The sequence below is a fragment of the Theobroma cacao genome, chromosome 1 (genome assembly GCF_053813885.1).
Source record: "Theobroma cacao isolate CCN51 chromosome 1, ASM5381388v1, whole genome shotgun sequence".
Lineage (NCBI taxonomy): Eukaryota > Viridiplantae > Streptophyta > Magnoliopsida > Malvales > Malvaceae > Theobroma > Theobroma cacao.
In genome coordinates, this window is record NC_142639.1 from 34,066,362 (window position 1) to 34,135,878 (window position 69,517).

The following is a 69,517-nucleotide window of genomic DNA, read 5'->3' on the forward strand; positions in this document are numbered from 1 at the left end:
GGTGTTTATCATCAAAGCAAGTTCATTGAACATGACCCACCATGAGAAATGCATTTAGTACCTCACTCAAGTGTCTATGTAATACTTCTCATGTGTCAGTTGTGTAACTACTCCTTAAACTTGAAACACCCAAGTTGTCTTGTATGTGGACTACTATGCTTTAATTTCATCCCTACAAATGCTTAACCAAGGATGCTAAAACAATATGTTTTTGGATATAGTATGAAGCATATGAAGGCAAATGAGTGGTGAAGATAAAAATCATCACCCCAAGTGATTCAAGGGAAAATATCTCATTAGTTCTTAGTTGGTATTAGCTTAATCAAATCGTTGGCCAAAGTGAATAGGAAATTATGAAATGAGTTTCATAAGTTTCCATAAAGTTAATGATCTAACTGCAAGAACAAATATAGAGGTCAATAAGAGTAGGCACTACACCAAGCTCTTATCGTCTCTTGGATATATGATGAAGAAATGAATTACACTAATAAACTGAACACTAAAAGATTTTCAAAGAATCCTTTAACTCTCCTAACAATTAGATGACCATCACGCATTGCTAAATGCTAATCTTGGTCTATAAATTGAATTAGTTAATTTAAAATTGAATATAATTCATTTAAATTAATTAATTAACAAAATTATAATTCAATTCCATTACTAATATGTTAAGAACCTAATGGATCACACACAAAAGTTACAGTTTGAATTAAATTGAGAATGTGATGATTTAAGTTAGACTTAAATCAAATTCTAGGTTTTAACTACTAAGGATCTAATTAAAAGAGTTTAATTAAGTATTAGTTAAATATTATAATTGTTATAATATTAAGGACTTATTTTGTAAATTTTAATAAGTCTAATAATACATTTAAACTTAAATATAAATATTACATTACAACCACTTTTTTCTGAAGCAAAAAAAAAAAAAACTAATAGTTTCTTTCTTGAGTGTCACCATTCTCGAAAAAGTTTTTCAAAAAACTTCTCCATTAATTCTTTGCTGAAAATCAAAAAATAAAATAGGACAAATTGTTATCTAATTGCTAGCAAAAGCTCGAGGAATAAAGCTCTCTCCTAAAAAAAGATTCGTTACAATCATGTGTGTAACATTGAAGGCCAAGCGTTTAAGTGGCTAGGATTCTTTCACATAAAAAAGTGTTCACGTTTTTCAACACCAAAAAGAATCCATTTGATTACGATATCATTTGGAAAGGTAAAAACCATTTTTTTCCTAATGGTGTTTAACTTTGCATTAAACTACCAAGATTATCCAAAGGTAAAAGACATGGTTTCTATTTTATTTTAATTTTGTTATTTCGTTGCGTTGATACTCTAATCATGTGGTTCCTAGCAAAGGGATGTCATAAGGTGATCTTAATTATGGGCAACAAAATCACAAAATAGGTAATTCATATGGAAACATGTGACTTGGTTATTAAAGATCTCTTAAAGAAGGAATGACAAGTCAGCACCATTCATGTTTATCACAAATTTTCTTGCGAATGGTTTTTTAATATCTTGTTAGTACGATACTTATCAAGGATCCTCCTAGAGGCAATGCATTAATTTTATTGAACAATGTTATGAGAATTTTATTCTCACACATTTTTTGACATAAGTGTATTATTTTTATTTTTTTTCCTAAATAAAAAAGCATATATATAATAGTCGATTTTTTTTAAGCATTAATAGTGCAAAAAGTTCTAAAAATATAAAACATTTAGTTTTTTAATTTTATTAATAATATATACAAAGTTATAAGAGAATATAAAAATAATTAATTTACATTCATATAATTTTATGCTTCTTCTTTATTATAATTTTTTAAACTTTGTAGTGCTGGTTTGGGCTTTAGGCCCAAGAATTATGACCAATAATTGCCAGACGGATTCCTGTTATAATTGAGTGGTCAAGTTGCTGGCAACGGGCCTCAAAATTTAGGATGTTAAGATTTTGACGATGATGGGTACTGACTGCCATATTATTGAAAGGCAAGGCTGACAAGATGAGAACCCTCTTTTTATTTATTTAATTAGTAGTGCTTCTCTTAATTATTTTTGTGTCCATGATTAGTCATCATCTACTCGTCTTCCTAAAATTGATCCAACTTTCTAGCCAATAAATAGAAAACCAATGACATAATTTTAAAAAAATAATTATTTAAAAATTTTAAATAAATTTTTATTTTTTTATTACGAGTAATTAAATTTTTATACGTTTATTATGAGTTAATTAAATTTTTAAAACTAATGATTAATTAATTATTACTATTACTTATCATTTTATATCACTTAATATGTCGACGTGTCATAATAAATGATAATAAGATATACTAATATAAATTATAATATGATAATTTGATATTTTTCATTCTTTATATCAATATCATATTAGTACTATGAACACATAAAATAATATTTTGATCAATGACAATTTATCAATAGTTAATCATAAAATTTATTTTATTCAAAATAAAAGTACATAAACTTAATTGAATCGTAATATGAAAATAAAATTTTATTTAAATTTTTTAAAATAGTTCAAAAAAATTTTCAAATAGTACACCAAAATTAATCTAACTTAAAAAAAATAACTCAAATTTCATTTTTAAATAAAACATTGAATTGATAAGATCTTATTTAATCTATAAAGGTTATGACATCTAACTATATAATAGCGAACCTATTTAAAAATAAAAAATATATATAGTAGGTCATGGTCTCATAATATAATTTCTAAATACCATGATGCCCTTTTGAACTTATTTAACACACAAACAAGATACTAGCAGCACTTGATTGAAGATTCAACGTAAAACGCGGCGTTTCGGAGATCCCTTAGAGTCGAAAATATAAAAAAAAACCTGCATATGCAAAACCTCAAAGCAGTCTCTCTTTCGCTTTACTTGCTTTCCATTCCGACGAAGCTCGAAATCAGCTAAGTTTCTCTTCACGAGGCCTATCTCCCTCTCTTTCTCTCTCATCAGAGTCTTTATCACCGACAATGACCTCGCAATCCCCGCCCACAACCGCGTTCTTCACACGCGCTACCCAATCCACCTTCACGCGCCGCCCATGGCGCGAGTGTCTCTCCCTCTCATCCTTCGCCCGCCCCATCTCCTTCGGCGGCGCCACCGCCCGCATGAAGCGGAACCTCACTTACTTCCGCGTGAACTACGCCATGATTGTCCTGGTAATCCTCTTCCTCAGCCTCCTATGGCACCCAATCTCCATGATCGTCTTCTTGGTCGTCTTCGTCGCCTGGTTCTTCCTCTACTTCTTCCGCGACGATCCCTTGGTCATTCTCAACCGTACAATCGACGACCGCCTCGTTTTGGTGGTCCTCGCCGTAATTACGATCGTAGCCCTGGTTCTGACCGACGTTTGGCTGAACGTGGTGGTTTCCGTTTTGATTGGGGCTTTTATCGTGGGACTCCACGCAGCGTTTAGGGGAACGGAGGATTTGTATTCGGGTGAATCGGACGGTGGCGAGGGTGGGCTGTTCTCGGTTGTGGGCAGCCCCACGCGAGCTGGGTACTCCCGCGTTTAAATCCAAATGCCGTCCGAGTTATTACTAATTTGATGGTGAATCGATTCTTTGCCTACACTAGTAGTAACATATAAATATTTATATTTATATTTTTTTGTTTTTAATTTTAATTTTATTCAAAGCGTTTGTAAATTTTGTAATGTGAATTAGTTGATCAGATACTATAGTGTATGAAAGGAATAGTTTCCAAGTGTTAATCCAAATTCTAGTTAGTTTGATTGATACTTGTTATTATGTTTTTGCCTTGGTTAAAATTAACGTTGTTTCCTGGGTTTAGGATTGTGCTTGAGCTCGTGTCGTTGTCTTAATAAAGTTTGGATTTGTCGGTGTATACGTGGAGAAGAATGATAACTGGAGAGTTGATTGAAGCCAATACTTGAAGGGGGTGGAGATTGTAATTTGAACAACACCCAGAGTCATAGACATGTGATGGATGAGGTAAAAGCTGAATGAAACATGAGTAGCTAGCTTTTTCTGTTAGTATAGGTGTTGTATTGTATGTGAGGGAAGGGAAGTGCATCGGAATTGAAATAAACCGTAAAACAAGAATGATCCCTGTCAATGGGCAGTGCCATGATTAGTTCCAGCTGCCCATCCACATGGGTGGATGGCCTTTCCCCTTCGTCCTTCCCATTTGGTGTTTCTTTTTCTTGCTTTATATCATATAGGTCAAAAGAGCCCGAAAGTTGCTATTCTTCTTCTTGTTAATTTGGGACTGGAATGTGAAATGTCATGCCCTACAGATGTATGCATGGTTTTGATTCCAATACCATTGAGCTCTGCATCTGCACGCATGGTGCCTTTTGAGTTCTTAGTCCCAGTCCAAAGAATCGTGGAATGTCTCACTAACATGTATTAGTCTTTGAGACCGAGGAGGGCACAATCTAATCAAAAACATTCTCCAAGTAGGAAATTTGACATGATAATAACACTTGCATTAACAAAGCCTACTGCTGAGGCAGTTGGTCATTGAGAGCAAAGGGTAAGGGTTCTATTCGGGGTCGAAACATGAGAAAATTTTACATCAAACTAACTGCAAACAATGAAAAAAAAAATCTACCATTTGCGAATGTATATTGATAATACAATCTGAGACTTGCAAGTTCAATGACATGCAGCTATTAACCACGTCAGTCACAATGGCATAGCATGAACTCCGACACCATGCCAATGCTGTCAGGATAGCTAATCCCAGTACTTAGCTGCATACACCGCTCTATTTGTAGGTAGAGAATGAAAGAAACTATTGTAGAAGAACCAACTCAGTGAATGGATGCTTTTATAAAAATACATGCCGGATCAAAATACCAATGAGATTCAAAGAAGGATACATATTTATAGATTATTGCTGTGGTGGGCAAAGAATGAAAGAAAGCATCATTATTGATCTGGGATTTTTCGAGCATACCCTAACACCATGACAAAATCTTTTGCAGAGGAACCAACAGATGCAGGTACTCGCTGTGATGTTGATGCTGTTTGTAGCCACAAATCGACTAAATTATACAAGTGCAACGTGGGAACCACGGGTTGTCCCATACATTTGATCGCAACCTGCCCAAAAGAAAAGTGACAAGGATAGTCACCAAAATGTAAATTAAAGACAATATACCTTGTTTACTACCAACAATCACCAAAGGATGTGAATAGTGATACACTGCCTATTCTATCGTCAGAAGTTTAAACTACTATTTCAGCTCAATATGCTTACCAAAATTTACCTGCCTATTTTTTAATCCTTAATTGATTTCAGAAAATTTGTTCAGAATTAACACAATGTAGCTAAATCAGTTGAATTTATCAAAGAGGATAGTAATTAAGCAGGCTCTAGAAAGACATGGATTCCAACAAGATGGTTATTTACTTCATTTCCACTAGTTCTTTTTCACTTATTTCAAAGCAGATTTTGAGAGCATTTTAGAGTTTGCTGCAATTTATTTGTCACAGATTGGGATGAAAGCATACAAGTGCCTTCCCTTCCCATTTGGTTGGAAACATGAGGCACTCATACTTCTGTACTTTAAATTATTTATAGTTTGTGAGAAAAAGAAACTTATCCCCAATCAATTGGTAAGATGATTCCGTGCCAACAACATGTAACAAAGTAATTCTAGTAGTTAAATGAAGATAGACTTCTGGTGCTGACATAAACTGTAGATCATTTCCTGGCACGTCAAGATTTGAAAATATAGTTCTGCAAATTTTTCAGGTAATAAGAGGAGTCTGGACTGGGCGAACATGCATCACTATCCCATACGCCATGCTTCCAACAAAGTGGAGAATAAAGCTTGAGATCTTATCTAACCAGATTTCAAAAAACCCATGCATAAGATAAAGCATCTCCATAACATTTTAGAAATGAGCTTGATTGGAAAAATAGACATCGAAAACCCATAAAGAAAGTTAAATTCTTTCTGGCCAAATTTCTTCACTGCCTACCATTAGAGAACATTCAGGGAGAGGTTAACTCACCTCAGCTTCATCAGTGAGATCCAGTTTCTTCATAAGGTATTTTTGGATAAAAGAAACAGGTATATTTCCATCCCTGTAACAGAATGAAAGAAGTATGATAACTATTTCCTAATATGAAACCAATTTTAAATAATACTCTAATATGAATAATTCCAGATTTCATAAGTCAGAGATAAGTTCAACTTTAAGGTCTTTGTAGCAACACTATGAACAAAACATCTAAACCAAATTGGTTATGGAACCATATCTTAAGTGAATACTGACAAAGAACTATCATTTAATTTAGAACTCTTGGTGAAAACATGGTCCTTAATTCATATGGCTGATCCAAAATCTAAACTTGCCATGCAGTAGATGGTAGACAAAAAAAGCACAGCAACAGGCAGGAGTAAGCACCTTCAGCAGAAATAAATTGATACAAGTAATTTAGCTAGTGATAACAGACTAAACAGCTTAAAGAAAAATATTGTCAAAATTAACATGGCTTATTTGGCAAAAGTCACAAAATTGAAATTGTGTGGCTCTTAAGCATGATCATAGATATTGTGCTCAACTTGCAGTCTGATTAAGATTGCCTAAGGATTCCAATATGGAATCTAATGGTAAATTGGTCAATAATAAGTCTTGATAGTATAAGAACTTATCTGCAAATAGAAATCATGATTATAGTGCCCTTTTTCACTTGCATGATTTGCTTGACGTTAATTTCACAAATTACATACCTGATACCTTAAGCTAAAATCTAAGCAACAATATCAAAAAATGCATTTCCAAATGATTTAAAAATTAAAGTAGAAACTGAGAGTAAATGCCCATAATGTCATAAAATGATTCACTAAGTCGACGTAACACCTTTTTCCACAGAGCGAATTTAAAAAGGATAAAAAGTATCACAATTAAATCAGTGGATAGAAGCTGGATTAACAATAGGAAATGACTAAAGAGACCTTTTTCATACAAAACAATTTAAACTGAATTAATTCTAATCCAAACATTACATGCCTTACCACACTTTAAAAACATTTCGCCTATATCCTAAGCTCACCACATCTTTATTTAACCATCCACATGCTGGCCAAATGATTTCTTGAACATATTGATGAACATAAACACCACTGAAGATGGCTAACCAAAAGGCTGTCTAAACAGGTAACAATTGATATTTGATAATGGTTGTTGGTTACCAGTGCTTTATTTTTAGTTATACTCTAGGTTTGTCTAATAGAATCAATCACCATAAATATTTGGCAGTACTCCCTATATCAAGCCCATTAGTTAAATCCACGCTGTAAGCAAGGCACAGACAGTTGTAAGTAATCCTGTGGGCATTTCCATATATAATTGGTGGAAGTAAGTTAAGCCCATGATCTACTTGGTTGCCCATGCATCACTCGAAAATTCAGCAGCTGCTGCAGCCCCTGCTTCCTCAGACAAAGCTCTGGGTGCAGGAGTTACTCAGAGGACTGCCATGATATTCGTATCTTTCCCTTGACCCATCTCCATCTGCTCTCACAGTCCATTACACATTTCCTTTAATAACTCAAAGTTACCTATTACCTTACAAACTCTAGCATATAATATCTATTGGATTCCTTCAACAGTCGCTAAAAAAAAACAACCCACATCCTGTTCTTCTTTCTGTATGTCAAACCAAATGCTAGGAAGTTTATGGTACAGAAAAACAGGATGGACGACAGGTCAGAATCAGAGTGCTAACATGAACTTGATGCTACAGATAAGATTTACAACCTTCAGCTATAAAGGAAGAAGAATATATATAGCAAGCTATTGTAAGACTAATGCAAGAAGAATTGCCAAAAGGAACTTACTTTATCCTTAAGTAATTTGCAGGAATTTGAGGGAGGGGCGCCTCTCCTTCCCTGAAAGCATTGACATTTGAATTAGTTTATGATCAAGATCAAATAATCTTAAGATACACTGTTTTCAATCCATTAAAGAAGGCTGAAATCAATTCTTACTGGTCCTCAGAGGCCACTAATGAGAACCAAACAGGACCGACTCTTCTGTCATGCTCTGTACCAGCAGCATCTAGCACAGCTTGTGGAGAAATGCCAGAATCCCCAAATCCAGAAGCCCTTTTTCGACGGATCCTGCGTAACTTTTTAGGATTTACAGCTTCTGAAGTGGCAGGACCAGCACTATTCTTTTCATCCTCAATCTTTGTTTTGCATTTGTCTTCCCTATGTTTGCTTTTGCACATTTGAGCTTCACTGCTGGCAACACGACTAGGTTCTAACTTAGAATCAGAGCCTTGTGAATTAGACTTGAAAGTCTTGGTCCTATTTGCAACCTCCACCAAACAATTCAAAGGTTTCCAGAGATCCAATTTTCCGTCCCATGATTCTCCACCATTCTCTGCTTCTTTATTCATATGTTGGCTAGGTTCAGCAGAAGAAGTACACTGTGTTCAATTTGAAAGAATGACAGAAGTTATCAGACTAAGCTAAAACATTAATTCCTTTCAAGTAAATAGATATTCGAGAAAACGAAAACTATTAAACAATATTGGACCCTGTAAGAAGAAAAGTCATCACAAACCTAAAAAATATGTTTGCTTCCTTATACCTGTCTTTTATTCTGAGTGAATTTATTTAGTGTTTCAGGTGAGCTTGCACTCTCCTGGTGATCCTCCATAGAGTCTTCCTCTCTTTTTACAGGCTTCTCTATTGAAAAACTGGAACCTCGTAAAGCACCAGACTTTCTGGCAACAGCTTTTGTTCTCCTTCCGGTCATGGTAGTTTGTGTGGATACTTTGGGGGCATTAACCACCAACGAAGAGAGTGATCTCTCCTTTCTTCTAGTTGGCACTGTAACTGGGGGCACAATTTCAGGTGCCTTCACTTTTCTTCTTTTAAGAGGGAAGATTTTGGCCCTCACATCTTGCAAATTATGGTCTGGCCTGATTATCAAAAGCACAGATGTGTTTTAATATACATTAATTTTTCCAAAGTTTTAATTAACCAACATGATGCATATGTGTGGATGCTCAACCCAGAAAGATACAAAAGAATTATTCAGGAAAGCCAAAAGCAGAGTGCAACAACATGAACCCAGCCAGTATAAGGTCATATTTTTCCAATTCAACATATTTGACCTTGATTTTGGCACCAAGAGACGCACAATGGCAACAAAGTAATGAGTTCTTTCATTTGCATAACACTGCCAGATTCTGCCTAGATATTTGACCTGAAATTAACCAAGTTACAAACACTAACCAAATCACTAGGAAAAAGGGAAAACAAGGAACCTCAGAAGAGGGAAGAAAGTTTAAGTAATATTAGCTGCTTCTGAAGACATCTGTGCTTTCTATCTTCTTCCAAAAACTTGGTAATAATTAACTCCAATAAGATGAATTATAATCCTCCAAATTTCTACTAGTTCCACTTCAAAAACTTTTGTATGCCTTTAAATCTAAAATCTGTACCATCAATCAAAAGATGGATGGCATGTAGAAGCCACTGTCAAACCTCAAAAGGATGGAACGACTCCCTAATTTATAAAGATTAACAACCCTAAGGCATTGCCTTTAGAACCATCAATGAATCAGTAAACCACTAAACTTTGCCAGTAACCACTTGAAACAAGTACATATCCTTCGGAGCATTTGACAAGATTAAAACTAGAAGTAATTACTTTACATGTTAACAAAATTTGATTCATGAAGGCAGCCACTAACATCAGGTAGAGGTATGACTTATGACTATATAAGAGATAGAGAGAAAGTGGTATAGGAGAATAATATGTAAGAGAATACCTTAATTTCTCCAGAGGGACACAACCCAAATCAGTGTTGCATATCGGACAGCATTCTAGTTCTTCCTCTTGTATCTTATCATATATGCACTTTCTGCAAACTACATAAAATTCAAAAGACAAATTAATCATAATTTTCTATTTATTGACTCAACAGACTTGCAAGGCACTGAAATAACGATCACGCAAATTAATTGTAGAAAAGATTTTAATGGAAACAAGCTGAGAAGAAAAGGAATTCAAACTCTTTTGTAACTAGGAAAAGAGATTGGTTCCAATCCATTTCGAAAACTGGAACATCATCTTAAAGTTTGAATCTTGTCATGGAGTAGCAAAAAAATAAATAAGGAAAGCTCCAATCTTGGAAAAGACCCCGAATTGGAAGTAAAGTATATTGTAGTAAGAAGTCTTAGCTCAATGTGGAAAATAATTAACGTATTCATAATCTAATAAAACAGAATTCATACATTGAAAATCTGCGTCCTAATATTCAAACTATATTGCCAAAAGTAAACATCAACAAAAGCAATGTAACCGTTCACCTCTCGTTTTATTAAACTAATCCATACGCATTAATCTTATATCAATCTCGTTATCCTACCAAAATGCCTTAGCATCAACTAGTAAGAAACAGTGGAAAACGGGAAAAAAAACAGCAATACTATAATCTTATTAAGGCAAATATTAGGTGAGCAAGTCAACAGAGAGGGAAAGAAGCGAAACCAAGAAAAACCCAGATAAGAAAACGGGAAAGCCAAGAGCAACCCAGATCAGAAGAGGAGCAGTACGCAAAGAAAAACCAAAAATTTTAAACAATTTTGCAAGTAATGAGCTAAAAAAGGAACGAAATTTGAAAGGAAACAGAAAAAGGAGAGAGAAATCTCAGGAGACTCACACGTGTGAAGACATTCAGATATGGTGGTGGCATCTCTTAGAAGCTTATTGCAAAGAGGACAAGTCATGCATGCCGCAATCGCTTCTCTCTTCACTTTAACCACCTGATTCGCCATCTCTCTTTCTTTTATTTCTTTTTTTTGTTTCTTGTTTAGCTTCGCCCTCTCTCTCTCAATCTCAACCCCTTCGCACGTATCCTCTCACTGCATGTCAATGACAAGAAGAAAGCGAAGGAATTTTACGTGCACATCTTCATAAAAACCTGCATTAAACCCATGACAGAAATACTAGAAAGAAGAAGGATTACAAACAGAGAGGTCGATAGGAGACGGGACTGAAAGCTAAGAGATATAGGTGCATAAGAGAGAGAGCGAGAGCGAGATGGGAATGTGTTGATCTGAAAGGAAGGAGAAAAGGGGTTGAGATTAAGGAGAAGGGGAGATTATGGGATAAGACAATGGTGATTTGACGTGGATTTCTCGGGCAGGTAAGAAGAAAGGGGAAGGGGTGTTGAGAAAAGGGTCGATGATCTGAATCTAAACAAAACAATGGAAAGAGAAAAGACGCTGTCGTCGAAAGGAGCATGAACCAAGAGGTTCCTTTGTTTTTATGTATTTTTTCCCCCTTTATTCCTATTTTATTCATATTTCTAATACTAATAATTAAAAAACAAAAATACTACTCCTAAAATTTTTAAATATTTAAGACAAGTTCAACGGTGAAGGGCTCCAATTAGGACTTGGAATTTTGGGCGGTGGTGAGTGGTGACTCTCCCTCACCAATATGGGACAAGGGGCCACGAGGCAAGGACTATTACGAGGGCTGCGCCCTAGACAAAGGGGTGTACCCCTCTCATCTCTATCTGGCCATATACGACGCCGCTTCAGTGAGCATCAAGCCTTTTAATGCTCCCTCCATGATACACATTTCCACGTGTTTTTCAAGCAAGATTTTATCACTACTACAGTAGTAGCACTTGTCTAATTAGAATTCAAATAAATATGAGATAGAAAACATCTTGAGAGTTTTGGAAAATAAAGATTTCAAAATATAATGCACGAATTCATGTCGAAAAAGGAAGGGTTAGAAAGAAAATAATAATCAGACACACGTCTCTAAAAATTAATTTTATTATTTAATTATTAAATAAATAAATAAATTATTACGTTAATCATCGTTTCATATGTATTATATTTCTATAGGTGTTTTTATTAATTTACAACTTATATAATACAAATATCAATGTAATAAGTATTTTTTAATGGGTTGTTTGTCAAAATTGTTTTAAGCTATAAACATTATAAATTGTTTGGAATTTATATTTGTTAGCCTTGATATAATATTTTAAAATCCGTCATTGAAATAGTAAAATTTAAAGCAAACAAGTGAATATATTGTGCGACGAAGAAGATCCAACTAAAAAGCATTATATAAATTTATCATAATTAAGAATTAAATAGTATCACCATTATAATTTACTTATTATCCTCAAACTTAAAAGATTTATATGTTTTATTTAACATTTGTATGATTTTGATGTTGTTGATAAGTGGTGTTGAGTTTAAAGGCTATATTGTGGCATGGTGTTTATGTATATGCTAAAAATGGATACTCATAAAAGATTTATCATTCTTTATTGAAAAAAAAAATATTCAAATAATTTTCATAAGTTTGTTTGAGTTCAAGATATCCAATCATTGTATTTTCTAAAAGGATCTTAAAGTTATATTATTAATACTAATATTATGTATATAAATATTTTCAAGAAGAATATTCTTTTAGAATCCAATAAGAAAGAAAATCAATTATTAATGTTACATGGTTTGATGTGATAGTAACAATTATTTATCCATAACCCCAATAAAAAATATAGTAATTGAAAGGATTGTAATATGTTGATGAAGTTTCTTATAATTCATAGGTAAATAAAATTTTTAATTAATTTAAGGAACAAAAATAAAAGTTATATTAAAAGGAAATTTCAAATAAAAATATATAAAGATTTGACTTATATTCTTCTTTAAGATGTTTTACATGTTGTATCTAAATACATAAAAAAATTGCCACTTAATTGGTTATCAAAATTATTTACCAATAAACCCTAAAACTATAAAAAAAAATGTGAATCTCTTCAAAATTACTTTTACTCCATATTTTTTACTTTTTATCTTAAATAACAATTATTTTTATAAAACAAAACATTAAAATTCGGCATTACATGAAATTCTCAAGGAAGTACGTTTCATGTCTCTATTTAACCACGGTAACATTAAAGATTCTTTTTCCTTTTTGTCGCATTATTTTTTATTTTTTTGTTGCGTTGACTATTTAGTTATTGTTGCCCTGCATAGCTAATTACAAGTTAAATTTACTATTGAAAATGATGCTTTCCACTGTATACTCACATGACATTTTACGAGAAACAAATGACCCAGGTCCGGTGAGATCGAAACAAAGCGTTGTCGGCAATAGAAGCCGGGATCTGGCTTCTTCAGGCCGGGTTGAATTTGATCTGGAAAGGCCAGAGTCGGCCTCTTCCCTCCGGATCTGGCCTCCACAAAGGCTTTTGGTCGTTGAATGACCACTTTCCATTGCTGGTGCTTCCAAGCCGGCGGCTGGGGACGAAAACAAAGAAGGAAAGGAGAAGATAAAAAAAGGAAGATTTTTTTCTTTTTTTGATATTTTCTTAAATTATGTGGTTTTTCTTGTACAAATATAATTTTAAAGTTTAAAATACATTTAAAATTATAAATATATATTTTTGTACAAGTATAGAAAATGGTTTAAAATGTTTAAAATTTTAATGGGATTCGTTTTTTAAGTATTTATGTCACTAATTTATCTAGTTGGAATTTTTTTAAAAAGAATGTTTTTTACATTAGTAAGAATTAATGGAATATATTAGAATTCTTAACGGAACATTTATTTTTCATCCACATGTAAAAAAAATTGGGATAGATGGTGATAAAATTGCACTAAAAAGATAAATAGAGTGGTAAATTTGAAATTCCAAATATAATAGAATGGTAAAAATGGGCATTGGGACGTGCAGTATTGAATGAGAATTTGGTTGTGGAGGTTTGGATTTAGATGATGGAAAAAAATGAGAACGAAAATTCATATCTAAAAAGTTGTAAGAAAAGTGAAAGGTGGTACCAGCCTATCTTGGGCTGTTGTGATGGGAAACTTAACATGCACGACAGATTGGTACGAGGCAAAGCTATATGGGAAATGGCAAAAAAAGGGGGGAAAAGAAAAGGCCGTAGTGTTATTCCGTTCACACTAATAACAAGGATAAGGCAGCAGAGGTTGAAGTCCCATAAATCTATCTAGAAATTTGTTGGAGTCAAAAAGGCCTACACCAACTTTGCTTGGTGCCTGTGGCCTTTAGTTTCACATAATACCGTGTGGAGCCCAACGAATTTAGTCCCTTGCAATGCACATATGACATATTCAATCCTTGGAGTAATTCTAATGGAAATGGGAGATACAAGGATAAATCATAAATGCACTTCCCCAACTTCTACTTACTCTTTTTAATAACCCTACCATGCTATTATTTGATCATCAGAATTATTTGTCATCAAAGGCGTGGAAACATGAGATTTCTTTCACAATAATAATAATAATAGCAGTAATTGATGGGTGGCGTGACCCTCCCCTCCCTCCAAGAATGTGTAACACAACACTAGGCCTGCCAATTTCCTACACAACAGTTTGTGAAGTGGCCTACCAGATAGGCATGCGAAAGGACACTTGATAAGCAACAAAACAAACAAACAAACAAAAAAAAAACAAAGAAAGAGAACCCTATTTGCATCGAGTATCAACAACATTTGGAATAACTTATATATGGGTAGAGTTGTCACCTACTTCGCCACCTACTTTCGTAGATAATATATGCCAACATAATGATAATTGATATTACTTTTTCTGCCAAATAGTGACAAATTACAATAGGAGGACCCCTCATGGACCATTTTGTCCACAACGCATGATAAATTGATAATAATATAGCATGCAGTTGTTCACCTGAATCATAACCAGGTTGAACCCACATGGTAATTGGTAAGGAATCCCCTTTCGGGTTTAATTCTGATGCTCCATTCTCCATAAGGCCGCCAGAGCCATCTAAAGCTGTATCCTGAGTACCCCCAAACTGATTCTATGCCGCACCTCAAGACCCAACAAGACCCTTGTGCCTCGCGTACGAAATTATTGACGTGAAAGTCGAAGCGCAGAGAATTCCGGCGAACATGACCACCTGAATTCAAAACCATCTTTTCATGACTAAAATTCTCAACACATTTATGCAAAAGTCAATGCCTTAGAAGAAAAAGAGAACAAAAAATCCCATAGGTCAAATTTTCTTGGCAAATGTAGTAGCTTTCTTCTGGCATATACTGAGGTGATCACACGAGACATACCCATTTAAACATGTATCCATGGCCCTCTTTCCATGTATACGGAATATTCATTCCAAATATTGCAGCAACCAAAGAATATATAGACAAACAAACAGTCCCAGAACTAAGGAGGAGCTCCAGCTGCCACATACAGTGAAAACCCATTAATATGATGCATGCAGATGAAATGCTCTATCCTCAAACCAAAATTAGAAAAAACAAGGAGAGTGACAGGCCAGTAAACATGACCAGAGAAAAGGTTTTGGAGGCTAATTGTGTAGAAGCACCTGAATTAGCTGATTTCGATGATTGTCAAGCTGCAAACAAGAAATGCACTTAGATTATTCAAGCTCAAATACTAGGTCCTGATACTTGAAAGGTGTTAAATTGCCTTGGAGAATTTTGATGACTGAATAAAATTTCCAAGTTCCACTCTGAGAGCAAAATTGTTAAGCAAATGGGACATTCAGATACATCCCTGAACCATCAAAACATCCTCCAGCAATTTTTCCACCTCTGTTTATCTTTGTTTTCAGTACAAAATTCATTATCTGATAACCTGGATATTGATATAATCCTCCGTGTCATCGATATACTCACGCAGCTGGTGAGAAAAAAGAATAATTATGTAACAATAATCAATTGTAAAATAAAAGCAGAAATTGATGTGAAAAGTAAGGAACATACTGTGGTCAATTTGTTCAGTGTGCTTTCAATTTGCATAAAGTAAGCCTGCAGAATCCAGCAATAAACTTAATCTTTTGGATTATAGAATAAAAACCCATTATAATTAATCACACTAATAACCTCAAGCAACATTTCAAGCTCCTCAACATCATTGTCCTCTTGAACTGTCACTGCACTTGCCCGACTGGTTCTTGATATCTTTGAGCCTATAGTTGGAGAGGCTAGGTACCAATTAGGAGCACCAGAACCGCTGACAGGTGAAGATGCCCCAGCCAACTTTCTCGACAAATAAAGGTCTGCCATATCATCATCGTCATCTAATAGTTGTTCAAGTTCATCCCTTACCTAAAGTCAGAAGGCTCATAAAGAATAAGTCTGAACTTGAGGGTAGAGATCAGTTAATCTACTGGTTTTTTTCATCATTAACGCCAAATAATTTTGGCAATATATGCCTACAACGTATTAGCAGTGATATAAGTTGTGAAAACTGAACTTAGGAACTCAGGTTGAAATAGTTAACACACCAAGATATAAAAGTATTAACAATCCTAGAGATTTTTCATGACCGGATTCTGCAATACCAATCATATAGTCATGAAAAAAATACGATGCCATTCCATATGCAAGCTACTGCTTTTTCTTTCTTTTGAGCCTTTTCAGTCTATATTAACAGCAAAACCCCCTTCCTGTGATCCTCCCAACGGCTTTTCCATCCCAGGGAGAAATACTTCAAATCATGATCATCCTTAAACCTACAATTGCATCTCCCTTCATCTAGTGAAAATTAGTATTGTTTTTAATTATTTAATGAAAACGTTCTTATTCCAACAATTAATTTTCTTTTTTTTTTTTTTTGCCTTTTATTCTACTATCATGAAGTAGTTCGTTTAAATTACTGTGGATCCTTAGTTATTCTTTCTTTAATTTTATATTTTGAGTACAAGTGGCTCTTTTTAGTATTTCATATCACTGGCAATCTAGATTAACATATGAGGAAATGAGAACAATTAGAAACAATCAAAGTTGGTTGACCTTCCAAGGGAAAGGCCAATAGGAAAATCAGATTACGAAGGATCAACTCATAGAACAGAGCAATATGCCCTGAACACCTCCAATTCAATTCCTCTTCAATTGCTTAACGAGCCAATTTTCTCCAATAAATAAGCATGTATTTTGGTGTTCATTTTTTGAAGGGGAAAAATGATATGAATAGGAAACCACGGGAAAGAACTTATGGCAGCTTTGAACTAAAACAGAGATTCTAGAGAACTAAAGCAGTACTAGTACAAACCAATGTTCAATGTACAGGTTTGCTTACAGTTACTTTATTTTCCTTGAAATCAGCAACACCATGACATAATTTACCAACCCAAAAATACATAACCTAAAAGAGCATTCAAGATTCATGCATGTTATTGCACATATTATATGTATCCAAATTAGTCATGTGGTCGCTGAAAATCTGTATGCAGCTTAATATATTCTGGCATTTGAGCCAAAAGAAAACTGAGAAAGAAATGATTTTATCCACTAAGAGAAGAAGAAATTTCATTTATATGCTGGGGTTCTAAAATCCTACAGATAGTACGATACCTTTTGAACCCGATTTGTCAGCCTTGTCATAGCACTTTTCAGTTTACGCACTCGGTCCAAGTTGCGGCTGCTAATCTGCATGTAATTGAACTCGTCTTACAAGCAAAACGAGAAAACAAAATCACCAAAACTCTGTGCTAGTCATAAATATTAAACATCATAGAGACAAAAGAAATGAAAAATTAAAATATTGATTGTCGTATTTCCCTATTATATATGAACAACTGTTCGAGAACTAAATCTCAGCGAGGACTTCTTCATCATATGCTATAAAGATCTTTCTTCAATATTCTGCTCTCTATGTATCTGGTTATAGAAAAAAAGAAAAAGACAAAAAATCAAATGCATTTTACAGTTCTCTGCATCAATAATATTTCATTACTTACTGATGCCAGCATGGAATTCATCAATAACAAAACCTTCAGAAAGCATGTATTACATGAAGTAATTCATAGCAAGAAGAGAAACGATGCCTCCAACATTAAAAAGTTGAACAACCCTTCAAAGAGCAGCTTGAATTCATGGCTTCTTTATATGCCTGTAGTTGGTATGGATCATAACACTATAAAGGAAGATCATCGTTCGAACTAAAGCCAAATTCTGATGACTAGTTCAATCGTGTATTTAAATCACAAGCACACCTTGCGAAACAGGAACATCAGATATTGTTATAGTTCATTACCTAGAATTTATCCCATTTAATCCTCATAATTTTGATGCAAACTGCTTAAGTACCAGAATAGTAAGTCAGGAGTGTCATTGACTTGTCAACTCAAGTTTGGAAGAAGAAGCAAAAGAGTGCTTACAATGACTAAATAATACAGGCAATAAAATGGCCAGAATTTCAAATTCTGCTGCAGAGCTATTGCAAAAGCATAAGCAGCTAATGAATCCATTGATATTTAAGTTACAAGATGACTTCATTCTACAATTACATAGGAGTATCTTTTTGATGAAATTGAAGTATATTTTAAGATTGCATGTCCTCATAATTTTGATGCAAACTGCTACAGTACTAGAATTGTACGTAACGAGTGTCATTGTCAAGTCAAGTTTGGCAGCAGAAGCAATGGAGCATTTGCAATAACAAAATAATACAGGCAACAAAGTGGCCAGAATGTCAAATTTTGCTGCAGAACTATTGCAATACATAAGTAGCTAATGAATCCATTTATTTAGTTAACCTGACTTCATTCTGCAATTACATAGGAGTTCTTTTGATGGAATTGAAGTACTTTTTACAATTGCCTGTAATTATGGGTTCAGTCATTTCATCACTTTCCCGAAGAACAGCATAAAAGATAATAAAATGTTTACATGTGCTGAGAAGTGAGAAGGCATCAATATATAGCAAAGGATGCAACAATTGTAGAGCCAAAATTTGACTCCTATTTGCATCAAAGCTAACTTCTAGCTTCAATAGAAATGTTTTGAAATAATCATGCCAGAAACAAAACTTATCCACTGAACTAGATGGCTTAAGCAAAAATTAAAAACAAAAAATTGTAAAGGGCAATTACCTTGGAGGTCAGCTCATCTAAAGCTGGATAAGTATCAGTCTCCAGTTCCCTAGTACGTGCATCAAGAAAGCTACAAATTGCTTCTAATGCAACTTCTAGTGCCCGGAATTCGAATGGAAATTCTACATGAAACATACCAAAACCACCAGAATATCAATGGTATTGACATGGACTAATACAATCACTTTAGAATTTTTTTATTTCTAAATTCAAAAGAGTTTCAACCAAAAGTTAGTGTACCATTTTCTTCCCCAATGTCCATATCATTGCGCAGACCAAGGTGTTCTTCTTCTTCTCCTTGGCCTTGGCATGTGAGATTATCTTGAGGCAATCGCCTTTTAAGTTCGGCAACAATGGGGATTACATTATCATCAAATGGATCTCTAAGCAATACCTAGCACAAAAAAAAAAAAAAAAACAGGACTTTTACCAGTCTCACCTCCAAAAACAAAACCCACCTCAATTTCTAATTTCAAACAAATAATACAATACAAATTAGCATATATAAAGTTGATTTTTAAGTGCTCAACTTCTATTAACTAACCTCTTCTGCTGTGATTATTGCTTTGATGTGCTGCAATCAAATCATTAAAAAAAAATCAGCTTCAAAAAAATCTAAACAAAACAATATAAAATAAAAAAGATCAAATCAAAATTACTTCCAAATTGAGAACAATGACTTTTTCTCTGCCTAAAATGGTGGAAGGATAAGACAACATGGGATCAAGAATACGAAGATCTCTGGCATGAATCTGAACGCGGCGCATTACAGCATACTTGTCGACGTCAAGAATCACACCTTGCCCCTTGGCGTCTATTGAAATCCAGCTCGTTGTAACCGCCGTTTTCTTCTTAAGCGAAGCTACTTGCGTCTCCACTGGAACCAAATACACTTCTCGAGCCATTCAAAAAGAAAAACGACAGAGAATTACTCTTGGAACAGAGCAAAGATGAGGGTTGGCCGTAGGGGAAGTTTTATAGAATTTTGAGGAGAGAAAAGGGAGTGTTAGGGTTTAAGAGAGGATGAAGAAAGTGATTGGAGAAGGAGGAAATTAGGGAGGGATTCGCTGCATGGGGCGGCGGTGAAGCCTGACAGAGACAGTGGAAATCTAACAGTGAGGGTGAAGAGTTAAAAAATGGAGGCCAAAAGGTTTTAAACAGATTAGTTTACTTATTTTCACTCGTCACCATTTGGCGCGTGCTCTAACGGTCGTTGCTTTCTTCTCTTCCCTCTCTCCCTTCCGCCATTATTAGTTGTGTAGGAACGCCGTTTAATAATTGAGTTTTGATATTTCAACTGGTTTAAATTCAGTCTAATTTTATATTTCAAAACTTAAATTATTCAGACTGAATTAACAAAGATTGATCACTTCATTATCATCTAAATTAAAATCAATACATTCAAACTTAAAACTAATTACTTGCTTGTACAGATATAAGCAACTAAAAGAAAAACATTGATCATGCATGCCTTACCAGTTACCAACTTCAAACTAAAGCAAGTAGACAACAAGTGTCCGGTTAAGACATAAATCCGACGTGATTCTGAAATTAAACAAAAAAACATACAAACTGATGTAGCCGCGCGTCAACTTGTTTGCGTTGAAAGGAAGTACCAAATGCGTTTCTGCTTTGTCTGCCACCTACCTCCTTACCCTTGGCCTTTACCCCTGGCGCTATAGCCATGCGATTTCGGATAACTCACTCATCGCACACTATGAATTATCCAACTAGTCTCTTGTTCTTGATTTATTTTAGATATAACATTTTTAAAAAATTAAACTATTTAATAATTTAATAAAAATATTATACTCAACCAAATTTTTATTAAATAATTTAATTTTTAAAAATATTATATTTAAAATTATAATTTTTTATTTTTTATTATATTTAATTAAATTTTTATATTTTTATTTTTAAATCAAATAAATTTTTATAATTAATGATTGATTAACTTTTATTAGTCAAAATGTTACTTATTACAGGAATATAGCATTTCATACTAACGTTTCATAATAGATTATGACATAATATAATATATGACCATATGATATTTTTTACTTGTATTACATGAGTATAAAATGATAAAGAATATATTGATTAATGATAATAAATTAACTATTAATCATAAAATCTTATTTGACTTAAAATAAATATATATAAATTTAATTGAATGTAATAAAATAATGAGAACTTATTTTAATTTTTTTTAATAATTTAAAAAAAAATTCAAGTATTATACCTTTATTTTATGCTAGAAGGTGATAAGTTTTTGCATGAAATAAATCACAAACTTGGTTTTAGCTGGAATCAATGTTGACAAGAAAATAGAAAATAGCTTATTAATTATCAAAGTAAATCTACTTATGTGCAATTTACTATCAATGAAAAATGAATGAAGTTCCAACCCAAAAATAGAACATATAAATGGAGTCAGGTTGGACGGGCTTTGAGTAACTTTGGCCCAACCTGGCCTGAAAAACTATTTGAGTTAACTTTCCTACCCAGGCCCATCCCGCCCATTTTTGCTTGGTATCTTTGACCGACTTAAAACTTTCTCACTCGAAGGATCAACAATTCAAAAACAAAAAAGCAAATATCCTTTTGGTAATTGAAAAATAATTTATTGAAAACATATTTTTTCTATGTCAAATATTTTATAAGAAAATTTTATATTTTTTATCATTTAGATAAATTTTCGAAAATATTTTTTGTTGTTTAGATCATTTTATGAAAAATATTTTCCATCATAGTGAAATTATTTAGGTATTAAAATAATAAATAGGAGTTGAGTACTAAATAATATTAATATTTAATTTTCATTAATTTGGGATCAAAATTAAGAATGGAAATGAAAATGAAAAAAATTAATAATGATATTTCTCAAAGTATTCAACCACATATATGTAATGAAAATAAACTCTAATTTTTTAAAAAAATTTCATCTTATCGCTTTTTTATTATAATTACAAAAATATAAATATTCATCAATTGTATAAGATATCCAAAACCTATACTTATAAATATGTGTTCATTAAATTACAATCATTGAAATATTTTTTATTATAATTATTAGTAAGATTTAAACTTATTTAAATGTGTATTCATCAAATGATGATTATTAAAATATTTTTTATTATAATTATTAGTAAGATTTATTCCATTTATAAATAAAATATTTAATTTTATTGAATGGTTTCATTAAAAAATATTTTATTAATTTAATAGTGTTGTATAATTTAAATATTAATATTTTAAATTAATTTTTTAAAGTTAAATATTAATATTTTTATTTTTAATATTTTAAGTTAAATATTAATATTTATCAAATTTATACCCATAAACTTAGTAGAAAAGTGTTTTTGTTGTTCTGGGCATAAGACATTTTCCGTAATTAACCTTGTTGACTCGTAAAATGTTTTACATTTGGAATTAATCTTTCGTCTTCTAAATAAGTATAAGTCTTGAAAACGTTTTTTGAAAAATATCTTACAACAAAACAAATGGATCCTAACACCTTGAATAATTTTTATGGCCAGAAAACAAATAGTCAGTTAAATACTATTACCTTTCATGACAAAAAAAGTTAGTAGCTCTTGATTCATTGAAGGAAGATTAAGTTCGGATAACTTGATGGCTTAATTGTAGAAGAATTATTTAAACGATTTACATATTTTTCTTTTAAAAAATTATTAATTATTTTCAATTTATTCATACTTTAATCAAACTTAAAAAAATTAATGCAGTCAATTTCTAATATTTTATTTTTATTTTTATTTAAATATAAAACTACAATGCATAAAGTATAAGAAGTTAACTATGATATATAAGATTTCATAGAATGATTAAATATATAAATAATAAAATAATATAAATAGAAAAAAAAAGATAAAAAGACTTTACTTTTTCTTAATTTCAAACAATTGTGGTGAGTAGTCTAATTTTTCTTTCTCAAAGCCCACAAGTTCATAAATCTTTTTAATAAAAATACTTATCCAGTCCCTGTACTCTTCAATTTGTTCAATTTAGTCTCCATATGCAAAATTGAAACAATTTAATCTCTTGATTTTGAAAATTACGTCAATTTAGTCATTTCTCTAACGGCATTCAATTTTTTAATTAAAAGATGACGTCAACGCTGATGTGTCACATTTGATGACGTAGGCGTTGAGATGATGATATGGCATGCCACGCTACAACGATTGATGATGTGGTAGTGGTAACGTGGAACTGACATGCTAACATATCAATGTTATGTGACAGATCAAAAAATGACTAAATAGGAAAGTAAGAAAATTAATTTACATATTCTAAAATCAAATAGTAAAGTAAGAAAATATTTATATATATTTTTTAACACCATAAATCTTTTATACTTAAATATTTGGCTTATTAATAAGCATATCAATAATTTACTTAAAGATTTGTATTTTTTAAAATTTTTTTAATTTAGTCCCTTAACGTCTTAATTTTGTTCAATTTAGTCCATATACTATATATTTTTGTACAATTTAGTCTCTATGATGTAGCAGGATTTTTTTTTAAAAGATTTTTTTGATTTGCCACGTGACACTGACATATCAGCACGTCAGCACTGCCACATCATCATATAGTGCCATGTGGCATTGCCACTTCATCACTCGATACCACGTGACATGCCACATCATCATCTCAACGTCACGTCATCAAAATGTGACACGTTAGCGCTGACGTCATTTTTTTAACTAAAAAATTAGATGCCGTTAAAGAGAGGAACTAAATTGATGTAATTTCTAAAATTAATGGATAAAATTACTTTTATTTTGAATGCAAGGACTAAATTGAGCAAAATTAAAGAGTATAAAGATTGGATAGGTCTTTTTACCAAATATTTTTTGAAGAAAAAAGTATGTTTCCGTGTTGAGTTACATAAAAGAGGGTAAAGTAAAAAAAAATAGAAAAAGAAAAAGAAAGAGAGATGGAAAAAATTTAAAAATTAAGATAAAATTGAATAAGGCTTATAAAATCAATTTATTATTTTTATTTATGTTAATTATTAAATAAAAATTATTTTGAAAATTTTATTTAAAAGATATATATAATAAATAAATAAAATTTAAAAATATATAATAATTAAATAGTTTTAAAAATTTTGAGCAACCAAAGATACATGACCCTTGGCGAGAAGCAACAACGGAGGAAACAAGAGGTTGGCCAAACCTTAAAGACTGGCCGCTGCCCCGCTACCAAGGCACGTGCATGGCCAATTGCCAACCCCCAACAATGCCATAAAAAAGACACGAGTTCAAAAAACTTTCCTATATAGAATTTGCCTTTTTTTCCCCAAAAGGAAACAAAAATGATATTCACGTGAAATAGGAGGTACTAACAAAAAACCTCCAACCAGACTCGCAGATGAGGATGGTTACAACTAAAAGTCACCGTAAGTGACTCAATATTTGTCTGAATATTTAGTCTATGAACTAATATGTACCTTTTTATTTTCCCTCTTCCAGTCTTCTCAATGTTTTGACAAACATTATATTCTTTTAAAACATGAATGTCACCACAAACGCTTTAAAAAAATTAATAAAATCTTTTAATTTCACATTAATTAAATAAAATTTTGTAAAAATTTATAAATATGAACGTTGCGTAAGTAATAATCATTATATTAAAATTAAGGTTTGAGTAATAGTGTGAAAGTTTTAGTATTTTATTTACTTTTAATAATTATATAATTTTTCTGTCTATTAAATGATTTAAAAAAAAATTATAATACACAAGTAATGGAAGTAATACAACTCTAATGATTATGTCAGATCCTAAGCTTAATTACTTGTCATGTTGGGATATTTATTAATGGCACACGTTTACGCTGAAATCAAAGTATCAAAGAAAATGACAAAGATGTGAGATTAACGTCAAACTCACCATTGGCTCCTTAATAGGATATCTCTGCTTAACAATTTTACTTCCCGAAGCTAAGAGAGGTTGACCTTTCGTAATTAATGCATTGGTAAACCACACCTACTTCATTTAAATCACTCCTTTTGTCGATACACGTGGCACTTACCTATCACTTTCGTTAGACTGCAATCCTTTATGTTACAAAAATATTATTGCAAAGGACAAACAGCAATATTGCCCTAAAAAGGAAAAAAAAAGTTTAATATTTAAAAAAATTAAATATTTTTTTATATTTTTATTACGTTAAATTAAGTTTTAATATTTTATTTTAAATTAAATTAATTTTTATATTTAAATTTTGAATCAAATAAATCTTTATAATTAAAAAATATCATTTATTGTTTTATATCATATGAAGTTGATGTGATATACTAAATATAATAATTGAGAATGATGAGATATGTTAACATATTATAATTAATGACGATGTGATATGATAGTATGATGAAGTGATATTTTTTATCTTTTATATTAATGTATTGTGAATATAAAATGACAAATAATATTTTGATTAAAGACAATTAATCAATATTTATTTGATCTAAAATAAAAATATAAAAATTTAATTGAATGTAATAAAAAATAAAAAATTTATATGATTTTTTAAATAATTCAGGAAGAATTTTAAACATTATGTCAAAAAGAAAATAGCAAAAATTTTGGAAGATCATATTAATTTACCTATGCTCACATAGTCAAAGCTCAAAGTTCAAGTCCAATATACGAGGCTGGAAAAAAAAAGTAATATTTATGTTGTAAAACAGAAGATTACTTCATATTATATAGATGAAAATTCAAAATGAATCTCCACAAATGAAACAAACAATAACTAACATTTTCAACTATAAAACTAAAATAATAAAATTACCCGATTAGATTTATTCATTGATTTGATATTTTCTTTTTTCATATAATCATTCTCCTTATTCCATAATAATCAACATAAAGAACAATAATACTAATATTAAATTTTATTTATATTCACCAATCAAATGACCGCCGCAAATCTAGTACTAGTAATAATCAACCTTCATACATTTTCCTTTTTTAGGAAATTAATGCAAAAAGAGAATAAATAATTTCCAGAATTTATGATATTTTGTTTTCATTGTGTATATGGCTCGGCTCGACAATGACACATTAACATAATTAACACACACATACTACCCAGGCCGACAAGAGCCCACAAAATCATGAGCGATAGCTGACCTAAGGGATAAACGTAAAAGATCATCTCATCAACTAAAATTAACGGCCAATATCCCTCGTCCTTATCATTAACCAATGAATGAGCCACCACCATCCCCATCACTCTTTCGCCTTTCTCGCAATTCAAATCTGTTTATATGCTAACCCAAGGCCAAGGTATATAAATCCAGAATTCCAGATCAGTAAACATTAAATTTTGAAACGTGAAAAATGGGAAAAAAAAATAAATTAAAGCGGAAAGGGGAAAGAAAAGTAAGTCATCTCCTTCCCTGTCCCAGAACGTGAACGAAGCTCTATCTCTCTCTCTCTCCAAAGCTAAATTTCTCACCCTCGAAAGGGAGGCAAAACGCACACATCAGAAACCCTAGTCTTTCATTTGTTGAACTCCTGTTCCTTGTAGCCGAAGCAACGAATCGGCGCCGATTTGAATCTGTGAAATGTGCTTTTTGGAGAACGATTGAGAGAGGACAAGGAAACTCAACAGGCGAAGGGTTTTTTTTTTTTTTTTTATCATTTTCTCTTTTTCTGTTACGAGTTCAGGTTTTTCTCCATTTTTATTGATTGATGAAGAAATATCGTCGATGGCAGAGGATTCTGATCCTCTCTTTGCTCTCTTTCTCTGTGTTCGCTCCAATCTTGTTAGTCTCTCAGAGACTCAAAACCCTTACTTCTATCGGTAATCTTCTTCCAATCAGATTTTAATGTATTTTTTTTTTATGAAAAATCAAATGCTTTTACCGTCAATTGAGTACTCGATCTGACAACAAGCCAATGACAGTTACTTTGCACTACTTCGATTTTAGGGTACAGAAATATACGTTTATATTTTGTTAAAGCTAAAATAAAATGCTAAATCGAATATTCATTTTTCACAAAGAGAAATTTTCTATTTTCTGTGTCTGGCATCTTGTGATTTTAATATATATATATATATTGTTTGAATTTTCGAATGTTGCCTGATCTTGCTTGTTTCCATTTGTGATTCTGAACCTGGCAGGCCGGAAGGAGTTTATTGAGGATTTGGCCAATATTGTATGGATCTCTCTTCCTTGAAGTTTTATTTATTTATTTTTTGGTAGATTTATAATGGGTTTTTGCTTTGTTCGGTGCAGAAGTATAGGACTGATGATTTAAGACTTAATGCGATAGAACAGGTAGCTTTATGGATTTAGTTTATTTTGTTTTGGACATTTTATCTTAAGTGGTTTTTGACCGTTTATGCATGTTGATCTTTGTTGCTTTATTATCTAGGAAGCTGCCGAAGAATTAAAAGGGCCAAAATTAATTGTTTTCAAAGAGAAGGATTTTAGTTCTGTAGTTAGTCACAGTTATAATGAGAATGGTGATTCTGATCAATCTGGGGATGCTCGAGATGCTTCTAAATTGTTAGAAGCAAATGGTCAGTATTACATGGGTGTATGTAGCAGTGTCTTTTATCTTTCAGTTTATCAATTTAAATGTGACTCTGAGTTCCTCTATTTTTTAGTTACAGAAACTAATGATAAAGGAAAAGAAAAAGACAGCCATCAAATTCAGCAGAATAAAATACAAATGAACTACAGAGAAAAGGTGTGTATTTACATGACGGGGTGCTATAAATTTGATCTAATTTAGACTAGGTGGTTGCATTGATGTCTACTTTTAATCTTGTGAGGGAAAATGGATGTTGGAGTTGTAGCTCTCTTATTCTTTTAGATATCTATATGAAGAGGAGGGGATTTGTTTAGCTGACACCAAATAGTTCACATAAAACTGAGCCAGCATTGCAATTTTACATGCCTTTAAAATTTCACCTGACCATCTATCAATTTGTGTTATGATCTGCTTTGCATGATATTTTAATTTGCTCCCCACTGAATTTTGTTTGTGATTCTGCTGGTGTTTGTAATGCAAAAACCGGTGAAGCAATTGCTCATCTCTGGAATTTGAGCAATACCAGAAAGTGGAATGGGAATAGGAAATCTATAGGTTTTGTTTTTAACCCCAAATTTCTTAGGTACTATTGCCATCACAACCTGAAGTTTACTAATATGATTTTTTTAAAAGAGGTGGTGGGGGGTGGTTGTTTGCTAGAATGGTCAGAGCTAGAGTAAGTCATGTTAGTTTTAATATATCTGTAAGTTAATACTAATATATTGGTTGCAGGAGCAATCCAATCAAGAAACAGTTAGACATGATCAACCTCTGCAGTCTCAATCACGCAGAGAAACAGATGAGAAGGTAAAGCAGATGAGAGATCAGCTCATTAGAGCAAAAGCGTACTTAAGTTTTTCACCACCAGGTAGTAACTCTCACTTGGTGAAAGAGTTGAGAACGCGAATCAAAGAGGTGGAACGAGCAGTTGGTGAAGCCAGCAAAGATTCAGATTTGTCAAGGAGGTAAAATGACGAACAAATTTTTTTTTGCTTTGATTATAATTTTACCAATGCATTTTAAATTCAATAATAAACTTGAATTCAGGATTACTGTTAAGTGAATGTGCTTAGATTTAGGGTTGAATTGCTACATTGAACTTATATCTGAAGAACAGTTAAATTTTCAGTGCTTCACAGAAAATGAGATCTATGGGGGTTTCTTTGGCCAAAGCGAGTCATGTATTCCCTGACTGCTCTGCAATGGCCACAAAACTTCGTGCCATGGCTTATAATGCTGAAGAACAGGTTCGGGCGCAGAAGAATCAAGAGTCATATCTTTTTCAACTTGCAGGAAGGACTACTCCTAAAGGCCTTCACTGCCTGTCCATGCGGCTGACAGCTGAATATTTTTCCCTTCAACCTGAGGAAAGACAGTTCCCTAACCAACAAAAATTGCATGATCCAGACCTTTATCACTATGCAGTTTTCTCTGACAATATTCTGGCTTGTGCAGTGGTTGTGAACTCCACCATTGCCTCTGCTAAGGTAAACTGCCTCGCCACTTTTACACTCTTTGTTTTATTCTTCAATCATTTTCATTAAATTTCACTCTGCTTATTTTATGATGTTAAAACATGGTGTTGCTTATTGAAAGTAATTGTCATGATAAACAGTTATATAAGAAAATGCGTCTGTGTGTGTGTTAAATCATGTGAGGATGATATGAGGTATTACATTGCTGTACAGTAACTGATACCCTTGTTATTTATAATGGATAATCATGGTTTGAGTTTTGGTGATTGGCATAAGCTTTCCAAAGTTACCATGAAGTTCTTTCACCTTTTCCTGTCTACCATAAGCTTATACTGCCCCTCTATTATCAATTTCCCTTTAGAAAGATATTAGTCTTTGCTCCCCTTATCTTTGATGAGTTAGCTACAGTTAGTTCATGGTTGGGCCATTGTTAACCTGTTAGTGGATGTAACATACCCTGATAATTGAAATTGGTTTTGCAGGAGCCAGAGAAAATTGTTTTTCATGTGGTGACTGATTCTCTCAACCTTCCAGCAATTTCTATGTGGTTTTTATTAAATCCTACTGGAAAAGCTACAATCCACATTCAGAGTGTAGACAATTTTGATTGGTTGCCCACCAAGTATAATGCAATATTGAAGGAACAAAAGTCCAATGATCCAAGATATACTTCTGCCCTTAACCATCTTCGCTTCTATCTGCCATACATCTTCCCAGCACTGAAAAAGATTGTGCTCTTTGATCATGATGTGGTAGTGCAAAGAGATTTAACTGGACTTTGGAGTGTTGACATGAAGGGGAAAGTAAATGCAGCAGTGGAGACTTGTCAGGGAAGTGAATCTTCATTTCGTCCGATGCATATGCTTATGAACTTTTCAGACCCATTTTTGGCAAAGAGGTTTAATGCCAATGTTTGCACATGGGCATTTGGTATGAATATGTTTGATCTCCGAGAATGGAGAAGACTAAATTTAACCACGCTCTACCGTAATTACTTGCAACTGGTATGGGTATTTGCTGTCCTTTCCTTGTATTTGCATTTATTCCATGCTAAAATGCTTCTGGATTTATTTGGATTCTGTTATTTTCTGAAGCTGTTCATTAGTTCTTTGAAAATATGGTTAATGTTATCAGGTGCATTGGCTCATATTTGTTGTTTGGAATATGTTATCACCTGGAGCCGTATAGATTTTACCTAAAGTTTTTCTGTCATAATTTTCAATATCAATCATCTTTCTTACTCATTTTCCACTATTTCCCAAGAGGGGTTTTTTTTTTCTGTCTAAAGCAAGTGCTATTTATTAGTTTGACCTATGAATGATAAACAAAAACCAGTTCGGGTTAGTTGGAACTTATTCATCCCTAAAAAGCAGTATCATCTTGCTGGTGTATAATTGCTCAAGTTTAGGTGTATTCATACTAGTTTCAATCTGAAGAATTTTGCACGCTGTGTATCTTCTTCTAAAATGTTTTGATTGTGCTTTTATTTTTCTTTTTCCAATTGAAAGTTCTGGAAACAAATTTTATGAGGGTGAAACTTGTGCCCTGTGCCTCACAAGTTTGACACCAATTGTTTGCTTCCAGATGTGTCCATAACAATTTTTTTAATGACATCATTGCTGGTTGATATTTCCAGTGCTGTGTCTGTGTTTTTATAGTAGGTATCCAAGCTATCAATGCTATGTGTTTCTCACGCTTGTTTGCCTTGTGATTTGTTACAGGGACTTAAGAGGCCATTGTGGAAGGCTGGGAGCTTGCCCTTAGGTTGGATTACTTTCTACAACCAGACTGTAGCTTTAGAAAAGAGATGGCATGCACTTGGGCTAGGTTATGACTCAGGTCTTGGGCTGGGTGATATTGAGCATGCAGCAGTTATACACTATGATGGAGTTATGAAACCCTGGTTGGAAATCGGAATTGCTAAATACAAAGGCTATTGGAGCAAACATGTGCAGTATGATCATCCTTACTTACAACAGTGCAATATTCACGAGTAATTGAAGATCACAGCATACAAGTGGAATTCTTTGATTCATACCGCATTACTAGTTGCTTCTCCCAGAAACTGCTACGATTGATCTGATTCTTTAACAATCGTTCATGTAAATTTCAATTCATTTTTTCCCATAATGTTCCGGCCATTATCTTTTAGGGGTTGAGTCAATTTATGGCAATAACCAAAGGTAATAAGTTTCTGTGGGGATGCTGTATTGCAGGTATACGCTTGTACATAACTGATAGCGCAATTGCTCTGAATTCAAGCACATATTCTTGAAATGAAAGAGGAAACATATAAACTTTTATTCATGAGATGGAGAATTTTCATTTTCACCTACAGGATGCCAGTTGGTTGTTGGTCGAGGCTCTTGTCCTGATTCTATGGTCGTATTTTGATTCATACCTTTCATGGCCTTTTTGCTAAGATGTAGATGTTGCATCTCGGTTGTGTCGTCCCTCCTGGCTAACCATTACCTGAACCGGCACGAGATAATGGGCATATTCCCTTTTAGGATGGTTTATGCTGAATAGGATTCAAGGCTTGGCAATGGCTACCTTCACCATAGTTGGGACTAATAAAGTCCCTTGACAGCTCGCACAACGCGACGGGGCCAAGTGGCTTCTGTCAACGAAGGAAAAGGGAAAGCTTTCATTTTTTCTAAGCTTGCTTTTATAATTACAAGCTCCTTGAAAGATGTTTTTCTAATTTTGTAATTTTAGTGAAGTTATGTTATATAACAGTCTTTGTGAGACAAGAAATTAATAATTAAATTTGGGTCCAAGTCTTAAGTTAGGGTCACGGCCCATTTATCCCTCTCTTGTCATGACCATAAAACTCTCCTGGATCAATCTTTTGTTTATAGACGGATGACGTGACACGTGGACGAAATTGGTTGGGTCGGTGTGGATACGGGATAGCAAACGAGGGGCTACCTATCGGTGTGGTGTCTTGGACAGATTCTGGACCAACCAACGATATTAACCTGTAAAAATTCTTGGAGCAAATATAATTGTACTCTGGTTGTTCTCATTTCTCCCAATTGAAGGAAAATGGCCACCATCTCTGCTAGCACCCCTACCTCTTCAATCATCCGTGCAGCTCTCGCACACAAGCCATCACCAAGGGTTGCATCCTCAGTTGCCATCGGTAAGTTTCTAGCCATAATTTTGCCTTCATTTTTTAATTTGTCTAAAAGCAAAAGTTCATACGCATTTTGACCTTACCTGCAACTTTTGCTGTACTTCCAGGGTTGCCAGCAATGGCAAAGAAGGGGAAAGTGATGTGTTCCATGGAAAAGAAGTCTTCTGCAGAGGAGAAAGGCTCAAACGTGGGCATGAGTGCATCATTGCTGGCAGCAGCCTGTGCAGCCACCATGTCAAGCCCAGCCATGGCTCTGGTGGACGAGAGAATGACTACCGAAGGAACTGGACTTCCCTTCGGTTTGAGCAACAACATTCTTGGGTGGATCCTGTTCGCTGTATTCGGCTTGATTTGGGCCCTTTACATTGTCTACACTTCCTCCCTTGAAGAGGATGAGGAGTCTGGATTGTCGCTCTGAGCCAGACCTCTTTTCATTTCCTAATGGTGTTGTTCATTGCAAATATTATGTTGAAAGGAATGTAGAAAATCAAAGATTCTGGCTTTCCTATATATCCTGTAGTAAAACTACCTTCTGCATGTCCAATGTTTTTCTCCATTGTTTCTTCAAGGATGCTTGATTTGGTTAGCATGAACATGGAAAGTTTAATACTTGGCAGTCAATCATGGGCCATGACTGGAGTTGGATCTCTTGATGCTACCCCAAACACGTCTTCACTAGTTCCTCGACTCTAGTACCTCGCCTGCCAAGTGGCTCTAGATCAAGAGTACTGGGCGAGGTTAACTCACACCACACCTGCAAATGAAGCCACTTCTTGGTATTTTTCCACTAAATAACTTTAAAATGCATTTATCAAAACAGAGTGTATGTATTAAATGGTTTTAATTAGAATTAAGAATTATTTCTCACCAAAGTATTGGAAGAAAGAGGAATAAATTGTCACAACTACCAGTAGTACATATTTTCAAATTTTAATTGCAAATATTAATAGTAGAAATATAAATTTAAAAACCTCGACTCATCACTAATATTTATGAATTTTACATGTAAATCAAATTATCAGAGATAAATTAAGAAATTAGGGTCGGATGCGATGGGTTAAGCAATATGGATGAGTATTAGTCCATTACAAGGTCTTCAATGTTAAATTTTTAATTAATTTTATATGTAAAATAAATTATAAACGGTATATATATTTTTTATTTTTAAAAGTAAAATAAAAATTTATACAAGAATAAATAAAGTTCAGTTTAATTAATACTTTTATTATTTACTTGTTACATTTTATCTTTTACCTTTTGCTTTCTATCCGTTTTTAAAGAAAAAAATAAAAATATCAAATAAATGAAATATAATTTGCAATGACTAGATTATCCTATTAATTCCCAAAAAAAAAAAAAAACCGGGTGGATTTAATACTCAATATCCACAATCCGAAACCCCTCTTATTTCTGGCCCATATTAAAACTGAGGCCGAATCTTTCCTTAAAAGACCGACTTTCACCCTTGGTCGTATAACTAGACTGAACTTCAACTGCAGGACAAATGGCTAACTAGTTCTTACTTTCGCTTCATCTTTGTTTGTCGAACGATTTCGAATCCTTTCCTTCTCAGTTACCCTTTGTACCAACCTTACCTAACTGTACGTTGCGTTTGCTTTTTTCTGTTTTTCGTACTTTCAAGTCTTTGCAGCCTGAGTTTCTTCACTTTGTTGCCTATTAGGTATTCGGAATAATGTCTCAAACTAGTGTTTGTACATTGACAGTTGCTTTTTATTTGATTCCCAGATTTTTGGAGTTTTAAAAATCTGAAGACAGCAGAAAAAAAAATGTTCTATCTAAGCCTAATCGAGCACACTTTGAGATTACCACCCCATCTTCTTAACCTTCCTCTTGATGAGGCTATTAAGATAGAGTTGGAAGCCCTTTTCTTGGATAAGGTTTGTAGTATTATGTCTTTCCGATATGTTTATCAATTGTATGGTCTTTTGTTTTTTCTTAAGTATTTTGGGTGAACTATGCTTGATAATGATGAATGATATTTGTAAATTGTAATGTAGGTTATTGCAAACTTGGGACTTTGCATTTCAGTATATGACATCAGGTCAATTAAAGGCGGCTTTATCTATCCCGGGGATGGTGCTTCTACCTATACGGTATTGCTTATCATCTCTAAGTTATGCTATTTTTTGCATTACGTTTCTGTGAGCAGGACATATTGATTTGTTTTTTTTTTTTTTTGTATTCTCTGCGGTGTCTGAATTTTGACAAATCTTGTTTTGCTATTGTGGTAGGTGGAGTTCAGACTGATTGTGTTTCGTCCATTTGTTGGTGAGATTATTGTTGCAAAACTTAAAGAATCTGACGCTAATGGCTTGCGCTGTAAGTCGAAAAAACAATTACTCCTACTTGTTCTGATTGTGCTGTCTATGCATATCCAAATTTATGTTCTCCTTCTTCTTTAGAATAAGTACCCGATTATCATCTGTATGTTGGAGCCAAAATTAGCTTTCTGGTTTCATGATTACAGGATAATTAATTCAAGTTGAGTCGGAAGTCAACCTGATTGTAATTACACAGTATTATCTAACTTGTGGCTAGTTCAGGACAAGATGAGTCAGTCGAGAAGATATATCTTTCTTTTGTAAATTAAGTTTTTTCTGTGTTTATAGAGCACATCTTTGTTCCCATCAATGAATTTAGAAGGTTACAGCGTGAGTTAAGGCAATGCAGTGTTCAGATTGTCTTATTTTATGTTTCTTGTTGCATTTAGTTGTATAGGACTTAATCCATAAGCTTAGTTGAAAGATGATAAGGAGTAACATGAGGGAAGTTTCCTCTCCTTTCTTAGATCTTGACTTATTAAGTAACAGATGGTAAGTAGAAGGTCAGATAGATTCTTCGACTAATATCTATGGCTGCTAATGGCAGGCTTTCTATATGGTTTGGAATATGCATATTTCACTCATTTCTTTAAATAGTCTCTAGCTTTTTGCTATGTGGTGATTTTGATTGTCAAATTACATCTTGTCTAGATATTGTGACCAATGCTAAATGTAGCCAGGTAAAGATTGTCATTTGTTTAGACCAATTATAAGTATTACCAACCCATTTCTGCATATCTGCATTTTATGCACATGGTTATCTTGGTTCTGTAATTTGCAGTGTCACTTGGATTTTTTGATGACATTTACATACCTGTCCATCTTTTGCCAATTCCATCTCGCTTTGAATCTGACCCTAATAATAGGTAAGAGCCAGTCACTTGTTTATTCAACTCTGGTGTAACTAGAGGTAGAACTTGCTCACCAACTTTCACTATTGATTTTCCTTATGTCATTTATTATTCTCTTTACATCATTATGTACACTAATGTGCTTCTTTACTATTTTGAGGATTGCAGAAATCAAGGAAGATGGATATGGGACTTTGGAGAAGCAGAAGAAGCACAGTCTGAAGAACCACGATTTGTTATTGATGGGATGGATCAGGTATGTCTTGTTATAGCATTGCAAATTTCCATAACCTTGTGATGTTTAGTTTTCACCGACTTTAGGTTCTCTGAATCCCAGATTAAATTTCGAGTTCATAGTGTTATATATCCTTCAATTCCTCTCGAACAGCCAGAAAATTCAAAGCCATTTGCCCCAATGGTGATTACTGTAAGTTCATCTTTCAAATTTGTTTCATATTGTCCATCTGTAGCATTAGAGCAGTGTTCTCTCTCTCTCTGAAGTTTTGCATCTTGGTTAATATAATTTTGTTTTGTTTCATCATAAATCATAGTAAAGTATATTTTCCATCATGAACATCAACTTTTTGCTTAATAACAAAAGATGTAAAGATTTTCATTGTCATGTACAAAGGATAATTTATACTTCTTCCACTTTAGATCATGGGTTACAGACCTAAAATACTAATTAAATATATCCTGCTCTGCAGGACGTTTGATCCCTCAACTGCAATGAAGTATGATTAGTTCTCTTCAGTCTTCCTCTCCCTCTCCTCCCCCATTTTTTAATCACTCTTCAATGCCAAATGTTTAGTTCATACATTGAACCACAAAAAGAAGGTTATACCTTCGCCCCCTCCTCCTCTCTATTTTTCGTGCCGCTTCATTGAATAGATTGTACCTTATGTTTCCTGCTTCGGATAAGAGGTCAATAGTTATAGGTTTATGTATATCCTAAAAGTACAATAGATTCAGTTCTATAATCAACATCTTTTATTGTTATTTTTATCCCATTTGTTTCATTGCAGGGATCAATAGACTATGATGGTTTGGGCCCCGTTTCATGGTGGGAGGAAGCAGAAATGGTTCAGGAAGAATCTTAAGTTTACAAATCAGTAAGTGGAAGCAAGTGAGGCTTTGTTGATTGGATTTGTTTGTAGCTGCTTCACAAATCACAAGGCAGCAGGAATGATCTTTTCAAAGCTTGCAATAGCTGCAGCAGAGGGTGTTAATGTTAAATCTTACCTGGCTGACGTGCTTCTTCCCACACAGCACCTACGAGAATAACAACTCAACCATCAACTTATCGAGGAAATGCCAAAAGCTTGAAATTGTTGCTTAGACAATTTTGGTGATCATCCTTATCTCCCACCTCTTTTGTTTTTATAAGAATTTGAGTGGCTCCACTGTGATGTTGACTGCTGGAATTAGTCTTGCCTCAATTTTTTAAACAATTTTAATTGTGGTATATAGAATATAGTATGAGTGATTGTAAGTAATTCGTAGTTTTGCAATGCTTAAGATAATTATCCTTGCGATAAAACAATTTCGTTTGGTATAATATTTAAAATTTTTTTTGATCAAGTCAGAAAATTTAATTTAATTTTTATTTTTTATTGCATTCAATTAAGTTCTTATATAATTAATAATTGATTAATTGTTGGTTAAAATTCTAGTTATCATTTTATAACACAATTTATGTTATAGTAGATGTTTACATGGCATAATGACATAGTCACGGAATAATTTGCACTCTCTAGTTTAACAGATGTTAATATAAAAATGATAAATAATATATTGATTAAACCATTAAACTATATTATCAAACAAATTGATTGGACTTAAAAAAATATATAAGAATTAATTTAAATGTAATAAGAAAATAAATATTTGTTTAAATTTTTTAAATAGTTAAAAAAAATTTAAAATATTATGTCTTTTCTGTTAAATTAATTTAAAAGATATCACTGTGTGCTTGTAAACTCATTGCAAAGTCTTAACTCATAAGCTTCTAAGCTGTTTATTTAATTCGTTAAATTGGAAAAAGAATCCATTGAAATAGGTGAACAATTTGAAAAGAAGTTGGACTTCAGATTTATTTACAAAGACAATCAAACTCCGCAGGCCACAAATGCGACAGCTGCCTCCACCGCAAATCAATTCGACCAATAGATGTTTGATGGGCGGACCCCACCCACCAGCCCAAGGATCTCAAACAAGCATAAGCTATATTTACACCAAAGCCAGAGACGGTGATAGGAAAAGAACAAACATGGCCACTACTTCTTTTACAGCTCCCAAACTCTCTTCCCCAACTCTCCAAACCCTTTACCGAAACCTTCCCGTCTCTGTTCCTTTACCCAAGACCCGTTCTTCCTTTTCCCGCCACCTTTCTCCCTCTATCTCTCGCTTCCACCATCACCACTTGCACCGCCACCGCCTCTTCTCCGTTCGTGCCGAGTCCGAGAATGGTGCTGAGCCGCCGCGGCACTATGACTTCGACCTCTTTACAATCGGCGCCGGCAGTGGTGGCGTTCGTGCTTCCCGTTTCGCAGCCAATTTTGGTGCTTCTGTTGCTGTTTGTGAGCTTCCGTTTTCGACCATTTCTTCTGAGACCACTGGCGGCGTTGGCGGGACGTAAGTTTCCAGAGTACAAATAGACCTTTTTTGTGACTTTATATATCTATAATTTATATATTTTGCGTGCAAAAATTTGTTTCTTTTTTTTTTCCTTAAGAAATTAGGATTTTGGAGTTTATTGCACATTGAATTATCCACTGGAAATACGTGTGTTTTCTGCAATTTTGCCTCTTGGGTTCTGAGGTTTTTTTTTTTTTAATCTTTAACTTGAAAATTACAATCTTAACTTAACTGGCTAAAGTTATGGGTTTTAATCTCAACGTCTATCACCAGAGCTTTTGGCAGCCTAAAGCTAATTCAAGAAAGCCTACTAAATTTAGTTTGACCATTATGAATGTCACTGTTTTTCGTCTGTGTTTATTTGAAATTGTAATCAAATTTGTGTATAATTGCAGATGCGTACTTAGAGGATGTGTACCAAAAAAACTAATGGTTTATGCGTCTAAATATTCTCATGAATTTGATGAGAGTAATGGTTTTGGATGGAAATATGACGCTGAACCAAAGCATGATTGGAGCACCTTGATGGCTAATAAAAACGCTGAGTTACAGCGTCTTACCGGTATTTACAAGAACATTCTCAATAATGCTGGTGTCATATTAATTGAAGGCCGTGGAAAGGTAGGATGATTCTCTCTCCGCATTGTTTCTTTACAATACATGTGAATGCATTTGTTTTTATAATGTTTCTTGATTGTGAATCCTTTTTGATGAAATGTGTGGCAGATTGTGGATCCACACACTGTTGACGTAGATGGAAAACTTTACACTGCGAGACATATACTGATTTCAGTTGGTGGACGTCCATTTATTCCTGAGATTACAGGAAGTGAATACGCAATAGATTCTGATGCTGCCCTTGATTTGCCCTCAAAACCAGAGAAAGTTGCAATAGTTGGTGGTGGATACATAGCTTTGGAATTTGCTGGCATTTTCAATGGATTGACAAGTGAGGTTCACATATTTATACGTCAGAAAAAAGTTTTACGGGGTTTTGACGAAGAGGTGAAGAATTGTGCAAACTGCTAGCTACTTTACTTGTTTATTTTATCATATTATAGTAACTTGCATGATACTTGTTTTAGCAATTTGTTCATCTTAGTGAAAAACCTACACTGTTTGTAGATCAGAGATTTTGTTGGAGAACAAATGTCTCTAAGGGGAATTGAGTTTCATACAGAGGAGTCACCTCAGGCAATTGTTAAGTCAGCTGATGGTTCACTGTCTCTGAAGACCAACAAAGGAACAGTTGAAGGCTTTTCACATATAATGTTTGCTACTGGTCGAAGGCCTAATACAAAGGTTTGGAATAACTTTTGTGACTCTCTTTAGTAAAGTTCCTTTTGGTTACCAATTACCAACAAAATGGTACCACATCAGAGCATGGGTGTAATTGTACTAGCATAAACCTGCGGCCTCAGGAACAGGACATAAAAAGAAAAAGAAAAAGAAAAGGAGAAAAATAAATTAGGAGAATATTATAACCTTCATCTTCAAATGCAATCAAGCTTCTTGCATTGCGTGATTCCCTTCCCATTGTGACCTCAGGAACAGAATATAAAAGGAAAAAGAGAAAGGAGAAAAATTAACTAGGACAATAGTATAACCTTCATCTTGAAATGTAATCAAGCTTCTTGCTTTGCATGATTCCCTTCCCATTGTGACTAAGGAACCTTAAAGGTTTTGTATGTAGAGGATGTAGATTCTCTCCTTTTAAAGGCAACTTCAATTTTTATGTAAATCTAGATAGGTTTGATGAATGTTGTGTTGGGTTTAACATGAACTCTATCTACATTGCAGAACTTAGGATTGGAGTCAGTGGGGGTGAAAATGAACAAGAATGGAGCAATAGAGGTAGTGTTCTTCTTATCTTGGAGTTTATTTTGCTTCATTTTCTATATGTTCTGATTTCTGGTACTTTTTCAGTTAATATTTGTATGTTTTGCCTCATTGTTTCTTTAGGTTGATGAATACTCACGTACTACAGTACCTTCCATTTGGGCTGTAGGGGATGTGACAGATAGAATAAATTTGACTCCTGTTGCTTTGATGGAAGGAGGAGCATTAGCAAAAACACTGTTTCAGAATGAACCGACTAAACCTGATTATAGGTAATCTTGACACTTGAGGTTGATTAATTGAAAAAGTTTAAGGGATTAGGTAAAATTGGAAAGAGCTTAGGGCTCTTTTTGTTGCCTCTACAAAATACTAGTTGAGGACTTGAGGCCTTTGCACCTTATTCCTATTGGAAAGCCAATGTCAACTGTACTCTTGGATGAGTGCCATGTGGCATATGCAGTTTCAATGGCATAGATTCATATATCCCAGTTTTATTATTTTATTTTTCTTCTCTTTCAACAAACCTCGATTCCAGGTCTCTGTCTTCCTTGTCACATATGCCAGGTTTCTGTTTCGCCTTTCTCTATTTTTTTTTACATGTTTCTTTTTCCAAAACATATCCTTCCAAAACCTTTCAATGCTGCCCCATTATGGTAACCCTCTCTTCCTACTGCGCAGGTTCTTTATTATTTTGTACTTTTGTTGTTTAAATTTGTTGGATTTTATGTTTGGGGTGGCTGAGCTACTGAGTAGTGTGGTTGTTTTTTGGATTTATTTGGTGACTTGGTGATGATTGGGGGTGGCTTGTAGTGCTTTAAAAGATTTAAGTGTTTGGTTAGAGAAATCTTCTAAAAAAAGTCACAACAGAAATGAGAAAGGAAAATAATAAACAGGATAATCTACATTCGTTCTAAGTTTTAACATGCCATGTGGCACTCATCTAATAGTGCCTTGGAGATTCCCAAGTAGAGATATGATGGAGGGGAGCCAGACCCCAGTTTTGGTTGTTGTCAAGTAACACTTATTTATGATTCATATTGATCCCTGGATTGAGACCCACTTATAACTTGTCATATTCAAATGAAAGAAGGCATAATATTTTTAATGAACATTTAGATTTAATACCCAATCAATGACAAGTTATATGGTGTCTTCTTCCTTTTTGATATGATGTTTGGGTGGTTTTGAGATATAAAGAGTGGATTTTATTACGTGTTCAATTACTTTTCTGACTTTTTCTTCCCATGCATTTTGGAGTAGGGCTGTTCCCTCTGCTGTCTTTTCCCAGCCGCCAATTGGACAAGTTGGTCTTACTGAAGAACAGGTGAGAAACTGTTTGGCATAATAGCAACAGCTGAAATTGGTTTCTTGTGCTCAACAGTTCGAGGATTTTACAGGCTATAAAAGAATATGGTGATATTGATGTCTACACAGCAAACTTCAGGCCATTGAAGGCCACTCTCTCAGGGCTTCCTGATCGGGTTTTCATGAAACTTGTAGTCTGTGCAGAAACAAACAAAGTTCTTGGTCTGCACATGTGTGGAGAAGATTCGGCTGAAATTGTGCAGGTTCAAGCCTTCACCTAAATTGTTGCTTTCCATGAGATTTTTCCTTCCCAAGTTCTGCAGTTTTTTCTGATGTGTGCAGTTGTTTTCCAGGGATTTGCAGTTGCTGTGAAAGCTGGCTTGACCAAAGCAGACTTTGATGCCACAGTGGGTGTTCATCCAACATCAGCTGAGGAGTTTGTCACAATGAGGACTCCTACTCGGAAGATACGACAAAAGCCTGATTCTGAGGTTTGTTGTTGTCTTTCAGCCCCTGGCATTAATAGTTGTGGTCTAATATGTTTAATTATCTCTGATCCCTTATAACTGGAAATCACTGAAGTCCAACAAGATTACTTGGTAACTGGCAATTCCTTTACCATACAAGAGAAATTGTTTTTCAACAATGGTTACCTAATTTCCATGCAGCTATTAACCAAGTTAACATATCCTGTCAAAAAATAGATTTCCAAGTTGCTGTATTCTGTTACTTTTTGTCTAGGACAAATTTAACGTTCATTTGTGTTTTTTTCCTTTGAGTTTATGTTTTCACAATCCTGGGTTTCGAAGCATTGTGATTACTACTTACTAATAATCATTTTTCATTTACACAATTAGTAATGTTATTCTGATTTTCTTCATCATATTGCCCAAACATGCATGCCATTACTTTTTTAATATGTCACACAGGGAAAGACGGGTCTCGAGGCAAAAGCTGCAGCAGGGGTTTAGCAAGAGTAATTAATTAGCTGGACACCGTGGGAGTTCCATTTAAGGTGCCAACATTTTGATATGCTGTTCTTATTACTTGGGCAAAATGATTGGTTGCTTTGAGTTCTTGTTATTTTTCTCTAACATGAGGAAAACATGGGAAGTACTGAAGAATATTGATAGCAATCCTAGATAATTGCTGACCTCTTGCTGGATAAAGTGGGTTTCTTTTTTTGGTCCTAGGATAAATTGGTTTATTGTTGTGAGATCTTAGACACAGACTTTTGTGTAGTGATGCAAGAAACTATGTGTGTATGCAAAAGAAGCTTGACCATGTAAACTTTAAAATCAAGTGAAATTACTGTTGTATTCTGGCTTTGCTTATTCCCTCTCTGGGTTTTTGCTATCTAAGCCAACTCTTCACATTGTCTAATCATCTCGAGCAATTTGGCAGGTTGGGTACTAGTGGAAGTCCATCTTGTGTATAGTTGATGGATCTCAGATTGAGTCTTGATGAATGATGACCATATGGAGCAAAGGCGTCCTTTGGATGGCACTCATGAATGCAAGCCACAGGAGGTCTTCAAAAGGCAATGATATTGCTGTGAATTTGTAGTGTGACTTTGCACCTTCAAGCATGGGAGAGGCAGGGAGTTTTTATTCTGAGAACCATGAGATAGGATCCTCGTTTGAAAGAATTTCTCCATTTTTGCGCTAAATGATGCACTTTTTTGCAACTCTCTTTTCTTTTTCTTTTATACACTATAAATGAGTACTTGTTATAGCTAATTTATCTTAAAATGCATTCTTTTGTAGCAAATCTACATTTTCTTCAGTTATTGATCGAACGCTATTGGACAGTTGGTTTGTCCTGAACCTGATCCTCTGGTTGCTACATAGTTTCCTGCATTAATTTGATCTTCAACACTTGGCAAAAGGTATCAAAACTCAGATAAATGAAGATTTCATTATCAAGATAGTTTCAAAAAATTTAATGTTGCACACGAGTGTAAAGAAGCCATCATTGAGCAAAGTTTGCTTCAGTATTTCCAACAGCCGGAAGCCACCGGCAGGACTGAAATCCAAACAGTTGGTGATGGCCGGTTAGAGAAGACAGTAAATGATGGGACATGAATCAACTTCTAATTGTTCTTCGTCTTCATGGTAGAACAGATTGCCATCACTATTAAACTTGATGGAAATCCACTTTGGTGGTAATTAGATTCCAGGCAAATAGTCTTGATCGGTTTTCTTCGACCCCCCAGAAGCTCATCATAAACATTCACTCTGAAGCAGCTGCAAACATTCTCCCATTTGCTCATGTACCATTTAAGCAGCCATCATCAACAGCCTTATGTTCTCATGTCCCGGTGCTCGACTTGACCATAGAACCATGACACGGGAGGATTTCTTTCTTTCAGACACAGCCCCACAAGGTTTTTTGGTTTGAACTGAACTTTCCAGTGCTTGGTTTTGTGGGCCGCTCTCGTTTCAGAGTTTTCAGGCTTGCTTTTGTTTTAGCCACGACCTTTTTTCTGTAGCAACAATTTCAACCTTCATTATTTTTCCCTTTTTTCCAATATAGAATTTTATTCTGATAAAATTCTAACTCCAGTCTTCTAGAATCATTATAAATCAGAGTTTAAACGCAGATTAAATTATTTTGTAAAAAGCTAATAATGTATCGGAATTCAACACATTGACAACTATCAATTTTCTTTTTAAATCCATATATTAGATGTAAAATTATCACTAATTTTTTAAACATTGTAGTAGTGATTTTTTTTTTAAGCTAAAACTTCACTCATATTTTTTTTGTGGTTTTAATTTTTTTACATGATATTTTATGATTTTTTTTTTTCAATTAACAAGTCCATGTAGATATATGTTTTTTAAATTAACACCACTCTATTTTACGAGACAAAATTAACAAGTTAAATCCTCGTGGGAACTAGGGAAGAGGAAATATCCGGTCATAATTGAATAACTGATGGGAACTGACTTAGTTCGGTTTCAATGGATTAATTATTAGATTTCGAAGTTAAGGAGGATTTTAAGGGTCGGCTTATGCAAGTTTTCCACTGAACAATCAGTTCATATTTTATATTTTTTAAATATTCAATATTATGATTTATGAAATGATTATAATGCCTCTTTAATTATTCCCCAATTGCTCCCTAATTCTACCTATCCCTAGCTAGGGTGCCGTGGACTGCCGCATAATTCCACACCGCCAGCTGACGCATGATAGTCCTTGTTCAATCTTGAGTGGAGTTGGGCGGCTGCCCCTTTTCCTTTGGAGTACCGGTCTGTGTAATGTATCACGATTCCTTTTGCTGCCCAGCGCCCACGGGCACCTTGTCTTGATACCTGTTGCTGTTTCTTAGAAGATTATATTTAGGCTATGGGGTGAGAAAATTAAATCAGATTAATTAATTATTTAAATTAAATATAATTTAAGTAAAATAATTTAATTTAATTGATTTATTGGATCAATTGATTCAAAATATTTGATTTAATTGATTTTTTATTGATTCGCGGTTTTAAAATTTTTAGATCCATTTATTTAAAAAATCAAACTAATTATATATATATATATATATATATATATTAACATATATTATATTTTTTATATATTAAAAAAATTAATAATAAACTTAAATAATAATGTATTTCAAATATATTAGTTTAATATATGTACGTATGTAAATCATAATCATAACAATTTAATATTATCTATATATATTTATTTATAAATCTATATTAATATGATATTACAAATTATATATTTTAAATGATATAATTTTTATGTTAACATTATAATATATGATAGTAAATATCCTACATATGAATATGTTATACTTATTACACCTTAATAATGTTTTATAATTTAATATATTATGAATATATATAACTGTATAAATATATTATATATATACATATATTTAATTATACATAAATATTACTATAACTTATAATAAATTTTATTTATATGATTTTTTTATATATATTTGGGAGAAGGGGGATTCGAATCCAATTTTTATTGAGAGGGAGATCATGCACTAACCAATAAACTAAATGTTCGCATGTCAACTTTATTTATATGATTATAGTTAATAACTTTTTTAGTTATCACTTTAGTTTTTATAATATATTGTTTATAATTAGTTATTATTTATACAAACTTTGATATAAAACATTGTAATATATAAGTGTCATTAATTTCATATATATATATATATAATAAAGTAATACATATAAATATATATTATATAAAATTAACATATTACTTATACTTATTATAAATAAGTATAGTAATATATTACAAAATAATAATTTAATTAATAATTAATAAAAAAATTATAAATAGAGAATAAAATAATATTGGTTTGCTTACAATTTAATAATATTAAATATATTATATTATACATTAATGCTTAATATATTATGAACATCTAAAGATATTATAATTAATAATTATTCACTATTTAGTAAAGTTTAATATAAATATATTAAAATTTATTATTATTATTATTTATTAATAGTATAAAATATGTTTAAATTTTTGTTGATATAAGAACTCAAACTTGTGTGTGTATGGAAAGTAAACAAGCCTTTGTCAAGTGTGAGTGAAGGAACAAATGTATGTTTTTTTTATGTTTAGATTTGTTGTATATTATATAATTATGGATGAAATTTATAAGTTTTAATACTGTAATTTACAAAAAAAATGATAAATTTTTCATCTATTAGTCCAAAATCGAACTAACCATACCAATTCTATGTTTAATGGTTTGGTCTTCCTTTATATTTGATCAGTTTCGATCAATTTCTTAAAAATGTGTGGTCCATATGGCCTATAAATATGACGAACTAAACCACCCAATCTACCTATTTGCTCATATCTACTTTAGGGTACAACCATCAACATATTGTATCAAATGTTGGGTGTTCAAGCATGCTTTATGTCCATCTTTTCTTCTTATTCTGGCCATTTTTCTTTTTCTACACCAAACAATATTTGTATTGTTATAGAGACGGATCCATAAATTTTTTTAAAGAGTGTTATAATTAAAATAATAATAATTAAAAATTTTTTTACCTTAATCTAAGATCTGTTGGGAGAGTACTTAGATAAAATTTAATACAACTTTATTTAGAAGATTGTTAAGTACCATTAGTAAAATTATATTGTTGTTGCCTAAGACTTGAATCTTGAGAAACAATTTTTTGTATTTTAAAATATCTGTTCATGACTTATTTATCTAAAAACATGTTAAAAATTATTACTCATTTCTCATAAACATAAACTAAAATATTAAAATTAGATAAAATATGATCTTACATAGCAAATTATTAGGTTCAACAACTAACAATTTGACAAATTTTTATTCATTGATCAAAAGCATCCACAAACCACATAAAGTTAAATACAAAAATCAAATAATCAAATAATATATTTACAAAATAAATAAAAAAGAAAGAAAGACTCATAATTTTAAGATATTATTTGACATGCAATACTATTTTCTATTAATTAAATTCTATTTAGATCCCAAATTATCAAATTACTCAAAAAATATTTAGACATGAAATATTCAAAAACTTAATAAGTATATCTATCATCTATTTAAATATTTACATTTTTCAAATATTTTTTTCAATTTAGTCCCTCAACATCTCAATTTTGTTCAATTTAGTCTCTGTACTATATATTTTTATTTAATTTAATCCCTTTGACATAGCACAAAATTTTTTTTTAAAAAAATTTTGATTTGCCATGTGGCACTAACATGTCAGCATGTCAATGCCACGTCAGCATTGCCATGTCATCATAGTAATGCCATGTGGCACTGCTATGTCATCACGTTGATGCCACGTCAACGATAATGTCAGTGCTGACGTCATCCTTTTAACGGTAAAATTGGTTGCCGTTAGAGGAAGGGACTAAATTGAAGCAATTTTCAAAATTAAGGGACTAAAATGTTATGATTTTGAGTACAGGGACTAAATTAAACAAAATGCATAGGTACAGGGAGTTAGGGACTTCCTAGGTATTTTGACCATTTTTCATTCTAACTCTTAATTTAGCTTGCATTTATGGAATTACTTGTAATATTAACACACACACACACAAACTCATATATATATATAGCTATTGCAAATGTCAAATCAAATGGAAGAGTATAAAAATTTTATACCTAATGATACAATAGCTACACTGCATGATGAAATAATAAGAAATGACAAAGCTGCAACCTCTAATGATAAAGAGTGTAGGATCCTTTCACCAAATTTTTCAATGAAAAAAGTGAGCACAAGACTAGATGTAATTATTGGGATAAGAAGTTTTATGTTGATTCTAAAGAAATGGAACAATTTCCTTAAAGAATCATACGGGTGTTTGAAAAAAGTTGGTAATGCATGGTCTATGCTAGTGAAAATTGTAGTCAACTGGAATTAGTTTTGTAATCGGAAAGAGATAGGTCTTTAGGTAATTGGAAGTTTAATGAAGATGCCATTAGGAAAAGAGTACTTGAGATAACCATTTTATATGAATTGCTTTTTAAATTTGTGGAAGGTAAATGATTTAGACATTACATGTCCCTAACATGTTCAAGATTTCACGTATCATCACAATGGACCATTATTAGGGATTGTTTTAAAGTTTATGTTGAGGAAAAGAACCAATTAAAGCAATTCTTGAATGCATATTCTATTAAAGCATCTCTTACCAAATCTACATGGACCTCTTTACAATAAATTAATTATATGTGCTTTACAACATACTCAATAAACATTTAGTGAGATTTTTCTTTTCAGATATTATGTCACTATGTTAATAATGTGAGTTTATATTCCTTTCTTGTTTTATGCTTTATTTTTTCAATTAATTTTAATGCTTTTTTTATTCTTGATTTATTAATGTGTTCTGTGGTACTAACTAGCTTCTCTCCACAGATGTCTACTGAAAATCATTTTAGACTTTTGGTTAGTCATTTTAATTCATGCATGTGTCTAGGGTCATGTGAGTTGTTAGTAGCATAAAATTAATGTTAATGTGTGATGCATAAGTTGTTGTTGAAATTGATTTCCTTTAAATAAGAAAATTAAGGACTAATAATAATTTGCCATTTATTTTGTTCAGGAAGTAAAGCGAAACCTGTCATTTGGATATTCCATTGACTTGACCAACCAACCTCAAATTGAATTTAATTTAGATTAGTGTAAAACTCGGTATTGTATCCAACGGTACACTTGAATTGATTTAACCTCAAACTAGGTCAAATAGGAATCGTAGGATAAAATTTAATATTTTATAGTCAAGGAATGACTAAAAATGATTGTTCGGAGTTCGAGGGTTCATTAGGGGTAAAATTAAAAATTTTGATATTCAGGGGTAAACTCGTCATTTTGCCACCTAAGATAATAATTTGATAATGGAGTGAAATTTTTGATCAAGATTAACTATTTGGAGTATAATTTAATGATAGGAAGTGAAAAAGTTTAATTCTGGTGATTTTTGAAGTGTAGGGGCAAAATTGTAATTTTATCACTCGTGGACAAAATTTGAGATTTTGTGAGAATTTAGATCACATTTGACAAATTGGTGAATGGTATGAGTATAAGGGATGAAAAATATGTCTATGGGCAATTTTTCAATTTTTTTGGGTAAAAATGTAATTTTTCACTTTTACGGGGGTAAAAGTGTAAATTTCAAAAATTACTCCACCGAGACTTTAGATAAGTCTGAAAATTTTATCTAAGCTATGAATATGTGGAACAAGTGTATGGTGAAAATTTGGAAACAAATGGATGAAATTTTAAAAATGGGCCAATGGGAAAGTGACACGTGGCATTTTAAAAAATGGTTTAATATTATTTTAATGAAAAGTCAGCCCATTTAAACCCCATTTTAAGTGATGGCCGGCTATAAGGGAGAACAAGAGAGAAAATAGAGAGGAAAGGAAGAAAAAAAGAAAAACCAAAGAGAAACAAGAAAATTCAAAAGGGAATTCGCGTTTTTCGCCCGTTTACGCGTCTAATGACAAGATTTTTCGACTTTAGCTTGATTTCTACCTTTCCTATGCCTTTGTTTCCATTTAGCATGCTTGAGGAGAGAGATCTAAAAGTGACATCAAGGGCTGGACGAAATTCTAAGGGAGAGATATTGAAATTTTTAGGTTTTGATTTTTAATTAAATTGGTAGTTTTAGTTAGTTAAATGTGTTTATAAATTAAATTGGGTAAGAAAGCATTAAATTTTCACAATACCCACCCTTGGCCGAATCTGCAATGAGGTACAATGATGATAATCTGATTTTTATTCTAAGAGAAATGAATAGAAGATGATGAAAAATGGTTTAATGTGATAGAAAAACAAAGTGAAAAATTAACCGAGTTAATGTCCCATTTTTGGCCGAATTTTCCAAGGAAGAGAGTGAGCTGATTTTGGTGATTTTAGAGGAATATTGGCTGATATTTAATGGTTAGAAATGTTGGAGAGAGAATGGGATGATTTAGAGCTAAAATGGAGCGCGTTAGCAATTTATCAGATAAAGTGCCAAAAATAAGTTAATACCGCGTTTAAGCCGTTTTTGGCTATTGCAGTTCATACCATGCATTAGTATAGGATTTAAGTCAAATATATAGTGATTTAGCATTAATGTGATGAATTGAGTAAATTTTTGCAATGTGTCTAGGAGGAGAGCCTTCCGGTAAAGGTAAGAAAATCGTACCCGATGAGTAGTTATCAAGGCACCTAGAAAGCTTTTAGTTTGTACAAACGGTGAGTAAACTTATTATTATTGTAAATTATCTAGAGTTTATTTTTAAATGCTCTTTATGTATATTATGAAATGAAAACGAGATTAAAACGGGATTTTTGATGTTTTACAAATAAATGTGACAAATAAAGATATATTGAGCTGATTATGAAATTGAGTAATTTGAGGTTGTTAACTGTCTTGAAAATTATATATTTTCCTATGAATGGCTTATGAGATATGAGTATATGTGGCTATATTTTGTAAGTGTATTGGGAAATTTATGTAAGCTGTTTTTACTATACAGGCTGGATAAATAAATAAAAGCCACGTTATACTGTTAAAATTTTATTAAAATTGGTGGGTTAGTCACTGCAGTGACGGGTTTCCATAGACTGCCTATTAGAGGAGCACGGTAAACTCGGTTATATAGTTACTCCGGTTGTAGAGGTGAGGAAGGTAACTCCGGGAGTAATATTAGAGCTCACTTCACGTCGAACCCCCACGTGAATGTGTAACTCGGCCAACCCTAAGGAACGGCTTGTTTTAAAAATAAAAATGTGTTTCACGTGTGAATATCTTAACAACCTTGGCGGACTCGGTTAGATGCCTCGGTCAAGGTATCCCCGAGGATTAGTTTTGGCTTGAGCCTTGTTTTTAATAAAAGACATAAGCCTTAACAACTATTTTGGTAAATTATAAATATTTTATGGTTTATGGAATAAATTAAAAACCTTATGAAATGGTTTATAAATTGTTGTTTAAACTTGCCTCCATGTTACTCGCCTTTAGATATTTATGATAATGTATGTTTACTCATTGGGATTGCAAAATCTCACCCACCTCCTTTCCAAACATTTCAGGCCTGTGGTAGCTTGTAGATACCTTATTTTGTCGAGGATTCCAGTTGACATCTCTACCACACAGACAGTAGGTTTTTAGCACCAACGCTGGCTGTATTTTGGGCCACTTGTCATTGTAACCATTATTGTACATTATAACTTTGTAAATTTTTGTATGTGTGAATTTATTTTACTTACACGTTACAAAAGATTTCTTACACGTGTTTCTATAAATATTGTTTTATATAAAAATATTATATTTTAATCAATATTTTGAATAGTGATATTTATCTATAAATCCTTTTAAAATATTTTTGTCTTTTGATTTACTTGAGCAGGAAACTATTGGAAATTGTTTAAAATGGAATGTTTAAAAACGATTACTCACAGAAAAGGCAAGAAACTAATATGTAAGCCTTGCGGGGTTCTGATTGGCATTTCGGGTAATGAGTGTCAATTGGGACATCGCGACGGTTGTCATTGGCCCGAGGAAGGTTCCGGGTCGTGACAATTCAACTAGTTTCAGAGCTTTTGGTTTAAAAACTTATGGTTTTGAAAGAAGTTTTTGATTTTTAAAGTTCTTGGATTTAAAGTTATTTTAAAATAATTTACAATGTCAGTGTGGCCTAGTTAAGATTAGTTAGTTGCATGTAATTGCATATAGAGTCTTTAGTAGTCTAAACCAATTCCATTCTTTTTGTAGATCATTATGCCTCATCGACGTGAACTACCATCTATTACTAGATCTACCGGTAGGGTAAGAGGTCGCCCTAAACAGAGTCGATCGGATTCCATAGAAGAGGAGTCGGTTGCGTCTTCTTTTAGAGCAGTTCCTACTGTTGAGTCTACGGACATTCTGTACCTCCTCCACCACCTGTTGCTACTCTTGGCGTACCTGCCATGACACTCAAGGTAGCTCAGGCATTAGCGACTTTTCTCGCTACTCTTGCAGGCCAAGCTCAGGCTGGTCCAGTTCCACCCACTGATTCCCTTGTAACAGCCCCAGTACCACCACCTCCTATCTACCCCAGACACCGAACGTCTCCATTTCTAAGAAGTTGAAAGAAGCTAGACAGTTGGGTTGTGTCTCGTTTACTAGTGAGTTGGATGCAACCACAGCTAAGGATTGGGTTAATCAAGTTTCGGAGACTCTTTCTGATTTGAGATTAGATGACGATATGAAGCTAATGGTGGCTACTAGATTACTAGAGAAGAGGGCTCATACTTGGTGGAATTCGGTGAAGTCCCGTTCCACTACTCCTCAGACATGGTCTGACTTCCTCAGAGAATTTGATGGTCAGTATTTTACTTACTGTAGAGAATTTTTGAGCTTGAAACAAGAAAATCTAACTGTAGAGAAGTACGAGACTCGTTTTAAAGAGTTGATGTTATATGTGCCGGATCTGGTGAAATCTGAGCAGGATCAGACAAATTATTTCGAGGAATGGCTCCGTAATGAGATCAAGGAACGGATGACAGTGACTGGTAGGGAGCCACATAAGGAAGTTGTGCAGATGGCCTTACGGGCTGAGAAGCTTGCCATTGAGAATAGACGGATCTGAGCTGAGTTCGCAAAGAGAAGGAATCCGCCTACGTTCTCAGGTCAGTCTTCAAAGAGAGGCAGAGATTCGACATCTACTGCAGGAAGTACTACCTCAGCGTCTGTGGCATCCATTAGACCTCCATCTCAGCAGTCACAGCCGAGATCTTCTAGATTTGATCGGCCAATGATGAGTAGTCAAGGGAGAACTTCAGGAGAATTGGACAGATGCCGTAATTGCGAAGGATTTCATGTTGGGTCATGTAGACAGCTTGTGAAGTGTTTTCAATGTGGCCAACAGGGGCATATCAGGAGAGATTGTCCTTAGTTGAGATGGGGTACAGTAGCTACTTCTACTCCTCCAACTCGTCTTAGTATACCGCGGAGAGACACTTCAGGATCACAGTCCAGACAGAGCCCAGTGATACGGTCATGCATGGGGAGTAATACCCTAGAGTAGCCATCTTTTAGACCGTAGCCCCAAATTTCGACCAGGGTCTTTGCAGTGATTGAGGATGAAGCTCGAGTTCGACCTAGCATAGTGACATGTACTATGATTGTGTTTAATAGAGATGCACATGTTTTGATAAATTCAGGCTCTGATAGATCATACATGAGCATATCATTTACATCATTCTCAGATAAGAACCTGTCACTATTAGAGGAAGAGATTATAATGCATATTCCTTTAGGCGAGCGGTTAGTAAGAAATACGTATTATAGAGACTATGGTATTAAAGTTGGGGAAGAAGAATTTATGGGTGATTCAATCCCTTTAGAGATTCGGGACTTTGATTTGATCTTGGGTATGGATTGGTTGTCCACTCATCGAGTAAAGGTGGATTGTTTTAAGAAAGAAGTGATTCTCCAGAGTTTAGAGGGAGCAGAAGTTGTATTTACGGGGGAACGTCGAATATTACCGTTTTGTGTAATCTCAACCCTCAAAGCTTTGAAATTGGTACGAAAGGGATATCCGGCATACTTGGCTCATGTGATTGATATATCGAGGGAGGAACCTAAGTTAGAGAATGTCCCTGTAGTAAGTGAGTTTCCTGATGAATTACCAGGACTTCTTCCCGATCGTGAGTTCGAATTCACTATTGATCTACTTCTGGGTACCGCACCTATCTCTATTCTTCCATATAGAATGGCTCCGGCAAAGTTGAAGGAGTTAAAAATATAATTGCAAGAGTTGGTGGACAAGGGTTTTATATGCCCTAGTATATCTCCGTGGGGAGCACCGATTTTATTTGTGAAAAAGAAAGACGGTACACTTCAGTTATGTATCGATTACCGACAGCTTAACAAAATGACCATTAAGAACAAGTATCCGTTACCGAGGATTGATGATCTTTTCTATCAATCATAGGGAGCTACAGTGTTTTCTAAGGTTGATCTAAGGTCTGGGTATCATTAGTTGAGGATTAAAGAATAGGATGTACCCAAAACAACGTTCAGGACTCGGTACAGTCATTATGAGTTCTTAGTCATGCCTTTCGGGTTAACTAACGCACCGGCAGCTTTTATGGATCTCATGAACAGGGTGTTCCACCCTTACTTGGACAAGTTTGTTATTGTGTTCATTGATGATATCCTGATTTACTCGAGAGATAATGATGAGCATGCTAACCACTTGCGTATAGTATTACAGACTTTGCGGGAAAGACAGTTATATGCAAAGTTTTCGAAGTGTGAGTTTTGGTTACAGGAAGTGGTATTCTTGGGACACGTAGCATCGGGAGCTGGAATATATGTTGATCCCAAGAAGATAGAGGCAATTTTACAATGGGAGCAACCTAAGACAGTGACGAAGATTCGTAGTTTCCTCAGATTAATCGGTTATTATCGGAGGTTTGTTCAGGGGTTTTCCTTAATAGCAGCTCCTTTGACCCGTCTAACTCGTAAAGGAGTTAAGTTTGAGTGGGATGATGTTTGTGAGAATCGATTTCAGGAGCTAAAGAACCGGTTAACCTCCACTCCCATTTTAACACTTCCTGTGAGTGGTAAAGGATTGGTGGTATACAGTGATGCATCTAAGTTGGGGTTAGGGTGTGTGCTGATGCAGAATGAAAAAGTTATGGCTTATGCTTTTAGACAGCTAAAGAGGCATGAAACAAATTACCCTACCCACGATTTAGAGTTAGCAGCAACGGTGTTTGCTTTAAAAATCTGGAGGCATTACTTGTATGGTGAGCATTGTCGGATATTTATGGATCACAAGAGTTTAAAATATTTGCTCACCCAAAAGGAGCTTAATTTGAGGCAAAGGCGATGGTTGGAGTTGATAAAAGATTATGACTTGGTGATAGACTATCATCCGGGAAAGGCAAACGTTGTAGCTGATGCCTTAAGTCGTAAGTCTTCATTGTCTTTATCAACACTTCAGAGTTGTTATTTTCCAACATTATTAGAGATGAAATCTCTTGGTGTCTAGTTGAGAAATGGTGAGGATGGATCCTTATTGGCAAACTTCATTGTGCGACCTTCGTTACTTAATCAGATCAAGGACATTCAGAAGTCTGATGATGAGTTAAGGAAAGAAATTCAAAAATTGACCGATGGGGGAGTTAGTGAGTTCAAACTTAGAGAGGATAACGTCTTGATGTTTAGAGATCGAGTTTATGTTCCTGAAGGAAACCAGCTGAGACAAATGATCATGGAAGAAACCCATTCATCTACCTCTGCATTACATCTTGGAAGCACCAAGATGTATAGGACTATCAGGGAGAATTATTGGTGGCCAGGTATGAAGCGAGACGTAGCAGAATTTGTAGCAAAGTGTCTCATATGTCAGCAAGTTAAGGCGGAGCATTAGAGGCCAGCAGGTTCACTTTAATATTTACCTGTTCCCGAGTGGAAATGGGAGCATGTAACTATGGATTTTGTTTTGGGACTGCCGCGGACACAGAGGGGAAATGATGCAATTTGGGTGATCATAGATCGGTTGACTAAGTTCGCTCACTTTTTAGCTGTCTATAGTACATACTCTATTGAGAAGCTGGCTCAGCTCTATATAGATGAGATTGTGAGGCTACATGGAGTTCCCGTTTCTATAGTGTCAGACCGAGATCTTCGATTCACTTCTCGATTTTGGTTGAAATTTTAAGAAGCTCTCGGAACCAAATTAAAATTTAGCACTGCTTTTCACCCACAGATTGATGGTCAGTCAGAGAGGACTATCCAGACTATGGAGGATATGTTGAGGGCTTGTGTCATGGATTTTCTTGGAAGTTGGGATAGACACTTGCCGTTAGTGGAATTTTCTTACAACAACAGCTTCCAGTCTAGCATTGGTATGGCACCATACGAAGCTTTATATGGAAGGAAATGTCATACTCCACTTTGTTGGGACGAAGTGGGTGAAAAGAAGTTAGTGATTGTGGAATTGATCGAGCTAACTAATGACAAGATCAAGGTTATACGAGAGAGGCTAAAGGTAGCCCAGGATAGGCAGAAGAGCTATGCAGATAAACGGAGAAAAGACTTGGAGTTTGAGATCGATGATGGAGTTTTTCTTAAGGTTTCTCATTGGAAAGGTAATAATCTGAATACTTTGTGGTATTAAGTTTTATTTGATTATATTATTGTGGTAAATTATGATATCTTGTTGGATAATGAAAGGTGTGATCCGGTTTGCAAAGCGAGAAAAGCTCAATCTGAGATACATTGGACCTTTTCGTATTATTGAAAGGATTGGGCCAGTGGCTTACAGACTTGAATTACCCCCGGAGTTAGATCAGATCCATAATGTCTTCCACATCTCGATGTTGAAAAAGTATGTTCCCGATCCTTCCCACATTCTATAGACACCACCGATTGAACTGCATGAAGATTTAAAGTTCGAGGTGCAGCCGGTACGTATTCTAGATTGAAAGGATCGAGTGCTGAGGAACAAGAGCATTCCAATGGTGAAAGTATTGTGGAAGAATACTCGAATGGAAGAAATGACATGGGAAGTAGTGCATCAGATGAGGAGCCAATACCCGCATCTATTTTTCGAATATGGTAAGTGAAATTTTGAGGTCAAAATTTTATTTTAAGGGGGGTAGAATTATAAAATCCGGTATTGTACCTAACGGTACACTTGAATTGATTTAACCTCGAACTAGTTCAAATAGGAATCGTATGATGAAATTTAATATTTTATAGTCAAAAAATGACTAAAAATGATTGTTCAGAGTTCGAGGGTTCATTAGGGGTAAAATTAAAAATTTTGATGTTTAAGGGCAAAATCGTCATTTTGCCACCTAAGATAATAATTTGATAATGGAGTAAAAGTTTTGACCAAGATTAACTATTTGGAGTATAATTTAATGATAGGAAGTGAAAAAGTTTAATTCTGGTGATTTCTGAAGTGTAGGGGCAAAATCGTAATTTTGCCACCTGCGGACAAAACTTGAGATTTTGAGAGAATTTAGATCACATTTGACAAATTGGTGAATGGTATGAGTATAAGGGATGAAAAATATGTCTATGGGTAATTTTTTAATTTTTTTGGGTAAAAATGTAATTTTTCACTTTTACAGGGGTAAAAGTGTAAATTTTAAAAATTACTCCACCGAGACTTTGGATAAGTCTGAAAATTTTATCTAAGCTATGGATATGTGGGACAAGTGTATGGTGAAAATTTGGAAACAAATGGATGAAATTTTAAAAATGGGCCAATGGGAAAGTGACACGTGACATTTTTTTAATGGTTTAATATTATTTTAATGAGAAGTCAGCCCATTTAAACCCCATTTTAAGTGATGGCTGGCCATAAGGGAGAACAAGAGAGAAAATAGAGAGGAAAGGAAGAAAAAAAGAAAAACCAAAGAGAAACAAGAAAATTCAAAGGGGAATTCGCGTTTTTCGCCCGTTTACTCGTCTAACGGTAAGATTTTTCGACTTTAGCTTGATTTCTACCTTTCCCATGCCTTTGTTTCCATTTAGCATGTTTGAGGAGAGAGATCTAAAAGTGACATCAAGGGCTGGATGAAATTCTGGGGGAGAGATTTTGAAATTTTTAGGTTTTGATTTTTAGTTAAATTGGCAGTTTTAGTTAGTTAAATGTGTTTATAAATTAAATTGGTTAAGAAAGCATTAAATTTTCACAATACCCACCCTTTGCTGAATCTACAATGAGGTACAATGATGATAATCTGATTTTTATTCTAAGAGAAATGAAGAGAAAATGATGAAAAATGGTTTAATGTGATAGAAAAACAAAGTGAAAAATTAACCGAGTTAATGTCCCATTTTTGGCCTAATTTTCCAAGGAAGAGAGTGAGCTGATTTTGGTGATTTTAGAGGAATATTGGCTGATATTTAATGGTTAGAAATGTTGGAGAGAGAATGGGACGATTTAGAGCTAAAATGGAGCGCGTTAGTAATTTATCGGGTAAAGTGCCAAAAATAGGTTAATACCGCGTTTAAGCCATTTTTGGCTATTGCATTTCATACCATGCATTAGTCTAGGATTTAAGTCAAATATATAGTGATTTAGCATTAATGTGATGAATTGAGTAAATTTTTGCAATGTGTCTAGGAGGAGAGCCTTTCAATAAAGGCAAAAAAATCGTACCCGACGAGTAGTTATCAGGGCACCTAGAAAGCTTTTAGTTTGTACAAACGGTGAGTAAACTTATTATTATTGTAAATTATCTAGAGTTTATTTTTAAATGCTCTTTATGTATTTTATGAAATGAAAACGAGATTAAAACGAGATTTTTGATGTTTTACAAATAAATGTGACAAATAAAGATATATTGGGTTGATTATGAAATTGAGTAATTGGAGGCTGTTAACTGTCTTGAAAATTATGTATTTTCCTATGAATGGCTTATGAGATATGAGTATATGTGGCTATATTTTGTAAGTGTATTGAGAAATTTATGTAAGCTGTTTTTACTATACAGGCTGGATAAATAAATAAAAGTCACGTTATACTGTCGAAATTTTATTAAAATTGGTGGGTTAGTCACTGCAGTGACTGGTTTCTATGGACTGCCTATTAGAGGGGCACGGTAAACTCGGTTATATAGTTACTCCGGTTGTAGAGGTGAGGAGGGTAACTCCTGAGGTAATATTAGAGCTCACTTCATGTCGAACCCCCACGTGAATGTGTAACTCCACCAAAGCCAAGGAACGACTTGTTTTAAAAATAAAAATGTGTTTCACGTGTGAATATCTTAACAACCTTGACGAACTCAATTAGATGCTTCGGTCAAGGTATCCCCGAGGATTAGTTTTGGCTTGAGCCTTATTTTTAATAAAAGACATAAGCCTTAACAACTATTTGGTAAATTATAAATATTTTATGGTTTATGGAATAAATTAAAAACCTTATGAAATGGTTTATAAATTGTTGTTTAAACTTGCCTCCATGTTACTCGCCTTTAGATATTTATGATAATGTCTGTTTACTCATTGAGATTGTAAAATCTCACCCACCTCCTTTCCAAACATTTCAGGTCTGTGGTAGCTTGTAGATACCCTATTTTGTCGAGAATTTCAGTTGACATCTCTACCACACAGACAGTAAGTTTTTAGCACCAACACTGAATGTATTTTGGGCCACTTGTCATTGTAACCATTATTGTACATTATAACTTTGTAAATTTTTGTATCTGTGAATTTATTTTACTTACACGTTACAAAAGATTTCTTACACGTGTTTCTATAAATATTGTTTTATATAAAAAATGCTATATTTTAATCAATATTTTGAATAGTGATATTTATTTATAAATCTTTTTAAAATATTTTTATCTTTTGATTTACTTGAGCAGGAAACTATTGGAAATTGTTTAAAATGGAATGTTTAAAAACGATTGCTCACAAAAAAGGTAAGAAACTGATATGTAAGTCTTGCGGGTTTCTAATTGACATTTCGGGTAATGAGTGTCAATTGAGACGTCGCGACGATTGTCATGAGTCCGATAAAGGTTCCGGGTCGTGACAGTTAGTTTGTCAGATCTATGGAATATATGAGTTGTCGGCATTACAATATTTACTGCAATGTATGAATTGTTGGCATTGGGTACGTTAATCGGGTTTATGGAATATTCGAGTTCCCTTTCAGAGAGTACAACACACTTCATCACTTGTACATTCAATGGAGTTGACTACGTTGCTCGAGATTATTTAGCAAGTAAGGATTCAGTGTATATATATATATATATATATTAATGTTTTGAATTTTCTATTTGCTAAATAATCTAGGGTAGGTAGATAAGGTCCATATAGGATATACGAGCTGTGGATATTGAAATCTTTGAATGGAAACAGACAAACACTACCGAACAAGTTCTTTGTAGAACACGTGTTGTATCTTTTCCTTTAAAAATGAGTGCTTTTGCTGAAGGTATGTTTCCATGTACTAATACTATGAAGTTCGAGTTTAGCATCCAACAAATCGTCAATTGAGTCATGTGGTCAGCAGTTCATTTGTATTCTTCATATACTTGTACATGTTTTGCTTTTTATTTGTAATTGATTGTGATAAAAATAAAACAATTTATATTCATGTTTTTATTAATTTAAAAATATTTTTTATATTTGTAATAATTAAAATAATTTCTCTGACGTATTTCTATTCATTTAGTTTTTAATTTTTTTATCATTAAGGTATTAAAAAAATTTTAAAATACCGATAGAATCACACTTTCTACTTATGGAGCTTGATGAAAAGGTCAACGTTCAATTGGCTAGATATTTTGTCAGTAACTTCCATTGATGATTTACCAATAGAATGTTTCATTGCACTGGTTGTATCACTGACTAGACCAACAAAGCCGACGAATTGACTATTTCCCAACACAAAGACCGATGGTATATGTCGTTGAAGAATATTTCAACAGATTATTCTATCACCAATGAAGTGGTCATTACCAACGAGGGTATTTCCTATCATGTGCCAACGAATTTATCTGTCGACATTTTCATCAATGATTTGGAACACCAAAGAATTATACCACTTTACCGACATAATTCTTCATCAGTAAAGTTTAAATTTTGGTAGTGAGAGCCAAATGAAAGAAGTTACAGGTGAAATTATGAATCAAAACCAAAAGCAAAAGTTCTTATTTCTGCGTATAAGAGGTATAGGATGGAAAGTAATAGAAGGGAGTAGAAAACCAAATTAGATAAATATTTAATTAAGGATCGATGATGTTGTTGATCATAATGACTTTGATATTCTCATTTAGTGGAAACTCAATAATCATAAGTTTTCCAATACTTTTTTATATTGCTCATGATGTATTGATGATTCGTATATATATTAACAGGTTTTTCTGAATTCTCTTTTAGTACCGGTGGATGTGGCCGATGCGTATTAGAGTTCTTTGACTCCTAAGCTCGTGCAAGCATTTATATGTGCTCAAGATTAACTACATGGATCATCACATTTTGATTCAAATGACATTAAGTTTAATTTGAAGGAGTTTGAGAAAGTTTATTCAAGTAATTGTTTTATTTACAGTTTATACCCATCATTTCATCATATCAATTTTTATTTCTTTGTTTATTTAGTTTTTTATTTAAAAGTTACTTTATTTTATTTTTTAATATAGTTTTTGATTTGTTGAAAATTACATCAAGTATCTTCATTGATTGGAAAATAAGTGTATTAACTAGTGACTGCTTCAGTCTCTAGCTAGGTTATTGAATGGTAAGTAGTATAGATATTTTCATTTATAATATCTTTAGGTTGTTTTAACACATTCATTTATATTAATTTTAATTTTTTTTCTTTAACACTTTAGGGAGATGTTCATATGAGATTTGGATGATTGATAAATTCGAAATCACCTAATAGGAAGTCCATCAAGATTCAAAATTGAAGAATTTATAAAGTTGTTGACATATTGTGGGATTTATATAGATGTACTAATTTATGCTGTTGTGGTTATGGAATATGATTATTATTTTTGTTAACTAATTATACTTTGATTAAGTTTTTTTTTTTTTAAAAATGTTGTTAAAAATATTATATTTTTTTTAATTGTTGAAAAAAAATAAAGTTTGCAAATCGACTTTGATTATGTCGATTTATACTATATAGTCGGTCAGTTCAATCTTCTTTCTACTTATGTTAATTTGGTCGATTTCTAAATTTTCATCACATGAACTTATTGAACCGATCAACTACTTTATCCTAACAAGAGCATATGTCATTCACATGTTGTTAATTGAAAAAAAAAAAGATATCTACATGGTGTTTCTTGAGAAAATAATATAAAAAAAAAAGGTGAAAAAAATGGAAATCACGAGAAATTAGGTGATGTTAACTACTTGTTTTTAGTTCTATTCTTTATATGCAAGTGGGAAACCGTAACATTATTCAACAACTTATAATCCTTTACATTTGTAGCTAAAGGTAGATCCAGAATAGTAAAAGTATATCAAGAAAGAGACCAGCTTGTTTGTTTTGTGGAAGATGCGTTTTATGATTTTAAGTGGAATGATAGCGTCTGACTACCTTTTGTTGTTGATCACACTGAGGGCACTTAATTGCAAGCCGTTGATTAATTGACAAGTGTATGCTGATTGTTAACCTCCATTACGTCCAGCGAATAGCCGTTCGAGACAAGGCATCCAAAGTTTAGATGCATGGCCTTACATCCCTTTAGGAACAGAAAACTTTTGCATAATCGCTTTAATTACATAAACCGTTTATATTTTACAACCAGGAATGTTGTTACATCAAGTACACGTAAGTTGGAATTTATTGGCTATCTACTTTTAAATTAAAAATTAAAAATTTTAGAGTCAATCATGTTAATTCGTTTATGGTCTATGGAGTTAGTAACTTCCACCTTTAATCTATCTAGAGGTACACAATTAATCATTTGATTTAGCATGCTCTGTAATTTCCAAATAGATTATAAATGTGGTTGATTGTGGGAGGAGCTAATACAACAGTATTCGCAATTCATCCAAGTTTAAGTAGCCAGCAGAGACGGTATCAAGGAATCCACATATGTACTTGTCCTTACATAAATTCTGTCAGCTATAACAGCCTAAATTACAAGAGGATGACCCTACACTCCAGTTCTGAACTTCTGATCTTAACATTGGTTGCTGTGACGCCCGAACTTAGCTTCAGAAAGCCCAGAAATTGATGCTTTGATCTACCAATGCCATCACTAGCAGTACTATAATGTAAACAAGAAATTTATTGCCTTGTTAATTATACTTTCTAATGCTCCGATGCTAGGCCTAATTGCCTGAGATGGTGGAGTGTATCTTCAGGATGATCGTCAAATTTCGGCCTTTCAGGCTGCATCCAACGGCCATCCTTGTTCCTCACCATGCCCTTGTTCTCATCTTGCCTCCAATACGGTGGAACCAAGTAATGATCTTTCAAGAAGTCACAGGCCTTGTTCACCAAAGCAGGGTCCCTACCACTTGCCAGCACAAATCTATGGCCTTTACCATGGTATCTGCATCTCAATTAAACATCACCCTGGATTAGACTATTTCTAAAGAAATATCTTGATGAATTCCCCAATTAATTTTTTTTCAGGTCAGATAATTCATTCAAATGTGAAACCCAATGGTGAATAACATTGCTTTATTTGACTTGCTGAACTTGTGCCTAGAGAACTATTGGGTCAGAGCTAGAGTAAGTAGACCTCTGAATTCTGCTAGTAAAAGTCCAAACAGTTGCTTTAGTATTTAGTAGACTACCCCTTTCCTATTTTATAAATCTTCACTTCCATCAAATTGCTTCCATGCCTATCACATTCCCATCTTATATAATACTTCCACTACCAGTTTGCGTAATCATACCCACCATTGATGGCTATTGGTGTGATTATTTACTGCAACTTTGGTCCAATGCCACTGAAGGTGGGAATTATATATGAATATATGACGATGATCTCATCTCAAGTTCTTTACTAACTATTTTAACAATTTCCAGCTACCTACTGCTCTTAATACTAAACGTCTTATGCTTGCAAATCACAAGCTGGGTCCAAGCAAGCACCTAGGAAAAATGAAATGTTATATTATTCTAATTTTTATCTCTCAATTCGAGATGGAACTGAAAATGAAACTCATTTCAATCATAGTTATTGCGAAAATGACTCCTAAAGGTTTTCATCGTAGATGACTTTGTTTTCCAATCCGGGGAACTAACCAAAAATTCTTTTAGGTGACGGCTTAATTAATGAAACTTAGATGTATAAAGCAGGACCACCAATTAAGTAACCAGGTTCATGTTCAACTATGGTTTGAGCATAAGAAACTAACCCGTCAAGCAAATGCAAGTGAGCTTCCAGGTTATGTGCACAAGTGGGATCCCCAGTGTCTTCCAGGAAAGGCGAGTTTTTATGATCTAATGCCAGTTCAACTCCAACATGCGAGTAACTCCACGGCAATCCCTCAGCCAGCTTCATCAACACTGGTGACACGTTTTCATTGAAGAACAATCCTGGCGATTTAGGGACTATGTCATGCACATTCACCACCCTCAACACCTTAACTCCAAGCGTTTCGATCCGTTCCTTGAACCTCACGTTACCAACCCTAGGACCGGAAAAGGAGAAGACGCTCACGGGCACAGCTCTGCTATCTTGCAATACATTTAGACCCGTTTCAACAATATCGTACGCACTAAGAATTGCCAGGGCACTGCCTAAGCTGTGACCAGTGATGGTTATGCTAATCTCTTCATCTTGGTACATTTCAACTAACCTCTTCACTTCCGTTAGTATCTGCTCCCTGGCTGAAAACTTGCAGAACAGGCACTTCTCGTCCTTGTCAGTGTAGAGATCCAGGAAACCTGATTCTACTTTTACTGTTGAATCCGGACACGGGATTTTATTAGAAGAAATTGGCTTGAGGAAATCCATTAAATCTGCAATCCACTCCAGGCGTGTCACGGTGCCCCTCCAAGCAATGGTGATGTCACGACGGCCTAAACGTTTGGACATTTCATCGTTCGAAACCGCGACGTATCCAATCCAATTAGCATTCTTGCTCCACACTTTAGGCCACCGAGATTTCTTGAAAAAATTCGGAAGGTTAATGTTGGATGTTGCGAAGAGGTACCTAGAGACCAGGTAGCCATGGTGCGCCATGCCTAGGGAGTCAAAGAATTGACTTTGCGCGAATCTGCAGCTTCCACAGTATTTGGAAAATGGATCAAAATCGAAAGCATCATAACAGGCTTGTGCCATCTCGCCGTATCGTATCAGCTCTGAGCGTAGAAGAGGGTCCATTGGATCTAACATCCCAACCCAATCGTCTTGGCCGTGGATTTCTTTCCATACATCGGCTACTCGTCTTTCTTCTTGTTGACCAGGTGCAAGGTCTTCTTCTTCTTCTTTTTTTAATCTTTCCTTTTCGAGTTCATTGATGGTGGAGGACAAGGACTCACTTGCTTTGGAAAAAACTCTTGGAATTCTAAGCCGCCCTGTTGCAAAGTCTATACTTTTGGTACGTCCAAGGTGAGATTTCTGGCCTGAAAAAGACAATGGACAGCATTTTTCAGATGGCAAAACGTGATCAAGCTGGCGGTTGATAGAGAGAAAGGTTTTGGATAGAGAAATGGCCATTGAAACTAGCAAGCCCTTGTGAAGCAGGGTCAAGGTGGAAGAAATAATTAAAAGAAAGGAAGGGAGAGTGGGCGGGCCTGTTGCCTAGAGAAGAGAGGCTTAATATAATACGGAACTCAGTCAGTTGGTAGTCCAAACTCCTAAAGATTACGATTTCATATTATAGGTGCTTTTTATGAATATTTTCTAAAGCACGAGGCTCACGAGAACGCGTTACGATCATGGTCCATTCGGTTCGGTGTTGAACAATGTTCAGGTTTCAAGAAAGTTCTTGGCATTATCAGTTGGGCAAACAAGTTCTTCGCAATAGCCAGGATATCTCCAAATAATGGGTTATTGACTTTATATGATAGTAGTTAACAATTTGGTTTACTTTTTCGAAAGACAATGGATTCTAGATCGTACTATGCTAATAGTTATCCAATTAATTAAGCATGCTCTTAGCTATAAGTTTAGTGTTAGGTTTCTGCTCCACGCTCTGTTTAGTGTTGATGCGGTGGATAATGCTTCTGGGATGTCTTCTTTTGTTTGTTTATAGGTGCACGACTAGGATTTTTTTGGAGTCCTGCTCGTTGCCAATTCCTTTTTGAGTAGCATTAACGTGATTTTGTAAATATACAATTCTCTATCCATGCCAAACAAAGTCTTCCATCCAATTAATAAAAGATTTGAAATGACATAATGATAATAGAAAAATAAAGTTATATTTAAAAAAAAAAAAATCAACGAGTTATATTTGGAAAAATAAAAAAGGCATAATGTTCATTGCATCTTGAATTTTATGTCGTTTTGTTTTCATGATTGAACCAAATCATAAAGCATGTGTCAATTACAGCTCATGAACTTTGGTGCCATATCATGGACCATATAATATAAATGATAATTCACAACCGCTGTCATTTAGTAGTTACCACGTGATCTTACCATAATCCTCATTTTATTATCTAATTTTACCTTATTAGTGAGTATTACAAATTTAATCAACCAACTAATAATATTTTGTTTGGTTAATATATTCATTACTTTTAAAAAAAAAAATGAATAAAAACCAAAATATTGTCATAGCTAAGGTACATAATAACATAATCAGCTGATGCAGTTGGGCCCTAGTAATAATTAAACAGAAGTGGACCACACTGCCAAAGAATCTTTTGACAAAAGCTAAAGGTACTCTGAAGATCATTTATCCTAAGATTTATTTTTCTTTAATCTCTCTGTCCTTCACTGCAGGGTTTCATCGTTTAATTGATCTTGGTATGTGGTACATATTGCACATATCCCATGGAAGTTGCCGGCATTTGCAGCTATCTAGATTAGATTTTTGTCTTCTTATGAGGCTGAAAACTAAAAATAAAAATTATAAATCCAGCTGTTTGAATTATCACAAGGACCAAGGCAGATGTCACAATAAAAACAGAATAAATAGAACCACGTGGTTATTAATTGACAGGTCGATTGTAGAGCTTAGAGATCGGGTATAACAACCCTGTACATGGATGATTGGGAGGTAATGTGATGGTTAGGCATTCTCATTATATTATATATATATATATATATATATATATATATAGAAGGACTAAGTGTATATATATATATATATATGCTTTCTTATTGAGTCATGCATTTATATATGTAATGAAACAAGGATTAAATGATGTGTGAATTTGAGTTGAATTTGGGGTTTTGGCCTTTGGGAGGAGGAAATAAAAGATAACCAAAAACAGAAGGTGACAGAGAGACATGGCAGCAACTAGCAACCCCCGGTAACTCACTTTGTAAGCATTCCCTTTTATGAATCTGAAATTAGAAAGGAAATACAAAACGAAATTTAAAGGATGGCTACTTGCTTATTGTATATATAGCAATTGGATTAAGAAAACAAAAACGATATATATATATATATATATATATATATATATATATATATATATATATATATATCCCATACGCAGTTTGAGAAATGACAAAGGATGAGTAGGTAAGCGATATTACACTTAAACCGAAAATCTCTTGAATCTACGAAATGTGTGATGGTACTATTCTAACTCAAAACAAACATTATCCTACCACTAGCTAGAATGATAGACGACACAACCCATGTGGTCTGAATTGGCAATTCGGGTCGCTCTCTAAACTAGCATTCAAACATTATAAAGTCAACATTGAACCATAAAACTATATAGAGTTGGGTTTGACCATTTTTTCCCTATTTTATAAATACCTCGTTTTTCTCATACCTATGGTTTTAAACTTCTTTAAATATCCATAACCCACTTTTTTCGTATTACATCATTCCGTATAAATAATAACTATTGTTACGTAAGTAACAATGAAAGGATTTAAGTTCATCGAAATCAATTTCAACTATTCATAAAAAAATTTTATATGTGCAAATGACTTTGAATTTACTCGTAATTTTGAATTGATGAAAATAATTATAAATAATTTTGAATTTTTAAGCCTTTTAATTAAATAAAAATTATTGGTGATTATCTTTTTCAACTTTCTTGCTCTTAAACCTTGGATAACAAAAAAAAATTCCCAGACTTGAACAAAACAATTTTAAAGCGTAGCCAAGTTATCGTATTGAAACTATCCAAAAGCAGCAAAATCCAACTTAATCAACAACAACCATCATGATAATCGAAGGCATAATATTAGTATATTATTAATCGAAGTTGTATTATTTCAAAACTCTTTTAGTTTCTATTAAAGAAGAGAATATTAATAAAGATTAAAAAGTATAAATATTAGTATAATATTTGAAAAAGACTTTAAATTATTTTTTAAAAAAATCAAATAAATTTTTATTTTTTATACCGTTCAAGTAAGTACTTATATTTTTATTTTGAATCAAATAAATCTTTATATAACTAACAGATGACTAATTGTTATTAATCGAAATATCACTTGTCATTTTATACCTACGTGACATTGACGTGGTATTAAAGTGAAGAGTAAAATATCATATAACTATGTCATCATTCATTATAACGTGTTACATGTCATGCTAGCATTACATTATATAGAATGACAAGTGATATTTTGATTAATAATAATTAATATTTTAATAACAATTACTTTCTATTGAAGAAGAGAACATTAATAAAGATTAAAAAGTATAAATTTCAATATAATATTTGAAAAAGTTTTTAAATTATTTTTTAAAAATTTAAATAAATTTTTATTCTTTTACAACATTCAATCAAGTTTTTATATTTTTATTTTGGATTAAATAAACTTTTATATAACTATCAGATGACTAATTATCATTAATCAAAATATCACTTATTATTTTATACCGATGTGAATTTGGCATGATATTAAAATGAAGAGTAAAAATACCTCATAACTATGCTATCACACCATATCATCATGTCATGTTTTCATCTATTGCAACGTGTTATATGTCATATTAGCATCGTATGGTATAGAATCACAAGTGATATTTTAATTAATAATAATTAATAAATTATTAGTTATAAAGGCTTATTTAACTTAAAATAAAAATATAAAAACTTGATTGAACGTAATAAAAGAATAAATATTTATTTGAATTTTTTTACATAAGTCAGGAGTTTGTTTTAAATATTATGTTATAAATATCTCAAATTTTTTTTAAAGGTGAGAGAGGGAAAATATGAAGAGCGAAGACTATAAAAGTATAAATTCTTTAGTTAATATTTGGTTTGTGGGTGGTTTGGTCGTGGATTGGGCTGAGGCCGCCCTTGTGTTCTTGTTTGTGTTGTGGGAAGAGGTGTATAACTTGAGATGGGGTTCCATTTATCATTATTCAAACGGGGTGCTACGCTCACATCGTGCTTGATATGATGTCTTTTCCCCTTAGTACTTAAAAGTCATTGTCAGTAATGGTGACGGGAAATTCATCTGCAACAAAGACTTTCAAGGCAGCCTTTTTCTTGTTACATTTAGAGACTTCGTCCCTTTAATTTTAACTGGATTCGTCTGAAGGGGAGCTATTGAGCTTTAGGTTGCTGTAAGCTTTTAATCCATGGTTGATTTTTCAATTTTTTATTTTTTATTTATTTTTGCATGGATAAATTTTCAAATTTTCTAGATTCTTTTACTGTTTTCCTTTTTTTTGGTTCAAGAGAAAAATTGGGAAATTGGAGGCAACTTTATGTAGAGATTTGGTTTGATGGTTGGGTGTGGGTTTTCCCTTTGGTCTTGGAGTTTGGTAAGAAAAATAATGGAGATGTGAAGGTCGACCGTAAGGGAAGTCGACACCATGGCAACCTCTAATTCATTGACAATGTGAAGAAGATATATATTGACAATACATAAAAGATAAACTCTTTCATTAAGAGCTTTTATGCAAATTAGCTTTTTGGTTAAAATACTAAAAAAAAGACGTTGCTCTTGTCCAAATTTTCCAAATAAGTACCCCTTTTGTTATTGTTCCCACTTAAACCCTTGTTATTTCTGTTTAATTAAACTTTAGTTTGCATAAATGTCCCTAAAATTTGTTATCCTTACCATGTCACTGTCTGTAATCATACAATTGTTATCACCACCACATCAATATCTACCAGGTACATATGTGGCAAAAAGGGCTTTATGGATATTGTGTGGTATGTCTAGTAAGTCCCATACTACATGCAATATAAGTATCAACTTAACATGAATTTTTATTTTTCTGATGCGGGCATCGAGTTGGCAAAGATAATGTCCATGCAAATGCTGAAGTGGAAAAAATAATGAATTTTAATATATTTTGTTTTGAAAAGTGATTTTATTAGCCTTCTTTACCATTATGCCATCTTTAAGTCTCTAGCATTATCTGCAAAAGACTTT

General features: G+C 33.5%; 8 protein-coding genes across 21 annotated transcripts; 5 read left to right on the forward strand and 3 right to left on the reverse strand.

The window, feature by feature from the left end:
* Positions 1-2,864: 2,864 nt before the first annotated feature.
* Positions 2,865-5,254, forward strand: LOC18613224 (PRA1 family protein E-like). Of its 2 annotated transcripts, XR_001926206.2 has the most exons (3): positions 2,866-3,587; positions 3,830-3,990; positions 4,989-5,254. XR_001926206.2 is itself a non-coding variant. In XM_088807364.1 (2 exons), the coding sequence occupies exon 1, from the start codon at positions 3,007-3,009 to the stop codon at positions 3,550-3,552; it is 546 nt and encodes a 181-aa protein (XP_088663490.1). In that variant the 5' UTR covers positions 2,865-3,006; the 3' UTR covers positions 3,553-3,587; positions 4,989-5,254. The 2 variants fall into 2 exon arrangements, 1 of the variants encoding a protein (XP_088663490.1); XM_088807364.1 differs by lacking the exon at positions 3,830-3,990 and having other exon boundaries at positions 2,865-3,587.
* Positions 4,466-11,298, reverse strand: LOC18613225 (E3 ubiquitin protein ligase DRIP2). 2 transcript variants are annotated; one of them, XM_007050345.3, is made up of 7 exons: positions 10,694-11,295; positions 9,800-9,899; positions 8,611-8,944; positions 8,004-8,446; positions 7,854-7,904; positions 6,025-6,097; positions 4,466-5,106 (listed from the first exon to the last, which is right to left on the reverse strand). In XM_007050345.3, exons 1-7 carry the CDS (start codon positions 10,806-10,808, stop codon positions 4,933-4,935), a joined length of 1,290 nt encoding a protein of 429 aa, XP_007050407.3. In that variant the 5' UTR covers positions 10,809-11,295; the 3' UTR covers positions 4,466-4,932. The 2 variants fall into 2 exon arrangements, with proteins under 2 accessions (XP_007050407.3, XP_088663485.1); XM_088807359.1 differs by lacking the exon at positions 4,466-5,106 and adding an exon at positions 5,253-5,852 and having other exon boundaries at positions 10,694-11,298.
* Positions 11,299-14,505: 3,207 nt separating this feature from the next.
* On the reverse strand, positions 14,506-20,608 carry LOC18613226 (magnesium transporter MRS2-2-like). Of its 4 annotated transcripts, none has more exons than XM_088809033.1 (11): positions 20,468-20,608; positions 19,443-19,472; positions 19,139-19,292; positions 18,899-19,020; positions 17,379-17,453; positions 15,906-16,130; positions 15,786-15,830; positions 15,658-15,702; positions 15,386-15,415; positions 15,120-15,239; positions 14,506-14,956 (listed from the first exon to the last, which is right to left on the reverse strand). In XM_088809033.1, the coding sequence occupies exons 1-11, from the start codon at positions 20,582-20,584 to the stop codon at positions 14,870-14,872; spliced, it is 1,050 nt and encodes a 349-aa protein (XP_088665159.1). In that variant the 5' UTR covers positions 20,585-20,608; the 3' UTR covers positions 14,506-14,869. The 4 variants fall into 4 exon arrangements, with proteins under 4 accessions (XP_088665159.1, XP_017977582.2, XP_007050410.3 ...); XM_018122093.2 differs by lacking the exon at positions 20,468-20,608 and adding an exon at positions 19,579-20,066; XM_007050348.3 differs by lacking the exon at positions 20,468-20,608 and adding an exon at positions 19,558-20,051.
* A 5,535-nt stretch (positions 20,609-26,143) lies between these two features.
* GAUT6 (galacturonosyltransferase 6) lies at positions 26,144-31,254 on the forward strand. 2 transcript variants are annotated; one of them, XM_018122072.2, is made up of 9 exons: positions 26,144-26,732; positions 27,054-27,088; positions 27,169-27,210; positions 27,308-27,455; positions 27,543-27,625; positions 28,202-28,434; positions 28,599-28,956; positions 29,427-29,948; positions 30,666-31,254. In XM_018122072.2, the coding sequence occupies exons 1-9, from the start codon at positions 26,621-26,623 to the stop codon at positions 30,939-30,941; spliced, it is 1,809 nt and encodes a 602-aa protein (XP_017977561.1). In that variant the 5' UTR covers positions 26,144-26,620; the 3' UTR covers positions 30,942-31,254. The 2 variants fall into 2 exon arrangements, with proteins under 2 accessions (XP_017977561.1, XP_007050412.1); XM_007050350.3 differs by having other exon boundaries at positions 27,549-27,625.
* Positions 31,255-31,918: 664 nt separating this feature from the next.
* PSBW (photosystem II reaction center W) lies at positions 31,919-32,620 on the forward strand. Its single transcript, XM_007050351.3, has 2 exons — positions 31,919-32,089; positions 32,191-32,620. The coding sequence occupies exons 1-2, from the start codon at positions 31,993-31,995 to the stop codon at positions 32,499-32,501; spliced, it is 408 nt and encodes a 135-aa protein (XP_007050413.1). The 5' UTR covers positions 31,919-31,992; the 3' UTR covers positions 32,502-32,620.
* Positions 32,621-32,719: 99 nt separating this feature from the next.
* On the forward strand, positions 32,720-36,819 carry LOC18613229 (RNA polymerase Rpb7 N-terminal domain-containing protein). Of its 7 annotated transcripts, none has more exons than XM_088807007.1 (9): positions 32,720-32,859; positions 33,830-33,981; positions 34,102-34,197; positions 34,336-34,423; positions 35,077-35,105; positions 35,207-35,291; positions 35,445-35,532; positions 35,614-35,703; positions 36,302-36,772. In XM_088807007.1, exons 1-8 carry the CDS (start codon positions 32,844-32,846, stop codon positions 35,696-35,698), a joined length of 639 nt encoding a protein of 212 aa, XP_088663133.1. In that variant the 5' UTR covers positions 32,720-32,843; the 3' UTR covers positions 35,699-35,703; positions 36,302-36,772. The 7 variants fall into 7 exon arrangements, with proteins under 7 accessions (XP_088663133.1, XP_088663134.1, XP_017977600.1 ...); XM_088807008.1 differs by lacking the exon at positions 36,302-36,772 and adding an exon at positions 35,984-36,295; XM_018122111.2 differs by lacking the exon at positions 35,614-35,703 and having other exon boundaries at positions 36,302-36,819.
* Positions 36,820-37,471: 652 nt separating this feature from the next.
* Positions 37,472-42,883, forward strand: GR (glutathione reductase). Its single transcript, XM_018122083.2, has 11 exons — positions 37,472-37,910; positions 38,309-38,534; positions 38,640-38,918; positions 39,039-39,215; positions 39,714-39,767; positions 39,876-40,024; positions 41,013-41,076; positions 41,150-41,320; positions 41,411-41,548; positions 41,987-42,072; positions 42,462-42,883. The coding sequence occupies exons 1-10, from the start codon at positions 37,546-37,548 to the stop codon at positions 42,026-42,028; spliced, it is 1,665 nt and encodes a 554-aa protein (XP_017977572.2). The 5' UTR covers positions 37,472-37,545; the 3' UTR covers positions 42,029-42,072; positions 42,462-42,883.
* Positions 42,884-62,096: 19,213 nt separating this feature from the next.
* Positions 62,097-64,838, reverse strand: LOC18613231 (phospholipase A1-Igamma2, chloroplastic). 2 transcript variants are annotated; one of them, XM_007050355.3, is made up of 2 exons: positions 63,396-64,838; positions 62,097-62,581 (listed from the first exon to the last, which is right to left on the reverse strand). In XM_007050355.3, exons 1-2 carry the CDS (start codon positions 64,700-64,702, stop codon positions 62,338-62,340), a joined length of 1,551 nt encoding a protein of 516 aa, XP_007050417.3. In that variant the 5' UTR covers positions 64,703-64,838; the 3' UTR covers positions 62,097-62,337. The 2 variants fall into 2 exon arrangements, with proteins under 2 accessions (XP_007050417.3, XP_088659180.1); XM_088803054.1 differs by lacking the exon at positions 62,097-62,581 and adding an exon at positions 62,590-62,782.
* Between the last annotated feature and the right edge of the window lie 4,679 nt (positions 64,839-69,517).

What these genes read in the sequence shown, in the direction of transcription:
- LOC18613224 (XM_088807364.1), top strand. Translation starts at nt 3,007, where the DNA reads ATGACCTCGCAATCCCCGCCCACAACCGCGTTCTTCACACGCGCTACC.
- LOC18613225 (XM_007050345.3), bottom strand. Translation starts at nt 10,808, where the DNA reads ATGGCGAATCAGGTGGTTAAAGTGAAGAGAGAAGCGATTGCGGCATGC. An exon ending in ATCTGAATGTCTTCACACGT is followed by an intron (nt 9,900 to 10,693) that starts GTGAGTCTCCTG and finishes AATTTTATGTAG; the next exon opens with TTTGCAGAAAGTGCATATAT. An exon ending in TCACTCAGAATAAAAGACAG is followed by an intron (nt 8,447 to 8,610) that starts GTATAAGGAAGC and finishes AATTGAACACAG; the next exon opens with TGTACTTCTTCTGCTGAACC.
- LOC18613226 (XM_007050348.3), bottom strand. Translation starts at nt 19,803, where the DNA reads ATGGCTCGAGAAGTGTATTTGGTTCCAGTGGAGACGCAAGTAGCTTCG. An exon ending in CACTGAACAAATTGACCACA is followed by an intron (nt 15,703 to 15,785) that starts GTATGTTCCTTA and finishes TTTTCTCACCAG; the next exon opens with CTGCGTGAGTATATCGATGA. An exon ending in AGGATTATATCAATATCCAG is followed by an intron (nt 15,416 to 15,657) that starts GTTATCAGATAA and finishes TCTTGTTTGCAG; the next exon opens with CTTGACAATCATCGAAATCA.
- GAUT6 (XM_018122072.2), top strand. Translation starts at nt 26,621, where the DNA reads ATGAAGAAATATCGTCGATGGCAGAGGATTCTGATCCTCTCTTTGCTC. An exon ending in GATTCAGATTTGTCAAGGAG is followed by an intron (nt 28,435 to 28,598) that starts GTAAAATGACGA and finishes TTAAATTTTCAG; the next exon opens with TGCTTCACAGAAAATGAGAT. An exon ending in CCACCATTGCCTCTGCTAAG is followed by an intron (nt 28,957 to 29,426) that starts GTAAACTGCCTC and finishes TTGGTTTTGCAG; the next exon opens with GAGCCAGAGAAAATTGTTTT.
- PSBW (XM_007050351.3), top strand. Translation starts at nt 31,993, where the DNA reads ATGGCCACCATCTCTGCTAGCACCCCTACCTCTTCAATCATCCGTGCA. An exon ending in TGCATCCTCAGTTGCCATCG is followed by an intron (nt 32,090 to 32,190) that starts GTAAGTTTCTAG and finishes CTGTACTTCCAG; the next exon opens with GGTTGCCAGCAATGGCAAAG.
- LOC18613229 (XM_018122107.2), top strand. An exon ending in AAGCCCTTTTCTTGGATAAG is followed by an intron (nt 33,982 to 34,101) that starts GTTTGTAGTATT and finishes ATTGTAATGTAG; the next exon opens with GTTATTGCAAACTTGGGACT. An exon ending in TTATTGATGGGATGGATCAG is followed by an intron (nt 35,533 to 35,613) that starts GTATGTCTTGTT and finishes TCTGAATCCCAG; the next exon opens with ATTAAATTTCGAGTTCATAG.
- GR (XM_018122083.2), top strand. Translation starts at nt 37,546, where the DNA reads ATGGCCACTACTTCTTTTACAGCTCCCAAACTCTCTTCCCCAACTCTC. An exon ending in ACAAGAATGGAGCAATAGAG is followed by an intron (nt 39,768 to 39,875) that starts GTAGTGTTCTTC and finishes TTGTTTCTTTAG; the next exon opens with GTTGATGAATACTCACGTAC. An exon ending in ATTCGGCTGAAATTGTGCAG is followed by an intron (nt 41,321 to 41,410) that starts GTTCAAGCCTTC and finishes GTTGTTTTCCAG; the next exon opens with GGATTTGCAGTTGCTGTGAA.
- LOC18613231 (XM_007050355.3), bottom strand. Translation starts at nt 64,702, where the DNA reads ATGGCCATTTCTCTATCCAAAACCTTTCTCTCTATCAACCGCCAGCTT. An exon ending in CACTTGCATTTGCTTGACGG is followed by an intron (nt 62,582 to 63,395) that starts GTTAGTTTCTTA and finishes ATTGAGATGCAG; the next exon opens with ATACCATGGTAAAGGCCATA.